Source organism: Bidens hawaiensis, unplaced genomic scaffold (assembly GCF_021521415.1).
Source record: "Bidens hawaiensis isolate Kalapana, Puna unplaced genomic scaffold, B.hawaiensis_p1.1 tig00028110_1, whole genome shotgun sequence".
NCBI classification, from domain to species: Eukaryota; Viridiplantae; Streptophyta; class Magnoliopsida; order Asterales; family Asteraceae; genus Bidens; species Bidens hawaiensis.
Window position 1 is genome coordinate 161,579 of NW_027494578.1, and position 72,089 is coordinate 233,667.

At 36.9% G+C, this 72,089-nt stretch overlaps 1 protein-coding gene and 2 non-coding genes across 3 annotated transcripts in view; 1 reads left to right on the forward strand and 2 right to left on the reverse strand.

Moving 5' to 3' along the window:
* Window positions 1–2,612, reverse strand: part of LOC143576410 (uncharacterized) — a 4,072-nt gene extending 1,460 nt beyond the window's left edge. Inside the window, exon 1 of the mRNA XM_077060505.1 lies at window positions 1–2,612. This exon is cut by the window's left edge and continues 285 nt beyond it. Within this exon, the coding sequence (XP_076916620.1) occupies window positions 1–2,281 (2,281 nt within the window). The 5' untranslated portion in view covers window positions 2,282–2,612.
* Window positions 2,613–34,828: 32,216 nt separating this feature from the next.
* Window positions 34,829–34,901, reverse strand: TRNAF-GAA (transfer RNA phenylalanine (anticodon GAA)). The gene has a single exon. It is a non-coding gene; the product is annotated as a tRNA-Phe (tRNA).
* An 8,823-nt stretch (window positions 34,902–43,724) lies between these two features.
* Window positions 43,725–43,828, forward strand: LOC143576415 (small nucleolar RNA R71). The gene has a single exon (XR_013142945.1). It is a non-coding gene; the product is annotated as a small nucleolar RNA R71 (small nucleolar RNA).
* Window positions 43,829–72,089: the final 28,261 nt, after the last annotated feature.

The following is a 72,089-nucleotide window of genomic DNA, read 5'->3' on the forward strand; positions in this document are numbered from 1 at the left end:
TTCGCATGTACTCGTAGACCAAAAGGTTGGAGTCCTTGTTGGAGCAAAATGCCAATAGTCTCACTATGTTCCTATGCCGAATGTTGCCTAGGGTTCGGATTTCGGCTCTGAACCCATGGTCGTGGCTTGTGGTTCCAAAGCCAACAAGCTTTTTTACTGCGATTTCCGTCCCGTTTGGCATTTTACCATGGTAGACTATACCGGCTCCACCTCGTCCTATCAAGTTACCATCTTTAATGCATTCCAGAACATCATTAACTGTAAAATCAAGCTTTTGGAAAGATGTCATCTTCCAAGCATCTGAACCCGACCTTCTAAATGACTTAGCTTTCATCATAGCCGCGGCCGCAAATATTAGAGAGCAAATAAGAAGCCCGAGGGCGAATATGAGCTTGAACCTTGTAGGCTTTTTGTTAACGGAATCAGCAATTCCACTAACATTGCAAGGGTTGTTTAGCAACTCACCACAAAGTTGAGGGTTCCCTGCGAATGAAGACGCGTTAAAAAACGAGAACTGACCAGTCTCGGGTAGTTTACCCGACAAATCATTGAACGAAAAGTCAACTATCGTGAGACTTTTCATGGTTCCAATAAACTTTGGAACGGAATCATTCAAGTGATTCCTCGAAACATTCAAGTAATTCAAGATTCGAATATTCGAAATATCAACGGGAATCGAGCCAGAAAGGTTATTCCGGCTCAAGTCAAGACTAGTCAAATGAACACAGTTCCCGATTTCCGGTGGGATTTCACCAGAAATTGAATTTCCACTTAAGTCGAGCTTCAAAACCTCGCGGAGTTGACCAATAGTCGCTGGAATTGACCCCGAGAATCTATTTCCGGCGACTAATAATATTTGGAGGGAAGAGAAATTCAAAATGGAAGCCGGTAACGAACCCGAAAGCTGATTATTGGATAAATCGAGCTGACTTAACTTAGCCAGTCTTGATACCGGATTCCGGTTATCGGAAACATTTCCCGACAAGTAATTATTCTGCAACTCCAACAAATTCAACTCCGGCAAGTAAACTAGTCCATCTGGAATGCTTCCATTCAAGTAATTCTCCCCTAATCTCACTCGAACAAGACTCGAACACGTCCCCAAATCCTCCGGAATCGACCCGAACAAGAAGTTCTTCTGTAGAATCAAGATTCTTAACTGATTAGATGCACAAAGATCCCGCGGTATTGTCCCGGTGAGCTTATTTGATGACAAATCGAGCTCACAAAGATTCCGATTCTTTCCAAGATTCCCCGGAATCACACCAGTGAAATTATTACCCCAAAGAGCTAGCTGGTCCAAGTCTGGAAACTCGGCAACATAATCCGGTATGGACCCGTGTAATCGGTTCATGAAAAGATTCAAAAGCTTGAGCTTGTTGAGGTTTCCGAGCTCACTCGGAATTTCACCCGAAAGAGAATTGGCTGAGAGGTCAAGAAACACCAAGTTTGTTAAGTTCCCGAGCTGCTTGGGGATTGGACCCGAAAGGCGGTTGATGTGAAGGAAAACGGTGTCTAGCAAATGCAAATTGCCCAGTTCCGGGGGAACTGGGCCGTCTAGTTCACATGAAGAAAGATCCATGTGAACTAGATTAACTAATTTACCGAATTCGGGTGGAATCCCGCCTTGAAACATGTTGTAATAGCCCATGTAAATCTCTTTTAAATTTGTAAGATTCCCCAGTTCCTGCGGAATCCTTCCGTGGAGGTCGTTTCCAGCGAGGGAAAGGTATTCGAGAGTGACCATTGCGCCGTAGGATTCGGGGATTTTACCGTAGAAGTAGTTCCCTCCCAAGTCTAGATATTTGAGTTTCTTAAGGAATGTGACTCCGGTGGGGAGTGGAAAGGAGAAGTTATTATCGTACGCGTCGAAAACTTCTAAATTCGGAAGGTTTGAGTAGTTCCAGTCCAAGCCGCCACTGAATTCGTTGTTGGAAATGTTTAGAAACCGGAGGGAGGCGAGATTGGAAAGGTTGATTGATCCGGAGAAGTTGTTTCCGTCCAGGGAGAGCTCGGTGAGGCGGTCGAGTGAGGAAAAAACCGGGGAAACGGAGCCGTGGATTCGCATGCTTGACAAGTTTATGGAAATGACGCGGTTTTTGTAGCATTTGATTCCGACCCATGAGCAAATGGAAGTGGGACTGGAGGAATTCCAAGTGTTTAAAGGAAAAGGAATGGAATCAAAGCCTTGTTTGAGAGTGATCAAGGCATCAAAGTCAGTGGAAACTGAGGAGGGAATTGAAAGCCAGAGTGTGGTGATTATGACAAAGAAAGATATCATTTTTGGTAGGTTTGTTTTTTTGTGTTGTTTCTAAGGGCAATTAGTTTGGAATGATTTGTAGAAGAAACAAAAGGATTTATGGAATGGAATTGAATTGTGTTTCTTGAAAAGGAATGGAAAAGTGAAGGGAATCTGAGAAACTTGAAGCCTTAAAGAATCAATCATCTTCAAAGAGAGTCTTGAAAATCAAGGAAGAAGCTGAACCCATCCTTTTGAGCTTTTTCCTCTCTCTCTCTCTAAAAGTGGTGAGAATGGAAATAAAGGAGGAATTGAATTGGTAATTCCAGGGTGTATCAACAGCTTCTTTACACAAAGGTGATGAAACAGTCGTTGGATAGAAATTTGAAGTGTTTTTTTTTACCATAGAGCAATTTTAAAAAACAAGGTATGTACTCATCAAGCATTAAAACTTGTGCTTTGGGCTTAAGAAGTTGTAAACTAGTTTTGGTTTTGGTACCTTTGGACCGGAAAAGAGATGGGATTTTGGGATTAGGAGGAGAAGTAAAGTTGATTCTCAATATCTTTATACTTTAAAGTGACAAAAATACCCTTTAGCTTTAATCAATGGGTACCCCATCTTTACTTTGAATGAGGGTAGACTAGGGAAGAGGTGATGAAACATGCACTTTGGATCATGAACAATGGATGAGTGTTCACTTTTTATGTCATGATTGATGATGATCATCATCATGTATGCATATCTGGTGACTCATAGATAATATTCATAATATAAAAGTGTACGTTTAATGTTTGATCATCATGATGATGGATTTATGGTTATTGGCACCTAAGAAATATATGTCATTTGGGCATGTTTGTTTCATTGTCTCATCTCATCATCAATAAATCAATTCTTAGGTTAAAATGGAACAACTATAGTCACAACAAATTAAACTTCACGATCTAAAATGTCCTTGTTAGCAAAATTTCGCATCAATGTAAAGTTTGGACCGAAAGGTGTGAGACGAAGGAAGAATTTATAGTTTATTTGGATAGTTTAGCCACGTAACATGAAATTTAGTCCTCAACTATATGAGTCATGTATCTTCGGATGTTTAGTTCTACACAAGTAATCTTTATAGGACAGTTTGGAACTTCATAGTGTTTCTAGTTTCAAGATTATGTAGATTATGAGGGACAAGTTCGGTTGGATGATCGTAAACAACGCACTACCTTTTTAGTTGTTTGTGATATTGCCATGTTATGCCAATCTTCGTTGTATCTTTTTGTTGCCCACAAAACCCATTTAATCATTAAAGACGATCTTTCTCTTTGTGTTTGTCAACGGTATCCTTTTCTAGTCCTCGTTTAATCATTTTAACGACCAAACTCAAAACCTCTTTTAAATATCTTTATCGAGCCCTGAAGCAACTATGAATGACGGTCTTATTTTCAAATTTTTGACATAACTTTATGTAGCCCATAACTAATTATGAACAACAATGACTTTCCATTTTATTTGAGTGTTTGTAACGTTGTCCCAGTTAATTATGATGTACTATCATATGTTGATTTTGTGGATAAACAAATGTTGCATGACCTATAAAAGCAAGGCACAACCTCAAAGCATGTTGTGACGTTTGTTTATGCATTGCACATGAAGCCCAACTACCTGACTATAGAGACAAAATTTTTGTGTATTTATATGTGGTACAACAACGCATAGAGAAGCCAGAATTAATGGGTGTTTCTTTTGAAATAGATTTGGGCAATCTTAGCTGAAATCCATAACTAAAAGCAGAGAAATCAGAAAAAAAAAGGTTTACTTTTATGATTTCAAAACAATCACATAACATATATTCATTACCTATCCAATAACATAGTATGTATCTACATTTACTCACGTATAATTGTTTATGTCCTATGATTACACATAATACGTTGCATGATTATCGATTGCACATTTGAATTCCTTCGAAAAGTTTGAATCATATACTAATCAGTTTCAAATTAAAGTAATTCGGTGGTACTATTAATTCTTTTAGCAAAATAGACAAGTAAGTTATTGTTCAATTTTACTTAAAAAATGGTCCCAGTATATGGTAATTGGTAACAATTCTTCCTTGTATCGCTGGATGATATGATAATTAGACGGTCTTCTTGGAGTATGATATTCGATCATTTCTTTGACTAGTTCCTTCAATAAATTGTTTGCAAACATAGGTGATCGATCACAAACACATATTTCCCTTTGTATAACTTTGGGTAGTTAAATATACAATCACCAAACTTAAAACGACTCATCAATCTTGATTATTATAAACAAATTACCAAAAGATGATAAACAATTATTATAAACAATTATCAAAACAAACATTTAGGTTTTATAATCTTGCTTGGTCCATCTGTCTTCGTGACAGTGTTTTATACAATTTAAATGATATAATGTTTGGTTAACGATATATATTACACATATAAAAGTGTGTTGGGAAATGGGTAGAGGTGGTCACGCTGTCATAGGGGAACTGTTTGTAAGAAGTGAAAAAGATGATTATAATTCATTGATCATTACAATGTTTTTCCAATCCTTTATTTCATCTTGCTGCAAAAGAACTGCATGGAATCAAGAAACCCTCCCTTTTCTCTCTCTCTCTCTCTCTCACTATATATATATATATGATGTATATAAACATAACACATATGCATATATCTTTTTGTGTGTGTGGAAAACGCATACATTGGCTTGTGTGTTGTGGACAGGAACGGGACCAAGATTATGTTGTTTATTTTGAAGATGATGGAATAGTCTAAAAGAGAGGACTGAAAAGCAAAAGAAAGATTTCATCGTCCACTTACAAAAAGAAAAAGGAAAAGAAGACTCCCATCCAATCTTTCTTTCACATGGAAAAGAGTGCTCTTGTATTTATGTTTATATTTAACTTTAAAGCATTCATTATGTTGTATAACCAAGTAAACAATCATAAAAACATATTCATCTAGTTAAAGTATACTTAAAACAACTAAGATCATCCGCTACGAAGACGTCTCACTGAAGGGTGTCTATCTCCTTAACTCAAGAAAACCAAAAGTAACATTTCCTTTCTCCTCTCACATTATTCTAAGGGGGTGTTTGGTACAGAGAATGGAAAAGGAGAGAAAATAGAAATGGAAATGGAATTGTAGAGAAAGAGAATTGGTATGGAGAATGAGAATCATTTCTCTTGTTTGGTACACGAGAAAATAAATAGAGAACTCTTCCATACCCAACCCCACCTCCACCCAACCTGACACCACTCACCACCGCAGCCCCACCATCACAGCCCCACCACCACAGCCCCACACCACCAGCACCACCACCACAGCCCTTTCTTCAACCACAGCCCACCACCACCGGCTGCCGCCACCAAATCCCCTTCTTCAACCACAGTACACAAGAAATTAAAAAGATTTAAATTTTTGGAACATAAGATATAGAAAAAGGAGGCTCAGATCTGTCATCACTGCTTCTTTGGAGATTTTGTGGTGGTGGTTGTGGTGGCGATGATGATGATGATAATCAGAAGCCACCTGCGACCACCGCCGATTTCCACCACCACTGTCACCCACCTGCGACCACAATCACCCGACCATCTGAAAACCCTAACCTACCACGAACCACCACTTGAAACCCTAATCTCCGTTCACCCGTACCACCTGCAACCTACAACCGGTTACCATCTCTGTGTTCACCACTGCGAACGGCGGAGACGGGGTGGTGGTTGCAGACTTGGAGACGAGGTGGCGGTTGCAGACTTGGAGACGAGGTGGCGGCCGAGACGAGGTGGTGGCCGGAGACGTGGTGGTGGTCGGAGACGAGGTGGTGGCCGGAGACGAGGTGGTGACATGCTATGAGGAGGCTGCTGAGAAATGGATTTCTCTTTGTTTTAAAGAGAAATGGAATTCTCTAGTTTTAGAGAAATAGAAAGAGAAATAGAAATGAAAAGTGAAAAACAAACAAAAGAAATATTTCTAATTCCATTTCTCCTCAATCAAATCTCTCTACCAAACACCCCCTAAGGTCCAACCGCCTATGACTATATTAAGACAGATTTTTCACTCCTGTTCTCCTTGCCACGCAATCCCCACCCATTACCTTCCCTTTCACATAAAGGGACTCATGAGCAGCAAAGCCAAAGATGATCTAACAAAAACCAAATTAAAGGAAAAAAAATACTTCATTCTTTAAATAATACACACATATATATAAAAGTCAAGTATAGGAACCTCTAAAATAATGAACACCAACAGAATAAACACACTTTCTATTAATTTATATTTTGTAGAATATTATTTTGCACCTAACATTTTAAAAATCTTTACCTTTAAGAAATACATGAGTGGAATATATATGCCTGTTTAACTATTTTGTTATATAAATGTACTTAAATATTATAAAAAGTAGAAAATAATAGCTTGATGAAAGGAAGAACTAATTTCAAACTAGAGGACACTGGTCAGCGATTGGTGTAGCATCCCCCCGTGTATGATTATTCTGTCTGTTATCTACTAAAATCGCATAAAATATCAATGTTCATACGACCAAAAAACAAGCAATCCAAACGGTGATCCCATACGTGTTGGAGTATATGACGGGCGAGAAACAAGGCTCTTTTCAACAGCATAAGGACCTCGATCAACCGAATCAAGGAGATCAAAACGTATACTTTTCTATGGGTAAAAATATAGGGGGAAAGTGGTAGGACTTGATTGGGAAAACTGATGTAATTTTTCTTTTTAAGATGTGTTGTAATCGTGTGAATTGTATGTGCCTCCGGCTAGCTAGGCTAGTTGCTTGATACAAATTGGCCATTCAAAAAAATAATGAAGAGGGCAGCCGTTCAAAAGAGAAAAAAAAAAGAAAATAAAAAGTGAAGAAAGAGAACCCGTAAAGCCCATGCATGGGAAAGAGTGCTATTGTATTAATACGAACCTCCAACATTTGTTTATTTCTTTCCTTTATGTGATCTGTCTTGTCTACTCTTTGAATGCGCTACATATTATTTTAAATAAATACTTTTTTTATTTGTTAAACAACAACAAGCTTTAATGTCTATTCGATTCAACTTTGTATATTTATTTCATACCACGATATAAATCGACAAGTATATCCGTTCCAAAAATGGTTAAAACTTTAATGCCTTGTCTACTCTTTGAATGCACTACATTTTATTTAAGTAAAATAGTTTATCATTTGTTAAACAACAACAAACTTTATTGCCTATTCGATTCGCCTTTGTATATTTATTTCATACCATGATATAAATTGACTGCATTCCAAAAATGGTTAAAACTTTAATGCCTTGTCTACTCTTTGAATGCTCTACATATTATTTTAAGTAAAATAGTTTATTATTTGTTAAACAACAACAAACTTTAATGTCTATTCGATTCGCCTTTGTATATTTATTTCATACCACGATATAAATCGACAAGTATGCGTTCTAAAAATGGTTAAAACTATTACTAGTTTAAACTTAGTTTGGCTTTTTGGGTTTAGTCATGATCTAACTTAAGATGCGCTTTTGTTGATGGATAATTTGTTGGTCATTCCCATTGAAGGACTAGGCTAACATTTGTCGACTTTGGAGTACCAAGCTATCCTGAAATATTAGCTAATGATCCCTCTGTTTCTGGCTAATGAGTCTTGCCCAGTTTGCCGCAATGTACGTTTGGATTCTTTCCGCAAGCACACGGTCCATTACAAGGAGATGTCGGGGTTTAAATGCATGCATGATTTAGTTAGGGATGCTTTATATGATGTTCTTAAATGGGCAGAAATTTCTGCTAAAAAGGAGACTCCCGTGAAGTTATTAATATATCCACTTGAAGGGAGGTATGCTCTATGGTCGGCTGATATCCTAAAGTTTATGTGGGCAAATGGAAACAAACTTGTGTGGACTTTACAGTTGTGACCTATTTTGTTGAGCTCAGAAACAATAGGTTTGTTGCAGCCTTGCAGACCAAGTGGTGTTAAAGGCGGAATTAGACAAAGTTTCTAAGTACGAGAAAGCCTGTTTATAGAAGCAACATGTTTTTATTCTTTTGAGTTTTGATAATTTGGTTTCCTAGCCTCGGAGGTTGTGGGTTGTTAACCAGGGTGGGTTCAACGAATTGTGCTTTCATCGGCCCTAAGACCCAAAACTTTATTCTTAATAGAATTAGATTTACTATCTAAAAGGATATCGTGACACAGCTTGAGCTTGTTGTTCTTTTATCTACTGCTTTATTGTAAGTTTGAAGTAATTATATTGAAGACTTAACTTCCTAAAAGAAAATAAATAAAATTTGTTGACTCTAGTGATGGAATAATTTCAGTTTTGTTGACTAGATTTCCTAAACCTACAAACCAAAAATTGATAGGTTAACGTTGTTCAATAACTAAAAACTTAAGTAATTCTAAATTGAGTGGTGGAGTGATTTTTGTGGAGATGCATATTACATTAGAGATGCCCCTATCGATGTCTCAGAGTGTGGGGTGGGGCCCTTTTTGAAGGGTCGCTATCGCTTGGCTTCGTCCCAATTTCATGTTTAGATACATTAATTAATAGATCGAAGTCAAAGCATCAAAGATAAGTATCACCAACAAATATTTTTTTAGTTCTTTTACCTGCATTGCTATGCATGTGTTTTTCGCGTATGCGTTTGAACGTTAATATATTTGCACTTTTGGTTCCTGTCAGTGTCGAATCTAAACATAAATTTTAGAGATAACGTTAAATTTTATTTTATCGTATTTCATATAATGTAACAAAACAATAATAGAAGCACGATAATAAATGTATTTAAACATATAGAGTGCAAATTTCTTCTCTTTGGTTTTTGAAAGTTTGAAATCGAGCCATTACACATTTTTCTTTTGCTTTATCAATGTTTCTCTTTCGGCCGCACAAATTAAAGCATTGTTTAAATACTCAGCACCCATTCGTTTGCGCAAACCCGTATTGATAAGCTTTATTTTAGAAAAATATATTGCAACAATTGCGGTTGCAATCGTAAAACCAACGCTTGCTTCAATATTTGATAAACCAAAGGAAAAGTTGTGTTCTTTCCGATTTCTACCATTACACGAGCAAGGTCACACATTCCACCCAATTTTGCAAATTTATCATCTTCCTTTAAAATGTGATAAAAGGTCGTACGATTACCCGAAATACACCATTTTTCTTCATTACTAAAATCATTCGGATACATCTCCGAAAATGCCACTATCTATGTCAACTTGGAAAATGAATATCATAGATTTGAACCAGACATATTTACTAACAAATTAGTTGAGACCTCACTGAATCTATTTCTAAATTCTTAAATTTGCATATCCAAAAACCGTATTAAAAACTTCAACATCAAAATGATATTTTTGGCAAGCCTGTTTCTGTCTAGTGTTTATCGTTCAAACAAAAGAAAAAAAAGGATAATGGTTTTTATTTGGTTCGGACTATAAACTTTGTTTGGACTTTATTTAATTTGAACTTTTAAATTGGTTGGCATTTAAACAAATAGAGGTAACATATATTTTTTCACGGGCAGCGAAATATGAAAACCAACCCAATAAGAAAATAATTTACACTACTGATGAAGTTGAGGGGTAGCGATGGCCACCCTTGGTTATAAACTACATCTACCCCTTGGTTATGAACTACATATGCCCATATCCCTTCTTCTTAAAGAGAGAACTAGAGAACTAATAAACAAATATTTTTAATTTAATTAAAAAATATTTTAATTTTTTTTTCTTTCATCTTTGTTATATGATGGTTGGGTATTTTGTATATATATTAATGTGTTAATTATGTAGTTTTATTGAGTATATTGTTAGAACTTTGGTACTTCATACGTGCTTTTGTGTTTCAGGTCATTAATCGTTAAAGATGCTAAAGTGGAGACTTGTACGAGCATGGAATGATATCTCGGGAAGACCGGAGCATAAATTGAAATCTTAGGAAGTGTTAGAAGGATTCGGAAAGAGTTTGGATGAGAAACCTAAAGCTGATGCTAAAACTGAACAAGATGGGTTGACAAAAAGCGACCAAGAAGTAAAACGAGCATACACTGGGCTAGAAAATGAGTTATGGGGACCCAAAATACATGAATTTTGGGTTTCTCGACGAGAGGAATCCAAAAATGAGGTTATCTTTGGTCGCGATATGTGTCACACCTGTAACATCCGTTACTGGTTCAATTCCGAAAAAACCGACTCGTTTCAAAATTTTGACATAATTCGATCGGCATTAATGAAGGTATTGAATTTCATGTCGTTTGTAACTCATGTTTAAGATTTTATTGTTATGATGTTTACGATGTTACGGAACCGACCGTAAACTCTTTTTCATGTATTTTATCCCCAAAATTTATTTGATCAAAGTCTATTTATTTAAACTTCTCAAAAATCATGCTTTCTTTCATTTGACTCTTTTTTAAGATACTTCATGAACCTAGACATGTCTCCATCACAATGTCTTCAGACCCGCCCCGGACATTGACCCAGACGCCTTACCGGGTTAAAGGTCGGACCAACCCGGGAGGGCGGACTGGTGTTTGACCTGGATGACGTCATAAATAATTTAAATATATATTTACATATATATATATATATATAATTCATATACATATAAAAAATAATAATAACCAAAATAATAATAATAACAAACTTTAATGTTTATTTATGTTTTATACATTGTTTTTTAAATATATTTGACTTATGTTTGATCAATAGAGACATCAATGAAGCTTGGTTGGTTGGCTTATTGGGTAATTATTAAAGCTTCTATCTCTGAAATGACCCAAGTTTGAATCCCGGCATGCACATTTCATTTTGGATTTAATAAAAAATGGGTTTTACCGGTCCACCCGCCGGGTCAACCGGTTCGACCGGTCTGGGCAGACAGCCACCGTAAAACCCGGCCGGTTTTTAGAAACATCCAAAATACACTGACCCGACCCGGTATAGGGAAAGGGTCCCGTCGGACCGGTCCGACCTGCCGGGCTGGGCCGGGTTTCAAAACACTGCTCCATCATCAATTCATCATTTGACTCATTCAATTGAGTCAATTCCATGATTTTCTCCATAAGACTAGCCTTATGACTAACCATCAATTTAATTCATTTTGACCTTATTTTTAACGATACTTGGCCTATATATACTAGTCTCTACTTCTACAAATCTTGCATCGCAACCCATTTCACTCCCAATTATGTTCTAGCTCTCTAATTTGTGCAAAGTCCAAGTTTGACCAAGGAAAGTCAAACCGCCCAAGCTCAAGTTTATTCTTTTTTTGTCTTGTGTTCACTCCTCGGGTTAGTATGTTGATTTTTCTGCGATTTTAGTTTGTTTAGGATATTATGCGATACTAAAAATATTTCTAACGGCATTCGTCCGACTAAAAACGAACTCAACTCGCTTATGTTTATTTTGGACAAAGTTTGGTTATTTTTCTACAAATAAAATTTGAAACATAAACTACTAAGTTCTAACTAATGAATAATATTTTTACCATGACGGAAACGAACCCGACATAAAAACGGATTCGGGTCCGACTGTAAACGAACCACTCACTTAAACCGTTTTCTTACTCTTTAGGCCTTTCTAACTTTCTTGAACGGCCGAACTCATAAAAATTGATTAACAAATATCGCAACCCAAATTCTTAATAAATTTTACCAACTTGGGTTTTTTAAGTCCAAAACATTACTAAATCAATTATAAAGGGAAAAATATATTTTTCGTTATAAACTCTAAAAATCCAAACTTTGAACAAAACCTATCACCGCCTTTGATATTTTATTTCATGTCCATAATTTTGAATCTAGAATTTATTTCGTAGGACCGTTTGCCGAAACGAACTTTTCCGGTTTAACTCGCTTAAATGCTTACTTCGCTTCACTCGCTTACATTAACAAGTGAGTTTTCATAACCCCCTTTTTCATCTTTTATTATGTTTTGGGGTGTAGCACGTCAAAACTTGGTTTTCTTGTGTCAAACTAAAATTCACATGTGTGTCTTGTATGTATTTGTTTTGTATTATATTGCTTGTGAACTATGTGATTTTGTGCTAGTTGTTTACTGATTTTGTTGGTAGAGACTCATACTCATAGTGGGAGGGTCCGACGGGACGTACCTACGCCGTCCATTTGTTAATGGCGGTATCATACACATACTCATAGTGGGAGGGTCCGACGGGACGTACCTGCGCCGTCCATTTTTAAACGGCGGTATCATTATCATTATTCTATACTCCAAGTAGCTCAGCGAACGGGGGTTCCTTAGTAGATTTGACTTATGTCAAGTGAACGAAAATATCATGTATTTACTTTTCTTTTGCTTTATGATTAAGACGATACATCTTGACTTGTGAATTTTACACTTTTCGTACTATATACTATGCAAAACTATATGAATTCTCACCAACATTATTGTTGACAAAATATATTATTTTAAACGTGTTGCAGGTTGAAGTTTAAGGATTGAAGACTAGATTAGTTGGACCATTAGGTTATTACAAACATATCATAATGAAATTCAAAGTTATTGTATTGTTATTTGATTTATGCCAAATTGTGTACTTATGATTTAACGAAATTAAGTAATTATATTTGTCACATTAATAGTGTCATGAGCGTGTGAGCAATCTGTACGTACCGCCCCGACATATTCCGCCCAAGGTCGGGGTGTTACAGATTGGTATCAGAGCCGAATGACTATAAGATAGGTGGTTAGACGTAACGACCTAGAATAGTTATAAGTATATTTTAGGGTCCTTGATATATATATATACACTCTATGTGTTATGTGCCCACTTTTATGAATTGTTCGCATGCTCGTTACATGTAGTTATATTATTTCGTTATATTGCGTGTACACATATTCACGCTCGAAACTCTAAGGCTTATGTCTAAAACGAATATTTTCAAATAATTTTCAATTGATTTTATTTCGGTTTTTCGATATATCCTCTTCATAAGAATATGGTTACACTCCTAAGGTTGTCACACAAGTCATGGTGGTTCATACGACGTGTGACTCCGACCCTCAATGTTTTTAAAATGTGTTTTAACTAAAAGTCTGACAAGTCGTGGTGATACACGAATAACAGCTTTTGGTTCGATTTGATTTCGCATATTTATTTATTTTTTTAACTAAAAGTCTGACAAGTCGTAGTGATACACGAATAACCAGCTTTTGGTTCGTTTTGATACATATTTTTTTTTATTATTTTTATTGGAACATACAAGTTATGATGATTCATACAACGTGTGATTTCGAAGACTCAATTGTTTATATCATGTTTTTGAAAAGTCATTGGGTTATGTGAATGGTCGAGTTTTAATTCGTTTTCTGTGATATATATTCATATAAATTTCTAAAATTCGTGTTATTACACAAATTGTTGAGTTTCAACCCGTTTTCTTTATTTATAAATTCAATTGATATTATAATTTAAAAATTTGAAAGGTCATGGTGATGCATGAATAGTCGATTTTCAATAAGTTTTCTTTATTTATAAATATCCATTATTTCTTATGTTTTGAATTGAAAAATACGAAAAGTCATGGTGATGCATAAATAGTCGTTTTTCAATTCGTTTTCTTTATTGGTATATATTCATTATTTCTTATGTTTTGAATTGAAAATACGAAAAGTCATGGTGATACATGAATAGTCGATGTTCAATTCATTTTCTTTATATAATTCTTTTATTATTATTGTTATTCAAAAAGTTATGGTGGTACATAAAGACTCGATTTTCAATTCGATTTCACTACTTATATTAAGTTTGCATTAAATTCATATTTCTATTTCAAAATTTGATATACTTTCCATATGTTTATTTAAGTATTTACAAGATTATTATTGAAATGCGAAAACTAATGAGCATTTCAATTTCAAATTTTGTTTCATGCGATATTATTTCTTTATTTATTTTATGAATTATGTAGATGGATTCCGATTGTAGGAATATTTCATAGAATGTTTCTTTTGGTTATCTGAATTTCATATTTACGTCTCATCCTTCACGCTTCGCGGCATGTCTTCTCGTTTTCAACCCATAAAACGACAGCCCAGATCATCAAGCAATTGACCATCGCAATCCCAACCATGGTGACGCAAATTCATCAAAACCCACATCAACCACAACAACAAGAGCAAACACCAAATTTATGCTCTAACCAATCCAGAACCCAACATATACCCAAGATACCCAAGCACACCCGCTATGCTAAGGAAGGCCTAACTTGTTTCCGCCATTCAATACCTTAAACCGCATTTCGTGACCACTTGAAGCTTAAACGTAGCCTTTCACCAATACGTAGTCCCATCATACCCGTCAAATATATCTATTAAAAAAAACAACAATGCATAATTTTCGTATTTATTATTATTATTTTAATTATTATTATTATTTTATGAACACCTTATCTTGTAATTTCAAATCCTCAATTATTTTGGAATAGTTAATTACTAAGTATATAATCAACTTGATTTTTCTTCGAAAGGACTTTAAGTCAAACCAAATGGTTTATTATTATTATTATTATTAAGTATACATATATATTTTCAAGGTTAAATACATCTTAAAAAAAAAAAATCTTTTGTTTCAAATAAGTCCTAAGCCTTAGTTGGTTATTATAATACCACTATTATATTTCTACATTCAAATAATCATTTTATCTGACGATCATCTATAAAGTTTTCTTAGGATGCCACCCAAATGAAAACCTTTTACATTAAAAGTTTTATAAATGTTCTCAAGCATTAGCGCTAATTAGGACTTTCATTCATTATAAAAAAATTGAGTTATAAAAGTATCAGGTTTTTGTAACTGATTTTCACAAACTAAAATGAATCTCAAAAATCATTTTTTTCCTCCCACGTTTATTTCAACACCAATGAGTTTCGGTTAAAAAATCTTGGCACTGCTCACCCTAGCCTTCATACCACAGACTCACCTACCTTCGAGATGAAAAGCATCGCAAACTCCATTTTGTTTTCCTTTCTTCTTCTTCTTCTTAATGTATTTTCATTTTATTTTATTTTTTTTATATACAATTCTATTTGGAATAATCGAAATAATTCTATTCATCTTATTTTTTCAAAGGTTATTATGAAATTTATATTTGAATTTTGGTTATTTATTGATTGTTGACCTATTTTCGTTCATATTATTCTCAAGTACGAAACATACAAAATGCTGCATCATCTATAATACATAATCGTATTGTTGAAATTGTTTGTTATCAAATAGAAACTGTATTTTTACATTGACTATCTTTGACCGGATACCACTAAATGGATTCGTTTTCTTAAAACCGGGGCTATGTTTTTTGTTATCTAACAGAAGTCACGTGCACATGTTGAGTTTATAATTATTGTTTTTACACGAATTTATTTGGTTCTCTTTTCGCTCAGTGGTTTATAAAAACGTCTTGTTATTCTAGATCATAGTGTATCGTCAATCAAAGTCCAATGCTTTACTTTGTTATACCCATCTCGAAGTTTCAACTATCTACTTTGTTATTTTGTCACCAAAGTATCGTTTGTTTACTTTGTTGATTTTAAACCCAACACTTTATCGACTTACTTGGTTATGTTTTGTTAGCTCGATGCTACATTTATTACCCTGTTATTCTCAACCTCATTATTTCATATATTGAGATGTTCATGACTTCAATTGTTTTCATTCGTTATTCTAACTATTTGGTGTTACTCAAGAGTTCCACTCATTCATTGTAAGTTCATATTAACATCATTATTTTTTTGTAAACCACAAAGGTTTCACTTATATATTTTGACCAAATATTTTCACTTATCCTTGATCCCAAGGATTTATTTATATATTTTGTTAATTTTGATACGTATAGTTCATCATTATTGATTTCCAAAGTTTTCACATAAAAACTTATTGTATTTATTGTATATGTTTTAAAACCCACACAATGGAACGGATTATGTGGACCATCTGACGATAAAGGTAATTATGAGTAGACACGTTATTATCCAAGTCCTCGCATGGAAGACATAATAAGTACGTTGTGTGCAATAACTCGAAACCTGGAATGATTTTGAAAGACGGGACAAATGCAATATGATAAGGTCATGGTGGATACGTCGTTGGCACATCCTAAATATAAGTGTCCTTGTCATATTTCCAATTTGTGGCCTCTTTTGGGCCATTCAAAGATCGGTGTTATTTTTTTTTATTTATTTAATTATGTATGTATAAGATCGATAAACTTTTTAACAACTCCTTGTATTGGTTGCTTTCTTTTAAAATTTTGTTTTTATTCTAATTTCGGGACGAAAAAAGTTGTGAATCCTGTAACATCCATTACTTTTCAATTCCGAAAAAACCGACCCGTTTCAAAATTTTGATATAATTCGATCGGCATTAATGAAGGTACTGAATTTCATGTCATTTGTAACTCATGTTTAAGATTTTATTGTTATGATGTTTACGATGTTACGGAACCGTCCGCAAACTCTTTTTCATGTATTTTATCCCCAAAATTTATTTGATCAAAGTCCATTTATTTAAACTTCTTAAAAATAAAACTTTCTTTCATTTGACTCTTTTTTAAGATACTTCATGAATCTAGACATGTCTCCATCATCAATTCATCATTTGACTCATTCAATTGAGTCAATTCCATGATTTTCTCCATAAGACTAGCCTTATGACTAGCCATCAATTTAATTTGTTCTGACCTTTTTTTAACGATACTTGGCCTATATATACTAGCCACTACTTCTACAAATATTGCATCACAACCCATTTCACTCCCAATTAAGTTCTAGCTCATTAATTTGTGCAAAGTCCAAGTTTGACCAAGGAAAGTCAAACCGCCCAAGTTCAAGTTTATTCTTTTTTTGTCTTGTGTTCACTCCTCGGGTTAGTATGTTGATTTTTCTGCGATTTTAGTTTGTTTAGGATATTATGCGATACTAAAAATATTTCTAACGACATTCGTCCGACTAAAAATGAACTCAACTCGTTTATGTTTATTTTGGACAAAGTTTGGTTATTTTTCTACAAATAAAATTTGAAACATAAACTACTAAAGTTCTAACAATGAATAATATTTTTACCATGATGGAAACGAAACGGATACGGGTCCGACTGTAAACGAACCACTCACTTAAACCGTTTTCTTACTCTTTAGGCCTTTCTAACTTTCTTGAACAGCCGAACTCAAAAAAATTGATTAACAAATATCGCAACCCAAATTCTTGATAAATTTTACCAACTTGGATATTTTTAAGTCAAAAACATTACTAAATCAATTATAAAGGGAAAAATATATTTTTCGTTATAAACTCTAAAAATCCAAACTTTGAACAAAACCTATCGTCGCCTTTGATATTTTATTTCATGTCCATTATTTTGAATCTAGAATTTATTTCGTAGGACCGTTTGCTGAACCGAACTTGTCTGGTTTAGCTCGCTTAAATGCTTACTTCGCTTCACTCGCTTACTTTAACAAGTGAGTTTTCATAACCCCTTTTTTCATCTTTTAACGTTTTGGGGTGTAGCACGTCAAACTTGGTTTTCTTGTGTCAAACTAAAATTCACATGCGTGTCTTGTATGTATTTGTTTTGTATTATATTGCTTGTAAACTATGTGATTATGTGCTAGTTGTTTACTGTTTTTGTTGGTGGAGACTCATACTCATAGTGGGAGGGTCGGACTGGACGTACCTGTGCCGTTCATTTTTAAATGGCAGTTTCATTATCATTATTCTATACTCCAAGTAGCTCGGTGAACGGGGGTTCCTTAGTAGATTTGACTTATGTCAAGCGAACGTGAATATCATGTATTTACTTTTCTTTTGCTTTATGATTAAAACGATACATCTTGACTTGTGAATTTTACACTTTTCGTACTATATACTATGAAAAACTTTATGAATTCTCACCAACGTTATTGTTGACAAAATATATTATTTTAGACGTGCTGCAGGTTGAAGTTTAAGAATTGAAGACTAGAATAGTTGGACCATTAGGTTATTACAAACATATCATTAATGGTGTCATGAGCGTGTGAGCAATCTATACGTATCGCCCCGACATATTCCGCCCAAGGTCGGAGTGTTACAACACCCCAACCTACGGCGGAATATGCTAACTCCCCGACCTTGGGAGGAATATGCCGGGGTGTGCCATAATTGTATCATAGCTCAAAAGACACTAAAAGTAAATACACGTGTCAATATCTAAATTATTCATTTCATATTATTCAAGTACGCAAAAGCACAAACATTGTCTCATGAAAATAAACATTAAAATTAAATTAAAAGAAATAAATAAGTCTTTAGTTCATCTTACACCCTAGGGTCAACTATTCCTTAGCTTGTTCTTCATCCCAAAAAGCTACCTGCGCCATGCGGGAAAATACATAGTTTGTCAACATAAAGTTGAGCAAGTAATCACGGTTTTTGAATACATATAATATAAAAATGACAATTCCTTGCGATTATATGAATTACTACAACTAGAATAACAATAACATAACAATAATATAAAAGTTGTCTTTTCACTCGAATCCCATGGATAGCGAGCTACTCCGACGGCGTATGATTATACTAATGAGGATGAGGATGAGGATGAGGATGAGATACCAACCACCAAAACATAAAATAAACACATAGTCACATTTACACGTACAACTTATTGAGCAATACCATATAACGCAAATAGTGGAATTGTAGTGAAAAATGTTAACGCATAACGCCCCAAAAAGATAAAACAGTAAAATGGGTGATGTGAATTACTTACCTTTAATGGGTGGATTAGTGAGGATGAGATAATATAAAAGAAAAAGAGGGTGAAAACGTTCAAGCCTTTGAGATACGTCAACAAAGATGCCCTAATTGATACGATAGTATTAATAAACCAAGAAAATTTATGAGACCAAAATATTTGAGATTTGATGTGTTATTATGGGTTTGATCATCATTATTGTAAGATAATGGGTCGAAAGATTTAAAGTCATTTAGAGTTTAGTTTCATTATTACAATCGTTATTTATTATTGAATATTATTATTTCTATTATTATTAATATCATTCCTATTATTATTATTATTAGTGTTAATATTATTATTTGGTAACTAATATAAGCGATATATTTATAATTTTTAAGTAAATGAATTTTACTAATAATTAAACAATATATATGTGTTTAATGAAACATTAATATTAAATATAAAAATATTCGGATGCACATAGATCATGGGAGAATTTATTCGGACCCTTGAACTAGATCGGTTTAGTACTATAAATAATGAATAAATAAATAAATATGATTAAATAAATAAATAAAATAATATTTGCTTTATAGTGTTATATGCATATATATGTATACTTATGACGCAAAGCCATGCCAAAATAACACATTCGAGGTTTGGTTTCGTTAAAACGATGTTTATTTATTATTGTATTATGATTATAATGAAAATAAAACCAAGGTTTAAGCAAAAATAAAATAGATATGAAAAACCGGGTCTAGGGGGGTTTGAACCCGCGCCTGGACCGGTTCTGGTGTCTTAACCCAGCATGCACCAGCCATCAGGCCGGTGCTTTAAGTTGTGAATAACACTGGTTTGTATTATATTTAAGCATATATCAGAACAGCTCATCCCCAAATACAATACAAACCCTAGATCTTCAAATTTGTTCAATCGTTCAAGATCGTTATAATTAATTTAGGGTTTCTATTAGAGGATAAAAAACGACTTAATTGCATGTATTAATTACCAGGAACACTGCTGAATTGCAGCTGAACGGCGGCTAGGTTTCTCGGCTCGAATTCGCACTGGTGTAGGGTCTGGATGACTTTGTATATTGAAATTAATTTAGGGTTTTGGTTCGGAATATTGGGAGGATTGTGTGTGTGAGTTTTATTGAGTTTTCATTGTGTTTATATAGTAGTTTAGAGCCTAGGTTAGCTGCGGGTTTGACATTATGCGATTAGCTGTGATTGTTATTCGTTTTCTAAAATTAACATGTCGGTGTGATGCGATTGTGATCAAGAAAGGATTTTGTGAGATCAATTTTGCAATTGCATTCGTAAATTACGGCTCAAAAAACGGAGGGGGGGGGGAGTATTGGCGACGAGGTGAGAGGGAAGAAGAAGGAATGATAGATTTGATTTATCAAAAAGGCCTTCATCTATTGACAAGGGTACAAAAGTGGGTTAAGTTAACTTGAAGGGCATTTCTTGCACATTATTGATAGTTTAATAAATATATAAAAAGGAATAATTAAATAAAAGAAATATTTTATTAATAATTTTACCCGATTACGAACCGGGTCGGGTACAAAACATGAAACGGAAAACTGAAATGTTATAGCATTCCCTACTTTGGAAATTTCGTTCCGAAATTAAAGATTAAGCCGTCACGAATAGGTGTGGGTACTTGGCTTCCATTTGGTCTTCCCGTTCCCAAGTGAACTCGGGGCAACTCTTGGATTCCCAACGACTTTGGTAAGCGAAATACGACTACGCTTAGTTTCTTTGTCCATATGATCCATGATCTCAACGGGTTTCTCGATTGTGCGCATAGATTCATCAACTTGTACTTCGTCGAGGGGGTATGTGGAGGTTCCCCTCAGTCAAGCACTTCTTGAGATTGGAAACGTGAAAAAGTTGGATGAACATTGGAGAGCTCTTCTGGGAGATCGAGACGATAAGCAACTCGCCAACCCTTTCAACGATTTCAAATGGCCCAACAAAACGAGGAGATAACTTGTTTCTTTTACTAAAACGAACTACTCCCTTACAAGGAGATACTTTGAGGAGAACTCGATCACCAACATTAAAACTCGAGGGGTTTACGGTGCTTGTCGGCGTAGCTCTTTTGACGGCTATGCGCGGCAATAAGATTTTGACGAATAAGAGCAATCCGGTCGGAAGTTTCTCGAGCAAGCTCGGGACCGGTGATTTGTGATTCACCAATCTCATTCCAAAAAATCGGGGAACGACATTTCCGACCATAGAGAGCTTCAAAGAGTGCCATGCCAATACTAGTGTGGAAACTATTATTGTAGGAAAACTCTACGAGTGGTAAGTGAGTATCCCAATTTCCACCAAAATCTAACATACAAGAGCGGAGCATGTTTTCGAGCGTTTGAATCGTTCGCTCGGATTGGCCATCGGTTTGCGGGTGATAAGCGGTGTTTAGATCAATACGGGTACCCAATGCGGTTTGCAACGAATTCCAAAAGTGAGAGGTAAATCGGCCATCACGATCGGAGATAATGGTTAACGGTGTTCCATGGCGACAAATGATATTCTTGACATAGAGTTGAGCTAGTTGAGTCACGGAAAACTTTTCTTGAATGGGTATGAAATGAGCCGACTTGGTCAACCGATCAATAATTACAGAAATACTATCATTGCGGCTTTGAGTAGTGTGGAGTTTGGTGATGAAATCCATAGCTATGTCCCCCCATTTACAAATAGGGATCAGTGGTTGCTTGAGCAGGCCAAATGGCTTTTGATGCTCGGCTTTGACCTTAGAACAAGGGAGGCATTTAGATACATATACCGTGATATCTTTCTTCATTCCCGGCCACCAAAACATGGGACGAAGATCGACATACATCTTATCCGCACAGGGATGAATTTAGTATCGTGACTTATGAGCTTCATCGAAGATGAACGTGCGAAGATTGCCATGATCGGGAACCCATAAGCAGTTCAAATAATAAAGTAAACCGTTACGTTTGGTTTCAAGTTGGAGTTCGGCGCCACACGACATCTCGTCGTATAAATTTCCTTCAGTGACGGAGAGGTGTTGTGTAACGCCCGTTAATTTTCGGTTCAAGGATTCGAAGCCTGTAAAGTATGTATAATTCTTGGGACTTAACCGACACTTCCCGGAAACCTTTTCGTCATCCCGGTACGTTAAAACATTTAACTTTCCTTTCAAGTTGACAAATCTTTCAAATTTGAGGGGCTTGGATGAAAATTTTTTTTATTATAACAATAAAAAAAAAAACTCTAACCGTAGCCACGTTGTCTACAAGTTAGGGACGAGCACTAGAAGCCGTTCGGGAAACTTCAACCATTGGAAATACCTGAGTGGAAATGAGAGTATCTTACGATGGATTTTGTGACTAAACTGCCTCGTACTCCTAGAGGTAATTATGACACCATTTGGGTAATCGTTGATAGACTGAACAAGAGCGCTCATTTCTTGCCGATTTGAGAGACTTTTAATTCTGAGCAGCTGGCCGATGTGTTTATTCGTGAGATCGTTTCTAGGCACGGGGTGCCGGTATCTATTGTTTCGGATAGGGATACACATTTTGCCTCCAGGTTTTGGAAGAAATTTCATGAGGAGATGGGTACCAAACTCCTCATCAGTACCGTTTATCACCCGTAGACGGATGGTCAGTCCGAGAGGACCATTCATACTCTTGAGGATATGTTGCAGGCTTGTGTTATCGATTTAGGTGGTAGTTGGGATCGTCACTTACCGTTGGTAGAGTTCTCGTATAATAACAGCTATCACGCCACGATTGGGATGTCACCGTTTGAGATGTTGTATGGTAGGAGGTGTAGGACTCTAGTTTGTTGGGGTTCCATTGGTCAGAAGCAGTTGGGTAGTTTGGAGGTGGTTGAAGCTATGAATGAGAAGCTCGATAAGATAAAGGCTTTTATGAAGGCCGCTCAGGATCGTCAAAAGTCCTATGCGGATAAAAGGCGAAGACCTATTGTGTTTGAGGCTGGGGATCGGGTTATGTTGAAAGTTTCTCCTTGGAAGGGTATTATTCGTTTTCGTAAGAGGGGGAAACTTAGCCCGAGGTTCATTGGTCCGTTCCGTATATTGTCCCGTGTTGGTGAGGTAGCGTATAGACTGGAGTTGCATGATGAGCTCGCGGGGATTCATCCTACTTTCCACGTGTCCCATTTGAGGAAATGTTTAGCTGACGAGGAGGCCCATGTGCCTCTTGATGATATTGAGATCGATAGCAAGTTGAACTACGTTGAAGAACCGGTCGCTATTCTTGATCGTCCGGAAAGGCGTTTGAGGAATAAAGTGGTTAAGCAGGTGAAGGTGCAGTGGAGGCACTGTAGGGGTTCCGAGGCTACTTGGGAGTCCGTAGATGAGATGATGAAACTCTATCCTCAGTTTTTCTTGTTGCATTGGGATTCGGGGACGAATCCCACTGTAAGGGGGGTGGACTTGTAACGCCCGCTAATTTTTGGTTCAAGGATTCGAAGCCTGTAAAGTATGTATAATTCTCGGGACTTAACCGACACTTCCCGGAAACATTTTCATCATCCCGGTACGTTAAAACATTTAACTTTCCTTTCAAGTTGCCAAATCTTTCAAATTTGAGGGGCTTGGATGAAACATTTTTTTTTTATATTATAACAATAAAAAAAAAACCCTAACCCTAGCCACATTGTCCGATCAACAGCTTCAGGCCCCCCCCCTGCGATTTTTCTTTTTCCGGCCAAGTCGTGAGCGTAAAACATCAATTAAAGGTTCGTCTAACGTCCATGCAAGTCTTTTTCACCATTAAACCCGTTATCTAACACGTTAGGGTTGAGTTTTGATGATAACAGTTTGCTGACAGATTCGTATACGTTTATTGTAGGGTCTGTAACGCGATGATAATTCATTTTTTGGATCGATTCTTGATTCCATGATGTTCTACTTTGAGTCTAGTTTCTAGAAGGGTATAATACGTAATTTTTGGATGAGATTTGAATGGTTTTTATGAATTTATAATATCGAGTGTCAAAGCTGATGCGGGATGACTGACTCTAGTCTGTCTTCCTGACATCATAACTCTTTTTTCAACAAGTCCAAATTAGTTGGTTTCACTTCTGGAACTTAATATTTTGAGTTAAGAATCAAATCCAATTGGAATCGTTTAATTTGGTTTGGTAATGAATTTTATAAAAATAAAACCATTTTGTTGCGCACTGAAATAGCTGCACGTATCTTGCTGTGTTTGAGGAATTTTTATAATATTTGTGTCCACTAGAAAAATATAATAAAAATATATTTAAAAACCAAAGACATTTATTAAAGTCTAGTAAAAATTTAATAATTTATTTCAAAGGTTATCCTATGTAATTAAATGCATCTTCGCATGCTAAAATCTGCACGTTCTACTTGTTATTGATCGGTAGGTTCGTTTTAGGCTTAACCGGTGGATGTTCAATTGTGTTCTTGTCGAGGCTGTTTGAAGTGAGTTTTTGCACCACAGTCTTCCTAGGTATGTACTGTATATCATACCTAAAAATCATGTTCATTGGTGTTCGTTAAATTGGTCAACTAGTTGTAGTTAGATTGTTAGTGTTCGGTTGACTAGCATTGTAGTTTGATGAGTTTAACGCGAGTGTTGAAGTGATTAACGACCAATTTTCAGCTCGGGGACACTTGGTTTGATGTACTGGCTGTTGCAAAATCATTTTTATAAGTTATGGGGCTGAATTGGTTGTCGGTTACTCTAACGGGTCGGTACAACGCGCAATTGCGTTTATTGAGTAGTTGGTGCGTTGTACTTGCGAATTACCGACCCATTTGACTCGTGTAGCGTCGTGTGGACTTGTTGGCTGCGATTTTATCATGTTATGACCAAACGGGGCTGAGTTGGATGTTAATGGCCTAAATGACTCTTAAACGCGCGTATTGGTATTACCTAGTGCTTCCGGGGGTAATTTGGGAATTCTTTATTCCCGGGAGTGTCTAAGGGTCGTTTTGGTGAATGTGAGGCCTCGGGGGATTGTTGTGGTTTAGTTTGACGAGGTCGAGGGTTTAGGTAACTTGAACCATGTTAGAACGTCTCATAGGATAAACGAGTCCTTTTGATGTCGATTGTAACGATTGTATGTAAACCGACAGGTGTTTGAGTTTTGGGATCACTTAGGGATTTCCTAGATCGGGGTGAATATGTGTCATGTGTCAGGTGAGTTCATGATGCCCGCCTTTTACTCTTTTAATATTTTGGGCTAGCATGCACACCTAAGTGATTTTACTTGATGAAACGTTTAAACTACTTTATATAGGCTTGCTAGTATATGGTAGGCCTTGGGATGTTATAGTATATATATATATATATATATATATATATATTATTGTATGACCTATATTTGGCGATGTTGTAGTCGTATCGACTACGGATGTTACGTATGCCTACTTTGTGTTTGCATACGTTGATGAGATGTTACGTGTTTGGGTTGTACGTTTGCTCGACCCTGATGTTACATGTTTGGGTTGTACGTTTGCTCGACCCTGATGTTATTACTTGGATGTTATATATATATATATATTTATATATATTGGGATGCACTTATAAAGATGTTTATATGTAGGTTTGTATATGTATATATACATAAGGATGATTATTTATCGAAGATGATGGCCTAGCTGATGTATCCCTTTGATAGTTTAAAACCTTTGGGAATGACTATTATGATTATTATTATTGATGTTATTTATTAAAACTTGAACTCACTCAGCTCAAGCTGACTTTGTGTGCATGTTAGTGTGAGTTTCAGGTTAGGAGGTGGATGCATTACCGCTTGGACGTGCACGAAGCTACTTGGACGGTGGAGAGCATGCTTAGTCGGATGTTACAATATTAATAAACATTTTCTTTTTAACATTTATTTAAATACATTTAAATTGGTTTTGTGCATAATTCCCGGGTTTTGGGAACTTATTTTATTATTTATGTTTTCCGCTGAATTATACTCTGAATTGGTTGTTTTAATGGAATGAACTATTTTCAAGTTTAAATATTTTTACAAGTGTTTTGTATGAATACCAACTGTAGGGTTCCCGGGGTTTCAGGGCCTTTCATGTTGAGCGTCGAAGATGCGGTATTGAAGGTCGGATTGCATGGTGACATAATTGAGCAAGACGGATTTAATGTGACTCTTACGACTAAGAGCATCGGCCACGACATTTGCTTTCCCGGGGTGGTAGCGAATCTCACAATTGTAATCGCTTAACAATTCGGCCCATCGTCTTTATCTCATGTTGAGATCCTTTTGGTCGAATATGTGTTGCAAACTCTTATGATTGGTGAAGACCACACATTTCGTTCCATAAAGATAGTGTCTCCAAATTTTCAAGGCAAACACGACCCCACCAAGTTCGAGATCATGTGTCGTGTAATTTTTCTCGTCAACCTTGAGTTGACGTGAATCGTATGCAATGATCTTGTCTCGTTGCATAAGAACACAACCGAGACCTTGGATAGAAGCGTCTCAAAACACAACAAAGTCATCGTTGCCCTCGGGAAGAGCAAGGATAGGAGCATTGCAAAGCATGTCCTTTAGGGTTTGAAACGCCTTTTCTTGTTCAGGACCCCATCCATAAACCTTCCCATTGTGGGTTAGTGCGGTAAGGGGTGAAGCAATCTTCGAAAAGTTGCGGATGAAACGACGGTAATATCCCGCTAAACCAAGAAATGAACGAACATCTGTTGGAGAGGACGGGGTTTTCCAATTTTTATCGGCTTTGAGTTTAGCGGGATCAACATGAATACCTTTGTCTTTGACGATGTGGCCTAAGAATTGAACTTGCTTTAGCCAAAATTCGCATTTGGAGAATTTAGCATAAAGTTGTTCTTTTCGCAACAAGTCAAGAATGGTTTGCAAATGATCTTTGTGTTCGTTCTTGGATTTAGAATATATCAAGATGTCATCAACGAAAACAATCACGAACTTGTCGAGGTATGATTTACAAACGCGATTCATAAGGTCCATGAAAATGGCGGGAGCATTAGTCAACCCAAACGACATAAGTCGGAATTCAAAGTACCCATAACGAGTACGGAAGGAGGTCTTGGGTATGTCATCCTCGTGGACACAAAGTTGGTGATAACCCGAACGGAGATCAATCTTGGAGAAACAAGTGGATCCTTGGAGTTGATTGAATAGATCATTGATACGCGGAAGGGGATAACGGTTCTTGATAGTAAGCTTATTGAGCTCATGGTAATCGATACACATACGAAGAGTACCATCCTTCTTCTTGACAAAGAAAACGGGTGCACCCCATGGAGACGAACTCGGGCGCATGAAACACTTGTCCGTGAGTTCTTGGATTTGATTGGAGGGTTCTTGCATATCGGTGGGTGCAAGACGGTACGGTGCTTTGGCTACGGGGTTTGCTCCGGGTACAAGATCAATACGGAACTCTACTTGACGTATGGGAGGGAGTCCAAAAACGTCTTCGGGAAAGACTTCGGGGAAATCGCGAACAATTGGAATATCGGAAAGTTGCTTTTCTTTGTTGGCCTTTGTGGTGACATGGGCTAAGAAAGCGACATACTTTTTGCGCAAATAACCTTGGGCTTCAAGGCACGACATAAGGTTTATCCTCGAGAATGGTCTTTCTCCGGCGATGTTTAGAATTATGCCACCTTCGATAGGGATACCAATAATCTTCTCGAAACATAGAATTTCGCACGGTGTAGAGAGAGCCAATCCATACCAACGATGATGTCGAAGCTACCCATTTGCATTGGAATAAGGTCAATCGAGAACTTTTGCCCATTAAGGGTGAGCGTGCAATTACGGACAATGGAGTCAATAACGATCGAACTACCGTTAGCTATCTCTACCGTGAATGGCTTAGACAATTTATCCTTTAGACTTATTTTGTATCTTGTGTGTTGTGAAATGAAAGAGAGTGGAGATGTTTTATTATAAATGCACCAACCTTTGGTCCAATAAGAATCCTCGCATGTTGCCACTATCTCTAAATAATAATAAAAAAATAAAAGGAAAGAGGAAGAGGGGGGGGGGGGGCTTCCTTTCTTTGTTTATATTATTTCAATCTTTTAAATATAACATATATATGTTTATATTTTGTGTTATAAAAAAGTTACATTGTGTTATAAAGATAACACAACATGGGCAACATGTTAGGTAACATTATTCACATATTGTTACTTAAACATTTTATATAACAATATGGAATGCTCTTTCTCAAATCATAAATCATCCACATGATTTATTTATTTCACAAGTACATATTATTTAGAAACCCCTTTCCAAATAACTCAAGTGTTAATATTTATTTGTTATGATCATATCATATATAAACAAACATTATCGATATTTGTCTAGCTTGTTATTGGGTATGACTTGACTTGGATCATGACGTACTAGCCACATCAATAAAATTATGTATCTTGGGCATAACGAGTCCAGCAATCTCCCACTTGCACAAGATACATAGAAGATTGATGCAAGTAGCAAATACCGCCTAACTACGGTTTACTACCCCTAATACTCATGACGAAGTACCATTCAATAACATCATCCCCTTCAAGTCCTTTACTTGAAATGATTTAAGTACGTCTATCATTTATCCTTTTGCTACAGATGTCATGTCAAATCCAGAGACACAGAGTGATCATTCTCTGTTGATTTAACTTTTCAGGCCTTAGACATCTCACTCTTAACGAATAAGAGGGACAAATCCCCTCTTGACTACATACATCTCTCACAATCACCTTGTACCAGACTTGATCTTAGCCTTATGTACTGTCATGTTTCAGAGCAGCGAAGAATTAAGTTAAAGTATAATACTCGGTGAATATCAAGACCCAATATGTATCTCAGGTCGGAGGATACTATGATATTTGCCTTTACTCAAATTTACTTATGATCAATCACAAGGTCCATGTAGTAACATTTGAGAGCGGGTCAGTCCAATATTTATAACCCATAAATATCTATGAACCTTGGCAGCAACCCTTGCTCTATATTCATATCCCATGAATATCCACCAATCCAAGTTCATAATAGTCTTACCTTCATATTTGTTCCCACAAATATGAGCGACTACGGACATTTAGAATAAGTAACTTATTCACGGATTTAAACATGCTAAAATGGAACATAACTCAAAATGTCATAATCATAAACCATAATCATATGAATGAGTCAAAATAACAATTTTTCCGATATCCAAATACAAAATTCGATCATATCCAATCATTAGAATATCGAAGTCCTAAGGCACAAGTATGACCCTCATGCTTTGGCCTTTCAAGGAGCTTCGTGAGTGGATCCGCAATGTTTTGATCAGTGTGAACTTTGCGAATACATATCTTTCTCTTTTCAACTTCATCCCTTATGTAGTTGAACCTCAGCTCAATGTGCCTCATCTTTTGATGTGCACGAGGTTCCTTGATTTGAGCAATCGCACCTTCGTTGTCACAAAAGATCTCTAGAGGGTCCTGAATGGTACGGACTACCCCTAGGTCGGCAATGAATTTTCTAATCCATGCAGCTTCTTGAGCTGCCAATGAGGCGGCGATGTATTCCGATTCTGTGGTGGATAATGCTACCACGTCTTTCTTTGAGCTCTTCCAAGAGATTTCCCCATCGTTTATAACGAAAACATATCCCGATTGTGATCTAGAATCATCTCGATCGGTTTGGAAACTCGCATCCGTGTAACCCTTTACAACGAGTTCCTCTTCACCCGAACCGTATATTAGAAACATATCCTTAGTCCTTCTAAGGTATTTCAATATACTCTTAACCGCTATGCAATGGCTACTTCCCGGATTATGTTGGAATCTACTTGTAATGCTTAAAGTGCATGATACATCCGGTCTAGTGCATACCATTGCATACATGATGGATCCAATAGCCGATACGTATGGGATCCCATTCATTCTATCTTGCTCTTCCTTCGAGCTTGGACATTGAGACACACTCAATATCGTTCCTTTTTGAATAGGTACCAAACCTTTCTTAGAGTTCTCCATCTTGAACCTTCAAGATTTTGTCAATGTATGCACTTTGGTTTAAACCTATCAACCGCCTTGATCTATCCCTATAGATCTTTATTCCCAAAATATAGGCGGCTTCACCAAGATCCTTGATAGAAACACAACTTCTAATCCATGCTTTTACCCCTTCCATGGTTGGAATGTCATTCCCAAATAGTAGTATGTTGACGTATGCGAATATATATATAAAATTTGAATAAAAGTTTCACACAAATCGGGTTTTAAAAATGGTTTTCACCAACAACCAAACCACACACGAAAGGCACGTGTACCTATCGTTTGTAGCAAAGTATCGGTAAGAACCGAGTGTCAATCCATGGACACGACTAACTTTTGATACTAAATCTTCGTAATTAATTTAACCAAACAAACAATCCACGTAAATTTTCAAGTAACTAAGCCAGCATACAACAATGATAAAGCAAATAAAATACAACTAATAATCAATCCAAACAAAGCTACTTAGACTATGCATCCATTTAAACTTAGTGACAAAATGACAATGATAATGGCAAACAAGAAGCTCAGCAAACTCTTGAAATAGCGGAAGATGCTTTGAGAAAAGCTGAAGGAAAGAGACAAAAAATTGAGGCAAATCTAGCTCTACGACGGGCTAGGACGCGAGTAAAGGCTATCAACGCCATTTCATAACCAGTCGGTGTGTCCGAATAATCATCAATTTATACACCCTATATTTGGTTATTTTGTTTGACTTGATTCTGTCGATTAAATACAATCAAGCGAAATCATATTTTTATGATCACATTTTTATGCAACGAAAAAGAAATAGAATAGAAAAGATACAAAAAAAATATTACTAAAATCAAATGGGTATAAAAACTTATTAGATACCATTGACCGCGGTATCTAATAAGTTCTACCTACTATTGGATTTGAACCAATGACTCCCGCCGTATGAAAGCAATACTCTAACCGCTGAGTTAAGTAGGTCATTTATCTTCACAAAGAAAACCAAAAGGGACTCCTCCCGTCGATGGATTATAAATATCATATTACTTAGAAGCAATACCGATCAATATGATATTGGATCATGGAATAGTCATCTTGATAAGAAATTATCTACATAATAAAATATGTATTACAAGCACTAAGGGCTGTAGCTCAGTTGGTAGAGCACCTCGTTTACACTCGCGCCGATGTTTTTCAGGGGAGTGCATCATGCAATCAAAAAAATTGATCTTATTGATAAATCGATGTCTTACTCGATAACTTTGAGGGAAGAAGAGAACAATAGCCTGACAAGGGTTCGGTCCGATTTAGGTGCCCAGTTAGGTGCCAAACAGACCCCACCGTTGATTTGATATATTGATAAGGTGAATACCTAGTCTATTCAATGCTAGGCTGAGTATCAGGGCCTCAAAAAAACCTCTTTTCGTCCTATGAACTTTAAGGTGTATGAAGTTTTCATATTTGATTTTTAAGTAGAGCGATAGAGACTTCATTTCACTTAAGTGAATCTAGACCAGAGGCAAACCTACGTCAAGATAACCCCCCTTGAAAAACTTTGGTAGTGTTCCTGAATCTGAATCAACATAATGACTCAGAGCACATAGAGCCATCTTCTTATTTTTCTGTCAAAAATAAAAATGGCGGACTAGCTGATATTTCTATCAGTTAATGAAAGAGCCCAATGCACAAAAAATGCATGTTGGGTCTTTGAAACAGTTCATATCATTTTGATAATAATAAGTTTGATCTGTTTTACTGAGAAGGTCTACGGTTCGAGTCCGTATAGCCCTAGAGCCCTATACAATTCAAACAATTCAAAAAAAAAAAGCGAATAAATATTCGAATACAAAAAATTGTCTCTTTTTTATTTGATTTTCCTCGTTATTGTTTTAACTGACTGATTGCTTCATCAAAAGACAATCATTCCTATAAGCCCATTCATTGGGAAAGCAAAAACACATTTCATTTCAATGGACCCAATTGATCTTTTTCTAGTTGTGGATAAAAAAAACCAACTTTTCCTCATTACTGTTCGTAGTCAAATTCATATGGAATTTTCCTCTTTTCTTGTCCGAAATCAACGAGTTAATTATACTACCCTTCTTTGGTATATCCAATTCTAGTGAATTTTGTATCATAACACGAGTCTGGTTAAAAACTCCAACCTAACCCAACCCCAATTTTGTGCAAAAGATAAAGTTTGAAAAAACTAATATCTTTGCTAATGCTAAGTTTCATTGTAAACATTGTCAACAACGTAAAATAGGCTTAGTATACCTTACTTAGACCTAGTCTTCTCTTTCGATAGAAATCCTCCAATGGGATTGGATTCTAATACTAATAAAAGTAATATACCAAGACCTTCTATTCTAAAGAAAATTCCTCTACATTCTCTTACATCTGACTACTTGTGACTAGTTGTTCTATTCTAAACCACTAATAAAAAAGAGACAAAAGGACATATTCATAAAAAAGGGAAATTCAATCTATTCAATAAAGATAATCAAATAGAAAGGATAATAAAAATCGATTTCAATTTCGACCAATTTATAATAACTTTATAATAACTAATAATTTTATAATAACTAATAAATAGAATTCAAAATTAAAAAAAAAATGAGAATTCTATTTAGAATCCCTTTTCTTTAGAGAGAATTCTCGGTAAGATTGAGATGAAAACAAGAGAATTTGGATAAGAGCAATAGTTAGCTAAAAAAAGCAAAAGTTATGTACTAAAAATAGGATTCTAATCGATGAATCTTGAAAGGAACCACGCCCCGCAAAAGGAAACTAGATGGTTGGACCAAAATGAAAGCAATTCTTACTTTAACTAAACAGCTATGAACGATTTAAAAATTTCAAGTTGAATTGACTAATCCGGTATATTTTCCACGTTTATAGGAGTGCATCTATGTTTCTGTTTTACGAATATGATATTTTTTGGGCATTTCTGATAATATCAAGTCTTATTCCTATTTTGGTATTTTTCATTTCGGGATTTTTAGCTCCGAATAGCAAAGGACCGGAGAAACTTTCTAGTTATGAATCAGGTATAGAACCAATAGGCGACGCTTGGTTACAATTTAGGATCCGCTATTATATGTTTGCTCTAGTTTTTGTTGTTTTTGATGTTGAAACGGTTTTTCTTTATCCATGGGCAATGAGTTTCGATGTATTAGGTGTATCTATATTTGTAGAAGCTTTAATTTTTTTGCTTAACTTAATTGTTGGTTTAGTTTATGCATGGCGAAAGGGAGCATTGGAATGGTCTTAGCTCCCGAATATTCAGACAATAAAAAGAAAAACGGAAAAATTGAGATAGTTATTAATTCCATCGAGTTTCCCTTATTTCATCGAACAACCCAAAATTCAGTTATTTCAACTACATTAAATGATCTTTCAAATTGGTCAAGACTCTCTAGTTTATGGCCGCTTCTCTATGGTACCAGTTGTTGCTTCATTGAATTTGCTTCATTAATAGGCTCACGATTCGACTTTGATCGTTATGGACTAGTACCAAGATCGAGCCCTAGACAAGCGGACCTTATTTTAACAGCCGGAACAATAACAATAAAAATGGCCCCTTCCTTAGTGAGATTGTACGAGCAAATGCCTGAACCAAAATATGTTATTGCTATAGGAGCATGTACAATTACAGGGGGGATGTTCAGTACTGATTCGTATAGTACTGTTCGTGGAGTCGATAAGCTAATTCCTGTAGATGTCTATTTTCTGGGCTGTCCACCTAAACCAGAAGCAATTATAGATGCTATAACAAAACTTCGTAAGAAAATATCTCGAGAAATCTATCCAGATAGAATTATGTCTCAGCGAGAGAATCGGTGTTTTACTACCAATCACAAGTTTCAGGTTGGGCATAGTATTCATACTGGAAATTATGATAAAGGATTCCTTTATCAACCGCCATCTACCTCAGAGATTCCTCCTGAAACATTTTTCAAATACAAAAGTTCAGTATCTTCCCAAGAATTAGTAAATTAGACAGGATTCCTTTGCACAGAATAAAAGTTGTGGCTCAATCTTCAGAAATTTTATCGGAAATCTGAAATACTTATACCTACAAAAAAATGCGGGAGAGATAAAAAAGATGCAGGGTAATTTGTCTGCTTGGCTAGTTAAGCATGCGCTAATTCATAGATCTTTGGGCTTTGATTACCAAGGAATAGAGACTTTACAAATAAAACCCGGGGATTGGCATTCCATTGTTGTCATTTTATATGTATATGGTTACAATTATCTCCATTCCCAATGCGCCTATGATGTAGCACCGGGCGGACTATTAGCTAGTGTGTATCATCTTACTAGAATAGAGTATGGCGTGGATCAACCAGAAGAGGTATGCATAAAAGTATTTGCCCCGAGGAGGGATCCTAGAATTCCGTCTGTTTTCTGGGTTTGGAAAAGTGTGGATTTTCAAGAACAGGAATCTTATGATATGTTGGGAATCTCTTATGATAATCATCCACGTTTGAAACGTATCTTAATGCCTGAAAGTTGGATAGGATGGCCTTTACGTAAGGATTATATTGCTCCCAATTTTTATGAAATACAAGACGCTCATTGAATGATAAAAAACAAATCTTCACTTCTACAATTCTATAGATTCAAGGTTCTATTCTAGATTAAACAAAGTAATTGAAGTCTCGTTTGTTTTATGGTTTGTATTTTTATTATGTATAGAATAAAAAAAATACAATAAAATGAGGGATTCATTGGGATTCTCAAAATTGGAAAAGACTTAATGAATATGTATTCATATCAATGAATTGGTAGAGTAGAGACTCATACAAATTAATCATGTGTCAGGAACCAGATTTGAACTGGTGACACGAGGATTTTCAGTTCTTTGCTCTACCAACTGAGCTATCCCGACTATTCCTGATGTATCATCCTCATTTTGATTTTACTAGAGAACGTGGGTCTATGTCAATTGAACGGGTATTACAAAGCCTCGTCCAGGTCCTATAATTTGTCAAAAGAACAACTTTGTAGGTTTCAATATGAATAAAAAGATCGATCGTGAATCATTCAAATGGGGATTCCTTGATCAAAGATGTTCATTTGTACATGTATCATATATGCCACATGTGACATGTGATACATTTCCGCTCGGATCCATTTGTATAAAGAGTCTTGAATGAGAAAGATAAGTACTTTTGAACCTCTAACGCAAAAAGTTGAAAAAGGATACAATAAAGAATTAGGGAGTCAAATTGGGGATAGAGGGACTTGAACCCTCATGATTTTTTAAATCGACGGATTTTCCTCTTACTATAAATTTCATTGTTGCCGGTATTGACATGTAGAACGGGACTCTATCTTTATTCTCGTCCGATTAATCAGTTCTTCAAAAGATCTATCAGATTATGCGTGAATGCTTTGATCAATGAATATTTGATTCTTTCTTCAATATGGAATCGATTCACATCAATTCTTCTATGTATACAGGTTTATCCTTCATCTTTTCTGAAGTTTCGATAGAAGGATTCCTCTACCAATGTAAGACAATCAACTCCATTCGTTAGAACAGCTTCCATCGAGTCTCTGCACCTATCCTTTTTTGATTTTCGCTTTATGAACCTTTTTTTTCGGAAAACGTGATTTGGCTCAGGATTGCCCATTTTTTAATTCCAGGGTTTCTCTGAATTTGAAAGTGATCACTTAGTAAGTTTCCATACCAAGGCTCAATCCAATTAAGTCCGTAGCGTCTACCAATTTCGCCATATCCCCCTTTTTGAGATGAAAATCTCATTGCGATCTCGTTCCCTTTTTTCTTTCTCAGAACCGTTTAATTCATTTGATTTAATTCATTAGATAGATGCTGATTCCTGTCTCAAAAAAGCTTTGTCTTTGATCTCTTGTCTATCTTCTTTCATCTTCTATAGGAGGCTCATATTCGATCCAATCAAAACGATTTTATCATTTCTGTATCCGCAATTCAATATAGGTGGATACATTAAGCACCAATATCAAATTCCAAACAAGGTAACCTATACTAACAACACGGCATCATGATGGGTGTTTTTCAAGATAATAACCATAGATTAGTAAGTTTGTCAAAACTACCTAATCTCATAATTAAAGGAAAGCTAGCATGAAAACAACAAACTAACCACCTAAAATCATGTAAAATAGACAAGCTCAAGAACACTAGTTAAACACATGAATCTTTTAAATTAGCAAAATATAAACTAAGGATTATGGCCTTAATCTCTAGCAAACATCAACCAACTCAAAGAATCATGTACCATACAATTTTCCAATATCAAGTGATAGGTTTCATGCTTGTTAAAATTCATAACCAAATTAATTTCCACTAGTCATTCCTAACTTAGTGATATGAACAAAGTATGCATATACAAGCTAAGTTCATAAACAAATACTTAACACATTGTTTTCCAACATATTATGGTCAAGCATCTATCAAACTAACAAGACTAGGAATTAAAACAAGCATTCAACCATTAAACTCAATTCAAGAACATATCATAAACTTGAAGGACACCAACTTGCCAAAATCATGCATAAATAAATATCACATAAGTAAAAGCTTCAAAATAATCTAAGTAACAAAAGTATTAGCCCATAAGGCTTGATACAACAAACAAAATCAAAGTAGTCTTACAAAGCATTGTTAAGAACAAGAAATTGCAAACGAAGATGAATGATGATTGCTACTTGAAAGGATGATCACACAAAGATGGAAGCCTTGAATTCTCTCTAGCAAACACACAATAAATTTCCAGCAAATTCAGAGAATTCCCCTAAGGCTCTCCACTTGAAATGCGAGTAGTGGAGGTGTATTTAAGCATTCTGGACGGCTGGCACGGGCCCATGCACGGGCATGCACGGTCGTGCATATAAGTGGAAAGTCAACACCCTGCTTTAGTCTGACCAAAATGTCAGATTTCTCTGTCATCGGCACGGGCCCGCACGGCCGTGTAGGTCATGCACGGGCATCCGCACGACCATGCACGGTCGTGCACTTTTGAATTCTTGCGGCACTGGCTTACATTGGAAAGATCTCCGGGAAGCACGGTCGTGCAAGGTCTTGCACGGTTGTGCGGGGTCGGCATATTGCTGAATTTGTCCACGAAACACCATCTTTTCTTGTTTTCTTTGTCGGGCGGGCGCCTAGACCTGCAAATTCACAAATAACTCAAATAAGTACCAAAAACAATGAATTTGCATGGAGTTTGGCTAAAATATGAGGAAAATTTGGTGTAATAAGATGTACACCTTGTGTTACATCAAACATCCCCGCACTTAAACTTTGCTTGTCCTCAAGCAAATAAAACAAACTCTACAATAGCAATAATAACCCGAAAGCAATAATCATTCAAATCTTTAATAGATCAAGCAAGCATTGTATATATGTCCAAACAAGCCTAATAAGAATTAAGACATAGTCTAGAGAACATCACAATTTGTCATCACATTCCCACCTTGCAAACCTCACAATGTTCACTCATACACTCGGCTATATTTAGTGATCATGCGTGTAATAGTGCATGTTGAGAACACTCGATGCCAAGACAATGACTAAGCACGGTATAGGCTTGTTCAAGGGTCAAATCAAACTGACACATACGTGGCATAAAACACGAGTACTTGAGGGTTGTAACTTGGCTTAGGGTTTGGGTGAGGAAATTTTTGGGAAAAGTGGCTAAACGGCTAGAAAATCCGGAACTAAGTTAGCTATAAAACAAAATCTAACTAACTAAACCAAATGGTTTTAACGGGCCGAGAGCTAACAAACCAAAAATTGCTCTTTGAAATCAAGTTTCACATAAAATATGATGAACTAACTTCATAAATTTCTCTTCTTTTCTACAAGTTTTTTTTTTACCAAACTAAAAACTTTACATACAAACTTGGAAGATAGCGTTGTGCTTTCCCAAGTGAACAAAATACAATATGAAAGAAATACAACAATAAACTAACTAATTTAGCCGAACCGGATTTCTAACCAAAAATGGGTGAAAATATAAAAGGCTATATAGCTAAGTGGCGATAAAAATAGGGTGAAATAGAAAAAACACGGGAAAAGGCCAAACATGGGCTACTAAGCGGATAATGTGTGTAATAAATATAAGTGGAAAAATGGCTATACAAAGGGTTTATCCTAAATTCCTCAATGGTTTATGCCATGTATATGTATATAGTTTTAAAATGCAATCCCAAAAACAAGTTCTACCTTACAATAATCACCCGGCTCACTCAATTGCCCGCAAAAACATGAGAAAAAAATCTGATGAGGCCAACTCACGGAAACGGGCGGAATGGGTAACTTTTGCAAGGTAAGAATGTGAATTTGTTTGTCATGCTTAAAGGTATGTCTTTTTAAAGATTTTCGGCTTGAATGTCTAAAAGATTTATGCTTTGACAAAACAATTAAAGTTGAATTAAAATTGCTTAGTGGTTATTATTTGCTACAAAAATTTTCTTAGGAGTTTTGCAAAAAATTTTACATTTGGACAAACAAAATTCATAAAATTCCCAAAATTCCCTCCCCACACTTGAATTGTGCAACGCCCTCGTTGCACAACAAAAAACTATAAAAGTAAATGCAAAAGAGAGAACAGAAAACTCCCCTGAAAAATCGCAAGGCTACCATACGAGAGACCCAGAAGGGTCAAGGAAGACCCGGCAACGCCAGCTGCTCAAATAAACATCCACAACATCCACCTGCAAGGATAAGGCGATACAAAACAAACCACACCAAACAACATAGTACACAAACACAATCCATACCATCAATCCCAATGACATCCATCATAAAACAAAGTCATCAAACAAGTCTACACAAATCAAACACACAAAAATCTACAAAGTCCTAAACATGCTAAATTTTTACGGAGTCGATAGCTAGACTCACATTCCCCACACTAGATCATGGGGTGGAGGTCAACAACCCTCCAAAACTGTCTCGACCGGCTCACCCAAATAGTGTTTCAAATGGTGACCGTTCACCTTGAAGATGCGTCCATCCTCATGGCCAATCTCAACGGTACCGTAGTCAAACACCTGTCTCACACTAAAGGGGCCGGACCATCGGGATTTCAACTTACCGGGGAATAAACGAAGGCGAGAATTATAAAGCAAAACACGATCGTCCACTTGGAATTGTTTTTGGTCCTTCAACCTGGCGTCATGAAGCTTTTTGATCCTCTCCTTGTAAATCCATGAATTCTCATAAGCTTGGCCTCTCAACTCCTCAAGCTCATGCAACTGACCCATCCTGTTTTTACCCGCGCATGCAAGATCAAGATTTGCACTTTTCAATGCCCAATATGCCTTATGCTCGAGTTCAACAGGGATATGACACACTTTCCCGTACACCAATTTAAACGGTGTTGTACCAATCGGTGTTTTGTAGGCGGTACGGAAAGCCCACAGTGCGTCATCCAATTTCTCGGACCAATCCTTACGGTTCTGACTAACCGTTTTCTCCAAGACCCTCTTGATGCCCCGATTCGTGACCTCAACCTGCCCACTCGTCTGCGGGTGACATGGTGTAGAGAAAAGATGATGGACACCATATCGGGACAATGCCTTTTCCAACTGAGCATTACGAAAATGTGTCCCTCGGTCACTAATCTATGCTTCGGGGGCACCAAAGCGGGAGAATAACTTCTTCAAGAATTTCACCACCGACCTAGCATCATTTGTAGGCAAGGCTTGCGCCTCAGCCCATTTCGAAACATAACAACGGCCACTAGGATGTAACGGTAGCTGAAAGAAGTCAGGAAAGGTCCCATGAAGTCGATGCCCCAGACATCAAAAACCTCGCAGACCTAAATCGGTCGCTGGGGCATCTCATCTCGTGTTGAGATGTTGCTCGCCCTCTGGTAAGCATCACAAGACTGCACCATATCATGAGCATCACGGAAGATGGTTGGCCAGAAGTAACCGGCATCAAAGACCTTCTTCGCCGTGGATGTGGCTCCATGGTGTCCTCCGGTCGGGCCTTCGTAGCAGTGTTTCAGGATCTTTCGAGCCTCATCACCATACACACACCTACACACGAGCTGATCGGCAGCAACACGAAACAAGTAAGGATTCTCCCAAAAATAATGCTTCACATCAGAACATAATTTCTTCTTTTTTTTGGTGAGTCAGACCCTTAACCACGATCCCACTAGCAAGAAAATTCGCAATGTTAGCAAACCAAGTGTGATCCTCATCCCGTGTCTCGATATGCATGAGGAACTCGTGGGGGAAATTGTCATTTATATGAACCCCCACTTGTTCTGACGAAGCTGAGCACTCAAGACGGGAGAGGTGGTCGGCCGCGACATTTTCAGCACCCTTTTTGTCACGAATCTCAATTTCAAACTCTTGCAGCAATATAATCCAACGAATAAGTCTTGGTTTCGCATCTTGTTTACTGAACAGATAACAAAGGGCTGCATGATCCGTGAACACAATGGTCTTAGAAAGGACAAGATAAGACCGAAATTTATCGAATGCGAAGACAACAGCAAGGAGCTCCTTTTTAGTGGTCGTGTAATGCTCATGCGCATCGTTCAGTGTCCTACTCGCATAATAAATCGGGTGAAAGTGCTTATCTCGCCTTTGACCTAAGACTGCCCTGACTGCAAAGTCACTAGCATCACACATCAACTCGAAAGGTAAGGACCAGTCGGGGGAAACCATGATAGGGGCATTCACCAATTTCTCCTTCAGAAGCTCGAATGCCCGAAGACATTCGGAGGAGAAAACAAACGGGGCATCTTTCTCAAGGAGTTTTGTCATCGGGCGGGCGATTTGGGAAAAGTCCTTTATGAATCGCCGATAAAATCCCGCGTGACCGAGAAAATTCCTAATAGATTTCACCGAATTGGGTGGCGGAAGCTTCGAAATGGTATCAATTTTGGCTCGATCAACCTTAAGCCCCGCCTGTGAAATCTTATGCCCTAGCACAATGCCCTCCTTCACCATGAAGTGGCGTTTCTCCTAATTAAGAACAAGGTTGGCCTCCTCACATCGGGCCAGCATTCTCTCCAAATTTCTCAAACAATGATCAAAAGAACTCCTGAAAACAGAAAAATCATCTATGAAAACCTCCAAGGAGTGCTCGATCATATTATGAAAAATCGCCACCATACATCTCTGAAAGGTGGCTGGGGCATTACACAGTCCAAAGGGCATCCGCTGATAGGCGAATGTCCCATAGGGACATGTGAATGTCGTCTTCTCTTGATCCTCAAGAGAGATGGGGATCTGAAAGTTTCCTGAGAAACCGTCAAGAAAGAAATAGTACATCTTTCCTGACAGTCGCTCCAACATCTGGTTAATGAAGGGGAGTGGAAAATGGTCTTTCCTCGTGGCATCATTGAGTTTGTGGTAGTCAGTGCAAACTCTCCATCCCGTGATTGTACGCGTAGGAATCAACTCATTCTTCTCATTCACAACAACCGTCATTTCGCCCTTTTTCGGGACGACCTACACCGGGCTCACCCATGGGGAATCAGAGATCGGATAAATCAATCCAGCATCGAGAAGCTTAATGACCTCTTTCTTCACAACGTCTTGGATATTAGGGTTGAGACGCCGTTGGTGCTGCACCACGGGTTTGTACTCCTCCTCCATAAAGTTCTTATGGGTACAAAAGGATGGACTAATCCCTTTTATATCCATGATCTTCCAGGCGATCGTGTGCTTATGCTTTTCAAAACTGCGAGCAACTTTACCTTCTCCTCGCTCGACAAACTAGCAGAAATGATAACAGGCAAGCGGGACCCATCCTCCAATAAGGCATACCCCAAATGGGACGAGAGTTCCTTTACCTTGATAGATGGTGGGTCCACGACAGAAGGTTTTGCCTTAGGCTTGGCAACGCGATCAACATCCTCAATCCTCTCTAAACACTCAGGAGGCTCGTGATCCACACCACAGACCAACTCCTCAAATAGAGGTCCACTAACCAAGTCAGAAATCCCTCCAACACACAACTGAGCATCCAAAGAGTCCTTCTCACATGTGTCCTGTATGTGCTCACAGACACAAGAATCGATGGTATCAATGTAGAGCACGTCATCATGATCGTGTGGGTGGCGCATGGATCTCCCAATATCAAAGGTCACCTCCTCGTCTCCAACTCTAAGAGTGAGTCTGCCGGTGCAGACATCAATGAGAGCTCTAGCAGTGGCTAGGAAAGGTCGACCTAGGATGAGTGGTACATTTTTATCCTCATCCATGCCCAAGATCACAAAGTCAACAGGAAACACAAATTTGTCGATTTTCACAAGCATATTCTCAACTATACCTCTCGGGTATTTCACCGAGCGGTCGCCGAGCGGAATGCTCATGCGAGTTGGCTTAGGCTCACCTAGGTCTAGCTTTGAAAAAACAGAATAAGGCATCAAGTTAATGCTAGCACCTAGGTCGGCTAAAGCGTTACTAATCGACAAACTACCGATCAAACATGGAATGGTAAAACTTCCCGGATCGGTCATTTTTTTGGGCAGTTTATTCTGAAGGACCGCTGAACACTCCTCATTCAAAGTCACACAAGAAAGCTCCTCTAATTTCTTCTTATTCAAGAGGACCTCTTTCAGAAACTTAGCATACTTAGGAATTTCTTTCAACGCATCGAGAAACCTAAGATTAATGTGAAGCTGCTTAAAAAGTTGTAGGAATTTCCCATACTGCTCTTCCATCTTCTGCTTCTTCAAACGGCCTGGGTATGGAATGGGAGGAACATAAGTCCTGACTAGCTCACTGGTTTGTGCGGTACTTTCTGGGGTTAACCTCGGGTGCACCTCACCAGGAGTCTCAGTCTCGATCTCATCGGCAATCGGTTTTGGTGTGGAAACCGATGCATCAACAGGAATGGTGGATCTACCACTCCTCAGGGTAATCGCCTTAGCCTCGGCATTCGGATTAATCTCAGTGTTACTCGGAAGGCTACCCTGTGGTCTAGCAGAGAGGAGCTGAGCAATCTGTCCAACCTGATTCTCGATGGTTTGAATGGACGCTTTCTGATCCTCAACTCGAGATCGTGTCTCTGGAGAGTCTCATCAATCTTCAGGTTCCTCTGTTCAGCCTGTTTGTTTGAGGTCTCAGTTTTAGCCAAAAGCTGAGTCAAAAGATTTTCAACACTAGACCCACCACTAGACTGACCACTACTGCTGGAACCCTGAAACTGAGGCTTTTGCTGGTAAGATTGGTTCTGTGGTTGATTCTGGTAATTTGGATTTCGGTCAAACCCCAGTGGCTTTTGATTTTGACTCTGATTTTGAGAGCCACAATTATCTTTCCAGCTGAAATTTGGGTGGTTTCTCCATCCTGGGTTATAGGAGTTGCTGTAGGCATTGTTTTGGCAACCTACAAAGTCAACATCCTCCACCACCATGGCCTGCTGGCACTGACTGGTCTGGTGTTCCCGTCACACACCCCACAACGAGAGCTAGATTTGGACAGATCGGATTGCATCTGGTCAAATCTTTTGGTCAAGGCTTCTAACTGAGCGGAAACAAGGGTATTAGAATCGACATGAAGAACGCCCTTAGTGGAAGGAATACTATGAGGTGGATTATATGCAAAACTCTTCTTAGCAGCTCGCTCCAAGACATCCAACGCCTCGTTGGGAGTACACCTACCGAAATCTCCTCCCGCAACCTGATCAACGGCCTGCTTCTGTGCTCTGGATAAATCATCAAAGAACGTACGACACTGAAGACCGCGACTCAAACCGTGATGAGGGCATTTTCTCAACAAGCCTTGAACCTCTCCCATGCAGCATGAAGTGACTCATCATCATCAACACGAAAACCAGCGATTTTTGCCTGGTATCTTGCAGTTTTATTGGGTGGGAAGTACTGAAAAAGAAACTGCTCAACCAATTGGTTCCAAGTGGTGATGGAACCGGAAGGGAGTGCCTCTAACCACTCCAAGGCAGCCCCGCGAAGTGAGAACGGAAAAAGTCGGAGTCTCACGGCATCGTCCGTACACCCTTGAATTTTGAATGTCATACATAATCGTAGGAAATGCACAACATGAGAATGAGGGTCCTCGTTCGAGAGGCCATGGAAAGAAACGGAATTTTCGACCATATGAATAATACTCGACTTGATCTCGAAACTCACGGTAATCTCGGGCTCCGTAACACCGCTGACATAGCCATCGAGGGACGGCGTGGCGAAGTTATCCATGCGACCTTGATTGTTCGGGTCCGCCATTTCTTCAATCTCGGGATTCGCGTCGTCCTCCACAACTTCGTTTTCAATGACCTCGGAAATCTCGCGTGCTCTCCTCCTCAAACCTTCTCGGAGATGTCGCTCGGGTTCGGAAAGGGGGGAAACAAGATCAGGACTGGGTGTGGTGGACATGCATCACCCGAAAGAAACGCAGAATGGAAACAAACAAGACAAGGAAAACTACCTTAAAATATAACTAATAAAATACAATAAAAACAAGATGAATAAAAATGAAATAGACTTAAATAACATAGAGCAAACATATCAACAAGGCAAATCAATTACTCGTATCATTTTCAAAAGTAAAACACCGTGTCCTCGGCAACGGCTCCAAAAACTTGACGTATGCGAATATATATATAAAATTTGAATAAAAGTTTCACACAAATCGGGTTTTAAAAATGGTTTTCACCAACAACCAAACCACACACGAAAGGCAAGTGTACCTATCGTTTGTAGAAAAGTATTGGTAAGAACCGAGTGTCAATCCATGGACACGACTAACTTTTGATACTAAATCTTCGTATTTAATTTAACCAAACAAACAATCCACCTAAATTTTCAAGTAACTAAGCTAGCATACAACAATGATAAAGCAAATAAAATACAACTAATAATCAATCCAAACAAAGCTACTTAGACTATGAATACACTTAAACTTAGTGACAAAATGACAATGATAATGGCAAACATCATGTATTAAGCATCAATATCAAATTCCAATCAAGGCAACCTAATACTAACAACACAACATCATGATGGGTGTTTTTCAAGATAATAACCATAGATTAGTAAGTTTGTCAAAACTGCCTAATCTCATAATTAAAGGAAAGCTAGCATGAAAACAACAAACTAACCTCCTAAAATCATGTAAAATAGACAAGCTCAAGAACACTAGTTAAACACATGAATCTTTTAAATTAGCAAAATATAAACTAAGGATTATGGCCTTAATCTCTAGCAAACATCAACCAACTCAAAGAATCATGTACCATACAATTTTCCAATATCAAGTGATAGGTTTCATGCTTGTTAAAATTCATAACCAAATTAATTTCCACTAGTCATTCCTAACTTAGTGATATGAACAAAGTATGCATATACAAGCTAAGTTCATAAACAAATACTTAACACATTGTTTTCCAACATATTATGGTCAAGAATCTATCAAACTAACAAGACTAGGAATTAAAACAAGCATTCAAATTAAAACAATCGGGATGCTCCCACTAGCTTTCTTATACACACAAGCTTCATCACCATTTTTGATGAATCCAAATTTCTTAACTTCTTCATCAAATCGGTGATTCCAACTTCTAGATGTTTGTTTCAATCCATAGATTGATTTCTTTAACTTGTATACTTTGTTAGGATGTTGTGGAACGACAAAACCTTCGGGTTGGACCATATAGACATCTTCCTCAAGATGCCTATTTAGGAAAGCGGTTTTGACATCCATTTGCGATATCTCATAGTCATAATGTGCGGCAATGGCAAACAATATCCTAATAGACTTTAGCATTGCTACGGAAGAAAAAGTTTCATCATAGTCAACCCCTTGAGTTTGAGTGAAACCTTTTGCTACAAGTCTAGCTTTATAAGTATCCAAGTTTCCATGCATATCGGTTTTCTTCTTGAAAACCCACTTACTTCCAACCGGTTTGGAATTAAGAGGTGGTACAACCAAATCCCATACTTGATTGTCATGCATGGATTGCATCTCAACGTTCATGGCTTCTAGCCATTTGTCACAATCGGTTTGTGACATTGCATCACGGTATGTGGTGGGTTCATCCGAATCTACCACATAGCATCCATCCATGAAAAATCCATATCTTTCGGGTGGATGACTAATCCTACCGGATTTGCGAATGTTTTGTGTGTCTTGATCAACCATTTGATCATTTTCAATAACCTCTTGTTTATTTCTAGTATCAACCAAACGTGTATCGGCTTGTGGTTCTCGATCCTCCTCGAGTTCCATCATTCTACTAGTACCTTCCATAAGGAACTTAGTTTCCATGAACTCGACCTTTCGAGCAACAAATACTTTTTTCTCGGTTGGGTTGTAGAAAAAATGTCCCATGGAGTCCTTGGAATATCCTATAAAGATACACTTAGTGGATCTATTTTCAAGTTTGTTTTGGGTGTTGTTCTTGACATAAGCCTCACAACCCCATACCTTTAAATATGATAATGATGGAACCCTTCCATTCCATATTTCATAAGGTGTTTTGTCCACTTTCTTGGTTGGGGCCATATTTAGAATACGGGCCGCGGAGAGTAATGCGAAACCCCAAAATGATAGAGGCCATGTGCTTCTAGCCATCATAGATCGAACCATATCCAATAGAGTTTGATTCCTCCTTTCGGACACACCATTATGTTGTGGTGTTCCGGGCGGAGTAAGTTGTGAGATGATCCCAAAACTCCTAAGATGATCTTGGAAAGCATCACTTAGGTATTCACCTCCTCTATCCGAACGAAGTACTTTGATGGTTTTATCGAGTTGATTTTGTACTTCATTTTGGAAGACTTTGAACATTTCAAAGGTTTTATCTTTGTGTCTTAACAAGTACATATACCCATAACGACTATTATCCTCGATAAAAGTAATGAAGTATCTTTCACCATTCCTTGTCATTGCCTTAAAGGGACCACATACATCCAAATGTATGATACCCAATAAGTCTTTTTCCCCTTCGTTTGTTCCACTTAAGGGGTCCTCGGTCATCTTTCCAAGTAAACAAGACTCACACTTATCAAATGAATCATCTTCACTTGATTCCAAAAGACCATTCTTTTGAAGTGTATGTATGCGGTCTTTGTTTATGTGACCAAGGCGACAATGCTAAAGATAAGTCTTACTCAAATCCATTTTGAGTTTCTTGATGCTGGATTGGTACATCATGTTATCAAAGGATGTGTTATCATGAACTAATTCATAAATGCCATTAGACGGCATTGCTTTAAAATAAAAGACATTATTCATGAAAACACAAATACCAGTGTCCACAAACATTAAATCAAAACCACATTGTCTTAATAAAGAAACGGAGATAATATTCCTAGTCAAACTAGGAGCATATAAAATGTCTTTCAAAATAACTTCCAAACCATTTGGAAGCTTCAATGTGTAGTCTCCTCGGGCTTCGACAACAACCTTTGCTCCTTTGCCCATGAAGAGACTAATATCTCTTTTCTTGAATTTCCCTTGAACCCCTGCAATGAATTGCAAATATGAGTTCCACATCCGGTATCCAATACCCATGTGTTAGAGAAAATAAGATTAAGATCAATATGAATCATGAATGTTGTACCCGAGGTTTCCCCCGCATCCCTCTTAGCTTTCAACTCTTTTAGATAGGTTGGACAATTCCTCATCCAATGCCCTATCTCTCTACATCCAAAGCACGGATCCTTCGAGCTAACCTTTAGCTTCTTCGGTTTGGGTGGTTCCACTTTAGCCTTTCCCTTGAACTTGCCCTTGACTTGTCCCTTACCTTTGGCAACCTTTGCCTTGGGTTCCGGGTGATGCCTTTTCTTATTGCCTCCCTCATTGATCGTGAGAACGGGTAAAACCTTTTTACCCATTCCCGTCTCGGCCGTTTTGAGCATTGCATGAAGCTCACCAATGCTCTTGTCCCACCCATTCATGTTATAATTCATAACAAATGTCTCAAACCTTTTAGTTAGGCCATTTAGGATCAAATCCGCGGCTAACTCGTTTGAGACGCGACAATTAAGGCGCTCGAGACGATCAATGTGGCTTTTCGTCTTAAGTACATAAGACGAGACCGATTGGGTTTCTTCCATACGACATGCTGAAGCGCTCGAACCGTTTCGAAGCATTCTACCCTAGCTTATATAAGGAACATTTCCTTAAGTTGGGTGATCATGTCGTATGCCCCATAAAGTTCAAAATCCTTTTGAATCTCGTGAATCATAGTTCCCAACATGAGGCAAGAAACTTGCATCGAATCCTCATTATGCTTAACCCAATTGTTATGGTCTTTGGCATCGTCAATGCTAGGTTCATCGGGAATTGGATCTTCTAATACGTAGTATTTCTTTTCTTGCTTGAGAACGATTCTCAAGTTTCGATACCAATCCATAAAGTTGGTATAGTTTTGACGTTCCTTATCGAGAATAGATCTTAGTGATAGGTTATTAACGGGTGGAATAATGACGTTAGGTGGATTGTTGATTACAGCCATCTACAAATATAACAAAGCTCAATTTTAGTATTTTCGATATCAATTAATTTTAATCGTTAATACCCTTTATGTCTCCAAGACAATTAATGATTAAAATCTAGAACCCAATGTTACATTCAAATAGTAATTAGGTGACCTTTATCCCACTATTTAAATTAACAAGGTAGTCAACTTTTGACGATTGCAACCCTTTGCAACTTCTAGTTTTATGGGATCGGTTAAGCATCTCATGCTTAGTTGGCATGTTTAATCCCATCAACACCATTGTACGCCATGCTTCGGTGACGCTGTTCACATGGTTTCCAATTTAAGTCGTCCTACTTACACACACGTGTGAGTTTAAACATACAAGTGGTTAGGTGACCATTATCCCACAAATATGGCAAACCCACCTCAACTCACAAGTTTCCTCTAATGCGGTTAGGTGACCTTTATCCACACCGAATTCCCAAGTGATTCGAGTGTCGTATAAAAGGATGGTGTTCAACTTATTTTTTAAAAGGGATTTTTAGTTTTCTAAATTCTAGATTGGAAAACTTTTTATGTACCTTTCATTTGCATGCATTCAAATGTATGGTACTTATTTGAAAAACCCATTTTCAAAGTTCCTATTAATAAAGCCCATTTTATTATGAAATCATTAGCCTTTAATAAAACCATTTTTTATTACCTAACGATTTCTAAGGAACCAATTTTATGCTTAGTTGTTGATTTTAAGTAGTTAACAATCCAAATTGTAACAACATACAAACAAAAGTAAATCAACCATGCAAGAATAAAATACACACAACCACAAGTTCATAACCATAGCCTCCTAATGTTAACCACACTTGTTGACCGAAGACAAGTGTGTCAAAAGGTCTCTCCTAAGGGACTCAAAAGGAGATGTGCTTGTGTCAGTGAACTCCCACTTGATCTCGCATCCAAATGCTCCAAGTGTTCACCCCCGTGTTGTGGTCTCCTTCATTTTATTTGGGCCTCCTTCCTTGCATCTTCTTTTACAAAATATATCCTAATACGTTTTTCTAGTAAAAGAAATGCATCTAATCTACTTATTATTACAAACCAATTGAAATGAATAAATAGATTACAAACCCAAATAAATATTACAACCATATCGAATGAACAAACAACATTGAATGAACAAACAATCAACACAAACATTCAACCAAACACAAGGCCATATGTTGGTTATGAACATCTATTTCATATCCAAATATGCAATAATACAAGACCCAAAATGGTTCCCCTTTGACCCTTGAAACTTTCGGCCAAAACAAACAAAAACCGAAAGTTCCGAGTTTTGTCCAAACAACACAATCAATCATCCAAATGACTTAGTTTTTCAAGATTACCACATGCATGTAAAGTATAACCTTGAAAAACCATGGGGTAACCAAAACCCCCAAAATTTTCGGCCATATGGTAAAAAACCCCACCATAAAGCCGAAAATTTTTGGGTCTAATGAAGCATGCATCCGTATAAGCGCCTCTTGATGCCATTGTTGGGTTTTAACAAGATTATCAAAGTGATAAAATCCCAATTTTACCAAAAACGCAGCGGATATAAGTTTTACATCTTGATAATTTGAGATGTATAAAACCAATTTTACACATGCAAAACCCAAGCCCGGATCCAAATACGAAATACATACTATCAAACACATGCATGTCACTATAAGTCCATGCATGTTAAAGCTACCTTTCAAATCCAAGAAAGAGGAAGGAGATGATGATGAAGATAGCAAGAATTTGAATATGAAGCTCCTCAAGCTAGCATACCCCAAGCTTTCCAACAAACACTACTTCTAGCTATGATTTGGTAACACTTGTGGACTCCTTCTTGTCTTTGTTCTTGGCCGTCCAAGAGAAAAGAGAGGGAGAAAATGTGCAGAGGATTTATCCTCTAGACTTATTTTGTATCTTGTGTGTTGTGAAATGAAAGAGAGTGGAGATGTTTTATTCTAAATGCACCAACCTTTGGTCCAATAAGAATCCTTGCTTGTTGCCACTATCTCTAAATAATAATAAAAAAATAAAAGGAAAGAGGAAGAGGCGGGGGGGGGGGGGGGGGCTTCCTTTCTTTGTTTATATTATTTTCAATCTTTTAAATATAACATATATATGTTTATATTTTGTGTTATAAAAAAAGTTACATTGTGTTATAAAGATAACACAACATGGGCAACATGTTAGGTAACATTATTCACATATTGTTACTTAAACATTTTATATAACAATATGGAATGCTCTTTCTCAAATCATAAATCATCCACATGATTTATTTATTTCACAAGTACATATTATTTAGAAACCCCTTTCCAAATAACTCAAGTGTTAATATTTATTTGTTATGATCATATCATATATAAACAAATATTATCGATGTTTGTCCAGCTTGTTATTGGGTATGACCCGACTTGGATCATGACGTACTAGTCACATCAATAAAATTATGTGTCTTGGGCATAACGGGTCCAACATATATATATATATATAGAATTAGGTTCATTTCAGAAGTGTTTCTTAGTGCGAAAAGTGTGAGAAGTCATTACAACCAATCATAATTTTTCTTTTATATTTGATTTATTTTAATAGAAGAGGTATTTTAGTACTTAACTTTTTCCATAGATGGTAAGTAACAAATATCTTGGATAAGTTATATATATTTTTTTGTTTTTATTTAAGTATTTTTATAATATAATTAGTTTCAATTACTATAAAATATTCATGTTTATCAACACATATAACAAAGCAACAAACTACATTTTGTTTTTTAATTAATTTTTTAATCTATAATTAATTTCTTCATCATAATTTTTCCATACTTAAGAAAATCTTGGAAGATTTTTAACTTTATGCCAAATTCATAAAACCACCTACACAATATATTAATAATCTTATACACATTAAAATTTACGCATACAATTTTAAATAACACCTACACAGTACATATGTAAACCTATACACGCTAAAATTTACACATACACAATTCAAAATATCACCTACATAGGTGCATATATGAGCCTATACATGATTAAATTTACACCTGCACAACTCGAAATACCACATAAACAGTACATAAATGATCCTATATACGATAAAATCTATACACATACGCAATTCGAAATAACTCATACACAATACATATGAACCTACACAGCACATAAATGATCTTACATACGATAAACTTTTACACATACACAATTCAAAATACCATCTATACAGAACATATGTGAACCTACACATTATAAAATTTACACATACACAATTTGAAATACCACATACACAGTATATATATGAACATACATAGTACAAACTAAACTCTTTTACTTTTTATATTAAACTATATGTAATAAATAACTAATCATTTTAATAACCTACACTTGTAAAATTTATGTAAAATTTATTTATTGCATTCCTTCACAAGAGAATTGGGTACCAAAAAAGTAGTATATACACAAATGACACATATCATATAAAAAGAAATGGCACCAACAATACACTCACTCATATAGGTATACTTACACATATGACATAACTTCTACACATAATTTTACCTACAGAAAACAACATCATAATAAAAAAAATAACACAAATATAAATATTATATACTACGTAGACTAGGTGTTTTGAGTTTTTGATAATTATATAAAATTTATGTAAAAACTAGTTGATTTGAAAGACATTAAATACGGAAACTAAAAGGTTGCAAAATAATCTTATGGAATTAAAATGCATTAAATGAGGACCCCAATAAGTTACAATAATGTCATTTTGATTATAGACCATTGATCAACAAATTAATGGACAAGATTGACTTCTATATATAACTTGACTTCTCGCATGATCCATCCCCTATATATATATATATATATAACCATCTTTCAAATCTAAACTGAATGAAGCAAATGGTCCAATGGTTAACACGTTAGGATAACAAACAACAGACCCGGGTTCGAAACCCGGGTCACGCATGCATTTTTTGGGTAACCTGTTTTGTTAATACTATTATTAATAAAATCCATTTGAAACAGTTTATATTTTAATATTGAGAACCAAACATAAAACGAATATGCAGTCTAGCTCAACTGGCTAACACATGATCTAACATCACCAAGACCCGAGTTCGAAACCCGGGTCTGACATATTTTTTGTTATTAATTTTTAACTCAGTTTATTAATAATAAATTAACCTTTTTAATCAATTAAAAATCAAAATAAATTTATAAAAACCTTTTTAAGTTAAATAAAAATTATGTAAATTAATTATCAAAAATATATCTCACCATTTCACACTTAAAAACCAAGTTTCTCGTTTTCGTAGACCATAACTAAAAATCGTTAATAATCTTAAACGTAAACTATAATTTTCTAAAAACTGTTTCGTTAATGCAATAATTATGTTTTCGACATATAAACAAAAGTTCAAGTAATTTGTACGTTCGAACTTCATATTCTCGCTGTTGAACTACTTATATCTTATTAATAAACAAGTTACCGCTAAACATAAATAATAACATAATAATCATATAATTAATCAACCATAAAATCCCGTTAGAATATTCGTTAAAAGTCATGTTTATTCTTATTTATAGTTAGTACGGATTGACCGCTTCGGTTTCCTTTGACGCCTTCGAGTTATTATTATTCCTTTTTACTTCAATTACTTAGGTGAGTTTTCACAACCCCCTTTTAATGTTTTCATACTTTGGGGTAGCATATGCAGTATTATCAAACTTCAAGAACTTCAATTTCCTTACAAACTACAATTCAATCATGGACTTGTGTGCTTATTTTTTTAATTGTTATATACTTGGAATTCAAGAGGTTGCCTCATTAAGTATGATCATACGCTTCCCTTTGCACTCAGGTTCATTTGTACCGAGTGGATAAGGGACCTCATTATCCGAGTACATTGGTAGCCCCAACTGGAAAGGACCTTCGTTTGTTCTTTACACTCAGGTCTATTGCATCGAGTGTAAAGAACCCTTATGTGTTCATTTCCTAAGTTTTTATGGAATTGTATGGATTTTACGTAGTATTTAAACTGTGGAATCTCACCAGCTATATTTATAGCTGACCGTATTTTATACATATGTTACAGGTACCGTGATTAGAGGATGAAGGACTAGAAGACATTTAGTTTTTAGCTTATTTAAATAAATAAGTTATTATTATTGTCCAACTTTGATTTGAATGTACTTGTTATGTATTTCAAACTTGTGTTACATTATGCATTAATGAATTAATGTTATTATTGCCACTAAATAGTGTCACGTGTGTTTGAACAATCTGTACGTCACACTCGGGCATTTTCGCTTAAGCCGGGGTGTTACAGATTGGTATTAGAGCCGTGGCTATAAGATAGGACATTAGATGTAGTGTTCTAGGTAGCTATTGCTTAATTGTTTAATTGTTTAGGTTGCATGATTAGAAAAATTATGTGGGCGTTTACTTGATTGTTCGGATGCACTTATTGCTATGGTACTACTTATTTCATTTACACCTCATGCACACAAAGCACATACAAGTCCAAGGCTTATGCCTAAAAGCCAAAGATTTTCAAAACTTTCAAATCAATTTTTACTATGGTGTCCGATAATTCCTCTACATAAAGATGATTCATCGTGGCGGGTATGTAGTAACTGGAAGGGGGACGTGCTTGTTTTCCGAACTCTTGACACCAAGGTTCATGAAACCTAAGGATAAGCAATGCGCATATATCCAATCAGACGCTGTACCCGGTTGCTTACCTGGAGAGTTCGGGAAGGTCATGAAACTTACTAGGCCAAAATGTACCACCCAAACGCCATACGACTCACCACTTTATGTTTTCAACCGTGATCATGTCCTCTTTGTGATAAGGATATGGTTGCATCCCTTAGGATGTCACATAAGTCATGGTTGTTCAGGCAACGTGTGACTCTGACCCTCTATGTTTTACAATGTGTTTTAACCGAAAGTCAGTCAAGTCGTGGTGATACACGAATACCTAGCTTTTGGTTCGATTTATTTTCGAAATTTTGATTTTTGTGTTGGAAGATAAGATTCCATGGTGGTTCATGAAAACTCTAAGTTCCTCACAACACTTATTATATTTACGGTATTCTTATTTTAACAAACTTTAACAAAGATTTCTTTTCTTTATATATATCATGTACTATTCCGAGTCTCACAATTTTCGTTACCCTTGTTCGCAGAATGGCTTCCCATAACCTTAAGGCGTCGATCATTTGGAACTTCTAGCCGCAAGATAACTTCCCAGATCACTAAGCACCTGACAGCGGTACCCCTCCCGATATCATGACCCAGATGCACCAGAATATCATGGCTAACATTAAACCCCCTCCTCCCCCGCCTTCCGCTCCCGTTGTGACCTTTAAAAACTTTACTGATGCCAAACCCACCACTTTTGACGGAACTCAAGGTGCCACTGCCCTACTTCAGTGGTACGAAAAGGTGGAGAGCGTGTTTTTCCAAATTGAGTGTCCTGATGACAAGTGAACCCGATTCACTACAGGTGTTCTCGAGAAAGGCGCTCTTACATGGTGGGTCAAGGAAAACTCGACCCGCAGTGCTGAAGCTGCCATAGCCTTGCCATGGAACGAATTGAAGGATCTCATGACCCGACAGTTTGTTCCTCCAAATGAGCTTATGAATTTGGAGGCTGAATTTTGGAACCTTAAGCACGAGGGTGGTGAGCACTCTGCTTACACCTCACGTTTCAACGAGCTAAGTATGTTGGTGCTGCATCTTGTCACCCCTGATTCGCGTGCCATCGAAAGTACATTAGGGGACTACCGAGACAAATCCAAGACAGTGTCTTCAGTAGTTCGCCCAAAGCACTCGGCGATGCTATTAATTTGGCTGCTACATTAACCGATAACCATGTCAAAGCCGGGACTTTAACATTAAAATCATCCAAGAAACCGATAGATAAACCTGCTACTAAAAAAACCAAGCCCAGACCACCCAAACCCGCCTACTCTTCCACCCATCACCGCGAAAGAAAGCGCAAGAAGTACGCGCTAACTCAACAAGCCGCACCTCAAACCCAAACAATCCCTGCACCACCTTTCAAGTAACCCTATAATGGACCCCATCCTTTTTGCAACACTTGCCTTCAACACCACTCCGCTAATACCGCTTGCCGTCAATGTAACCGTTGTAACCGTTTCGAGCATTTTAGTACCACTTGTCGTGAAACCACCATAGCGGCTCCCCGCGGGCTGCTGAACCGAATCCCCGACCCGTACCATATGTCCAACCCGTTAGCCAAATGAGAGCTTGCTATAATTGTGGTGACACTGGCCACTTCCGCAACGCGTTTCCACGACTCGTAAACGTGAACTCGCTTCAGCTGGCCCCTGTCCCGAAATTTCAACTCCAAGCTTACCAAGCCTATCAAGCGATTCAGCCACAAGCTCCACCTTTGTTGGCTAATCAAGCTCAAGTTTAACCGTTCCCAGCAATTCAAGCACCCGCACCCCAAGAGGGTCAAGCCGCTCAAGCCATTCAAGCTCCCCAAGATACTAATGGGCGTGCCTTCATGATGAATGCCCACCAAGCTCAACAAAACGGCGATGTGGTGAACGGTACGTTTCTTGTAGACAACCACTTTGCAACCATTTTATTTGATACCGGTGCCGATATGAGTTTCGTATCCTTAGAATTTGAATTGTTACTTGCTAAACCTCGGTCTAAACTTAAGAACTCGTACACTATTGAAGTAGAGAATGGTAAATCCGTGACAATCGATTCTGTTATTCAAAGTTGCAAGATGAATCTAAATGGCCACACGTTCTCAATCGAACTCATCCCGATGCAGTTGGGAAGTTTTGACATCATAGTAGGCACGAATTGGCTGTCCTCTCACCGTGCCAGAATCGTTTGCTTCGAGAAGATTATTCGTATTCTGATTGCCGATGGTCAAACTCTTCGTGCTATTGGTGAAAAGCCTTCTCCTTCGAGTCTTAACCTCATAACTTGCTTTCAAGCCCAAACATATTTGTGCAAGAAGTATGTAGAATTCGTGGCTCATGTTGTTGAAAAGAAGGAGCAAAAGATCGAAGACATTCAGGTTGTTCACGAGTATCCTAAAGTGTTTCCCGATGACGTTTCTGGTCTTCCTCCCGTTTGAGAAGTTGAGTTCCGCATTGATCTTGTGCCTGGTGCAACTCCGATTGCGAAGGCTCCTTACCCTCTTGCACCCTCCGAGATGCAAGAATTGTCTACCCAACTCCAAGAACTTTCGGACAAAGGGTTCATTCGCCATTGGTCATCTCCTTGGGGTGCACCTGTGCTATTTGTCAAGAAGAAAGACGGCTTCTTTCGTATGTGTATCAACTACTGAGAGCTCAACAAGCTTACGGTCCCTTTGCCTCACATTGACGATCTCTTTGATCAACTTCAAGGAGCTTCTTACTTCTCCAAGATTGATCTTCGTTCGGGTTATCATCAACTACGCGTGCATGAAGATGATATACCCAAGACTGCCTTCCAAACTCGATATGGACATTACGAGTTTAGGGTTATGTTCTTTGGGTTAACCAATGCACCTGCGGTATTCATGGACCTCATGAACCGCGTGTGCAAGCCATAGTTAGATAAATTCGTGATTGTCTTTATTGATGATAATCTCATATATTCGAAGTCCAAAACCGAGCATACAAAGTACCTTCATTACATCCTTGATCTATTAAGGAAGGAACAACTTTACGCGAAGTTCTCGAAGTGTGAATTCTGGTTGAACGAAATTCCATTCTTTAGGGCACATAGTAAACGAAAAGGGTATTTACGTTGACCCCGTCAAAATTGAAGCCATTAAGAATTGGAAGACTCCAACCTGTCCTACCAAAGTTCGTTCGTTTCTTGGTCTCGCGGGTTATTATCGTCGCTTCATCCTCAATTTTTCCAAGATCGCTTTGCCTCTATCCGCTTTGACTCACAAGGATAAGCCTTACGTGTGTAGACCAAAGCAAGAAAAAGCATTCCAAACTCTCAAATGTATGCTTTGCGATGCGCTGATCCTTGCTCTCCCCGAGGGCAACGAGGACTTTTTTTTCTGTTGCAATGCTTCTAACCAAGGCCTCGGTTGTGTCTTTATGCAACGAGGTAAAGTCATTGCCTACGCTTCACGAAAACTTAAAGTTCATGAAAGGAATTACACGATGCATGATCTCGAGCTCGGTGCTGTTGTTTTTGAGTTGAAAATTTAGAGACATTACCTTTATGGCACAAAATATGTGGTATTCACCGACCATAAGAGTCTTCAACACATTTTTGACCAAAAGGATTTGAACATGCGGCAACGACGATGGGCCGAATTACTTAGCAATTACGACTGCGAAATCCGCTACCACCCTGGTAAAGCGAATGTTGTAGCCGATGCCCTTAGTCGAAAGACCCATGTGAAATCTATCTTGCTTCATTTTGTGATCGTCCGAACCGATCTCCAACTCCAAATCTTTGAAGCTCAACATGTCTCGGTCACCGAGGGTAATATGCAAGACGAAATGTCCTGTGGCGCTGAGCTTCAACTCGAAACTAAGCGTGATGGGTTGTTGTATTACCTTAATCGTTTGTGGGTTCCCAATCGTGACGATCTTCATACTTTCATCATGGACGAAAGCTCATAAGTCGCGATATTCCATTCATCCAGGTGCAGATAAAATGTATATCAACTTATGGTCCATATTTTGGTGGCCCGGTATGAAGAAAGACATTGCATTATACGTCGCATAGTGCCTTACTTGCGCTAAAGTTAAGGCCGAGCATCAGCGACCATCTGCTTTACTCGTGCAACCGCACATTCCGATTTGGAAATGGGAAGATGTGACCATGGATTTTGTGTTTAAACTTCCAACCACTCGAAACCGCCACGACGGAATTTGGGTTATCGTTGACCATTTGACTAAGTCCGCGCATTTCATTCCGATCAATGAAAAGATCTCAGTTGATCAACTCTCTCAGATCTATATTCAGTGTATCGTGTGTCGTCATGGTGTACCCTTGCGTATTTATTTCCGACCGTGATAGTCGTTTTACTTCTCACTTTTTGGTTATATTTGTAAACCGCGTTGGGAACTCGTTTGGACCTTAGCACCGCCTATTACCCTCAAAACCGATGGGCAATCCGAGCGAACCATTCAAACGCTTGAGGATATGCTGAGGTATTGTGTTTTGGATTTTGGTGGAAACTGGGATTCTCATCTTCATTTGATTGAGTTCTCCTACAATAACATTTTTTCATACGAGCATCCGTATGGCTCCTTTCGAAGCATTCTATGGTCGTAAGTGTCGTTCTCCTATTTGTGAGAATGAGATTGGTGAAACCCAAATCACCAGTCCCGAACTTGTCCAAGAGACCACTGATCGAATTGCGCAAATTCGACAAAATCTCTTAGCTGCTCGTAGTCGCCAAAAAGGCTACGAAGATAACCGTCGACGACCTCTCAAGTTTAATATTAGTGATCGGGTTCTTCTCAAGGTATCTCCTTGGAAGGGTGTTATTCATTTCGGTAAGAAAGGTAAATTATCCCCTCGATATGTTGGACCTTTAAAAATTCTCGATCATGTTGGTAGCGTGGCCTATACTCTTGAACTTCCGCAAGAACTCACGAATGTTCATCCGACGTTTCATGTATCCAATCTTAAGAAATGCTTAACCGAGGAAAATCTCCACATACCACTTGACGAAGTGCGCATCAATGAATCTATGCCATTTGTTGAGAAGCTGGTGGAAATTATGGACCGTAAGGACAAAGAGACCAAAAGTAGCCGTATACCTTTGGTAAAGGTTCGTTGGGAATCTAAACGAGGTGCAGAATTTACTTGGGAACGGTAAGATCAAATGCGAACCAAGTGTCCCCATTTGTTTGATACAGATTCTTTAACATAATTTCGGGGCGAAAATTTTTAAAAGTAGGGAATGCTGTGACATTCATCAATTTTCGATTCGTATTCGTATTTGTAAACCCGACCCTTTGGGTCGTTTGGATATTTTGTCATTATTATTTATCATTAATAAAGTATTCCCGACATTTAATGTTCGACTTTCGTTCATTTATTACTATGTTCAATTATTTATGAAATCTCCAAGTTTATCGATAACCCGATTGAACACGTAAATAGCCAAAACCATAGTTTGATAACGTAACTAATAACAACTTCTAAGTTAGAGGTTTAAAGTGAAAATATATTAATTAAAATTGATTTAAAGAAAACTTGAAACTTGAGGGGTCAAAGTGTAACATTTATTTTAATTATATTAATTAGTATAAACCCAACCCTAACTCCCCCCGTCCCCGTAGCCGTTTTTCCAGCAGGCCTCCGGTCGCTGGAATCCGTTGCCGGAGGTGGCCGCCACTACCATTAAACGCTTTTTTTAACCCAAATGAAATATATAAAATCGTTTAATCTTCGATATACTATCCTAACAACTTGTTAATTACGTTATAACAAACTAAAACGTGTTAATCCAATCCGTGACATACGCCGAATTTACGGGAAATCAAATTAAAGCAATTAGTGTTTATACGCTTAAATTCCTAGTATAAATAGGAGGCTTAGATCAATCTAAACTCGCTCATTCCTCTTAGTCCCCTCTAATACACTGATTTTTCAGTAATTGGGAGCTTTTCTTCTTAGTTTTCCGACAACCGGGTCTTGGCCAAAACAACACCATTTAATGTAATTGTTATATGCATATTAACGTCGTTGAATCAGCAAACAAAACCCCTAATCTAATTTCACCAAACAACGAACAGAATCATCAATTGGAAAGTAGGGTTTTTATAATGAAGAAGATCATTATGAATATATATATATATATATATATATATATATATATATATATATATATAGGATAACAAACAAAAGACCCGGGTTCGAAACCTGGGTCACGCATGCATTTTTTGGGTAACCTGTTATGTTAATATTATTATTATTAATAAAATCCATTTGAAACAGTTATTGTATTTAAATCATTAGAACCAAACATAAAACGAATATGCAGTCTTGGTGATCTAACATCACCAAGACCCGGGTTCGAAACCCGGATCAGACATATTTTTTTATTATTTTTAATTAAGTTTATTAATAATTAATTAACCTTTTTAATCAATTAAAAATCAAAATAAATTTATAAAAACCTTTTTAAGTTAAATAAAAATTATGTATATTAACTATAAAATATATCTCACCATTTCACATTTAAAAACCAAGTTTCTCATTTTCGTAGACCGTAACTAAAAATCGTTAATAATCTTAAACGTAAACTATAATTTTCTAAAAACTGTTTTGTTAATGCAATAATTATGTTTTCGACATATAAACAAAAGTTCAAGTATTTTGAACATTCGAACTTCATATTCTCGCTGTTAAACTACTTATATCTTATTAATAAACCAGTTATCGTTTAATAATATAATAATCAAAGAGCCATAAAATTTGTAATAAATTATAATAAAATAACCTTAAAATTATTCAACCTTAAAATTCCGTTAAAATAGTCGTTAAAAGTCATGTTTATTCTTATTTATAGTTCATACGGATTGACCGCTTCGGTTACCTTTGACCCCTTCGAGTTATTCTAATTCCTTTTTACTTCAATTACTAAGGTGAGTTTTCACAACCCCCTTTTAATGTTTTCATACTTTAGGATAGCATATGTACTATTATCAAACTTCAAGAACTTCAATTTGCTTGCAAACTATACTTCAATCATGGACTCGTGTTGTAACACCCCAACCCGGAACGGGATGACGTGTCACCTTTACAGATATCAAAACGTAACTCATAAAAGCCTATGTCAAATTAAATTTCATCAAATAACCAAAAATGAATAGTCTTTTAAAATCTTGAACTTCATTAGTCTCTCTCATCACTAATTCCCCCGAATCCCGGATTACCTGTGAACAAATAAGAAAAACACAACAAAGAAAATACGGCTGAGCCAAAAATTGCCCAGTAACGGAAAGAACAATAGAATAGGTAAGGACTGACGAAGTTAAAGTAAGTCTAAGAACTTTGATTCAAACTCGAAACCAACTTTTTACTTACAAAAATACTAAACATAAACTGACGCATAATCCGACGCTTGGTCGTAACAAAATCAAACGCATACAGAAACATATCAGAATATATACACATATCAAACCACGTGACTACACATATCAAAAACTCAACGTCACGTGAAACAGAAGCACCAACGAGCCTAAACAGAATAGACCAGTACACAGCTAGCTAGTCCATGCACCTATGAGACGGTGAGCGTGGCGTACATCCATTATTCCATCTCCACACAACAAACGCAAACTCAGAGCTAAGATCGATCTATACGCCTCTAGGGGCCAAACTAGAGACACCGTGAACTTTTATTACGCATTGTCATGATAAGTGCATGCCGTTGACGCCCATACGACATTTCAGACATGCTCGGGTGACAGAGGACAAAAGCTAATTTCATATAAATATGCAACAAAATGCTACTAACGGAACATGCAATAACGAGTACAAAATATATAATCTATTGCATGCTACAAAAATAAATATAAAACATACCAAATAAGTAAACCGAACTCAAACTAAAAAATCCACACTACAAAGTGATGAACACCGAATTTAAAATGGAATATAATTTATACTACGAGTAAACGAAAATAGAAACCGTACTACAAAGTAACGAAATATTAATAATACTAAGAGGAAACAAAGACGGAAACCGTACCTTTGATAAATATGCAAAGAAAACCGTAAACAAAGTCCTGTAGGTTGTCTTAGCACCTCAGTAGCCGAATAAACAAAACAGTTGTCGCGACGGTAGTGTGGACCTGGAAACGAGTGGCGTAGTGCACAGCGATGGCAGTAAGCCGAGACGAAGCGGTGACAGTCTTAGCAACCGATGGTGTAAGGCCCCGAACCCCGGGAACCCCACAGTTGGTAACCATTCAAGACACTCGTAAAAATAATTAATCTTAAAAACAATTCTTTTCATTAAAATAAACATCACAGAGTATAATTCGGTAGAAAACGTAAATAAGTAAATGAGTTCCCAAAACCCAGGAATTTAACTCCCAAAACCAAAATTAAGTATAACTTTTATAAGTCTTTTGAAATAAAATGTTCATAAACAATTCTTCATTCCAGTATGCCCTTCACCATCCAAGTAGCTCCGTGCACGTCCAAGCGATAAGGCATCCTCTTCCTAACCTGAAACTCACACTAACATGCACACAAAGTCAGCTTAAGCTGAGTGAGTTCAAGTTTTAAATAAGTAGCAAAAGTTTTACTAATCATTCCAGCGGTTTTAAAACAGCAAACGGAAGTACATCGGTTAGGTCCCCACATTCAATAAATAGTCATCCTTACGTATGAGCATCTCTATACGTGCATACCTATATATATCAATATATATAACATTCAATAATAACATTCAGGGCCGAGAAAACGTACAACCCAAACACGTAACATTCGGCGCATGCAAACACAAAGTAGGCATACGCAACATTCAGTAGTCGAGACGACTACAACATTCGCCAAATATTGGCCATTCTAAATATATATAAATATATATACATACACACATTCTATAACATTCCAAGGCCTACCAATACTAGCAAGCCTATGTAAAACCATTTAAAACATTTCATCAGTGAGAAAACACTTAGGTGTGCATGCTAGCCCAAAACTTAAAAAGAGTTAAACGGGGCATCAAGAACTCACCTGAATCGATCGAACACCTGCAACGAGCTAGGAAATCCCTAAGGGCACAATCACAAGCAAGGGCCTGTAAATTATACATAACGCGTTACTAAACTAGACCGTAAGAACACTCTTGCCTAATGGGCCGTTCAAGCCCAACACTTTGGCCCAAGGCCCAACACTTATCAAATCGAGTCGAATACGCGCGTAATAAACCTTAAAACCATTTGTTAAACGAATCAGCCCCAAGTGGACCAAATTCCTATTTTAAACCTTTCATTTATCATAATTATGTCACCCGAGTTGATCGGGTTGACGGTTCCTTTTTACAACTCTCAATTTAACATTTAAACGAAAATTCACGTACCGCCGACTCGATTGACCAAGCACCAACCAAAACAGCCCCGAGCAACAAAAAAATAATTTTCCCACAGCCCTTAGACTCCCCTAGGGCCATACAAACTGATTCGGTTGGTCATCCAACTGATTAACGCATCAAACTCAACAATTTGCAATTCTACACCCGATAAACCCTAGTTTTCGAACTAAAATCGATTGACCGACCTAAACACCTCCAATGACCACGAAATTTTAATATGATGTAAATGCCATACCTGGGGGTCTTTCTACACCAGAAACTCTAATTTTTATCTACGGGAAGTGGGTCAATTACACCTTGGCCGAAAATCTGTCCAACGAAAAGTTTCGGCAAATTGAGCATCAAAACGATTAGGGGTGAGCAAAAAGAGTGTTGGGGATTGTAGTACATACCTTGAACTACTTCTAGGAGCTTGGAATCGATCAAAAAGTCGAAGCAAAGAAGGGAGGGGGGTTGTTCCCTGGTCCGATCGCTGCTGCTGCATCTAGGGTTTAGGGTTTTTTGTTTAATGTTATATTATAAAACTTTTTCACTCTAGCCCCCGGAAAAATAATAATAATGCACTTGGAAGAAATGTTAAGTGATTAGACGTACTGGGATGACGTAAACGCTTCAGAGGAATGTCGGATAAATCCCGAGAATTATACATACTTTACAATCTTTAATTCTTGAAATCGGAATTAACGGGTGTTACAGGTGGTGGCTAGCTCCGAAAAAAAACAACCGATAGCGGCGGCGGTGTGTGTTCGATAGTTAAACAGAACTGAACCAGAGGTGATATAGCAACAGTTGTGATTAATTACAGTGGCGACAACAAGCGGTGAGGAAGGTGGCGGAGGTCCCTGATTTTCGGCGACGAGTTGCAGGGCGGCGGTGATGGTGAATATCTTATGGATGCACATTTGTGACAAAGATTATATAATTAAACGAATCTTGCACCTCAAGTTTCGTTACAAGCGTTTGGGATTAGAATTAGATCTTGAATTTCAAATCAAAGTTTATTTATTTATTTATTTCTTTCTTTCCCACGAAAATCGAGTAGAAGATGAAGATACAGGCTTTTCAAATTAAGTTTCATCATATGGAAATATTGACCCCTAAACTTTTAAATAAATTTCAGATTTTGCACTTTAAACCTCCATGTTTAATATTTAATTTAGCATCCCTTCACTAATAATAACTATTATTATTATTATTATTATTATTATTATTATTATTATTATTATTATTATTATTATTATTATTATCATCATGGTGTTCAGGCTAGTAGGCTTGTAATCATATCTAAAACGCTCGATGTCTTCCTCATTAATGTTCTATCGGTTTAACGAGATAACACTTCTACTAACCGACTCAATAATTCGACGTTTATTACTTTTATTATTTTAGTGTTTCAAAATTTTCGTATGTTACACGTGTGCTTTTTTTTTTAATTGTTATATATGTGAAATTCAAGTGGTTGCCTCATTAAGTATGATCATACGCCCCCCTTTGCACTCAGGTCCATTTGCATCGAGTGGAAAAGGGACCTCCTTATCCGAGTACGTTGGTAGCCCCAACTGGAAAGGACCTTCGTATGTTCTTTACACTCAGGTCCATTGCATCGAGTGTAAAGAACCCTTATGTGCTCATTTCACAAGTTTTCATGGAATTGTGTGGGTTTTACGTAGTATTTAAATTGTGGAATCTCACCAGCTATATTTACAGATGACCATATTTTATACATATGTTATAGGTACTGTGATTAGAGGATGAAGGACTAGAAGACATTTAGTTTTATAGGTTATTTATATAAATAAGTTATTACTATTGTCCAACTTTGATTTGAATGTACTTGTTATGTATTTCAAACTTGAGTTACATGATGCTTTAATGTTATTATTGCCACTAAATAGTGTCACATGTGTTTGAACAATCAGTACGTCACACTTGGGCGTTTCCGCTTAAGCCGGGGTGTTACAGACCATATGCAGGATTAGGAGGCTCAATTCATGAAACCGATCGTTGTAGGTGGTATTATCACCTCCCTCTTGCTTCAAATTCCAGAACTCATCTTCCGACTTCAGGAGTTCATATTTCGGGCAGAACTTGTTTAGCATGAGTTTCTTGAGGTCATCCCATGACAAGGCCATGGAAACCTCAGCCCCAAGGTCTTTCTTTTTGCTATTCCACCAAGTAAGGGGACCTCAATTTGAAAACGCTTGAGGCATAAATGGTCTTTTTGTCTTCCTGACATGCATAGTGGAGGAACACACTCTTCATGTGCTCAAACCATTGAAAAAGGGTTGTAGCACCCTTAGTCCCAAAGTAATCGGTCGGGTTAGCATTGGTGAATTGCTTGAAAGAGCAAACATTAGGGTTCACGGGAGCATTAGCGGAATTCTTGGTTTGGAGTGGAGAGATGAGTATTGGGAGGGCTTCCACGATTCCCTTCGTAATGCAAGACGACATGCTACGGCCAGAGCTGTCGACGTGGCTGGTACGGTTGATGAGACGGGAAGACATATTGAAAGGATAAAACATGTAAAATTTATGAGACTTGGGTAAATGTTGTAAATGTATGAGTTTGTGTAAATTGATACTTGTGAATTCTATTTAACAATTTGAGGTTGGGTTTGTGGTTGAGGTTAAGAATGATGTCATTTATGAGACTTGATTTTATAAGTGTTAACGTTATGAGGAATAAATAAGTAAATAAATAATTAAAACATAACTTAAAATCGAAATACAGGGTTTCATTTGTTGGCAAGGATTTCATGAACCACCATGGTTCCTTCCAACGAAATGAAAATATCGAAAACCAAATAAAAGTTGTTGAAATATTCATGTATTAACTTCACAAAATCGATGAACATTGAGTTGTGAGTGGTGTTGAACTAGATGGTTGAAGTAATTTGGGAACCACTCTGTATTTGTATACTTCACCCATATATTCAACTAAAACACAATACAGAAAACCGAGTTTAGCCACGTATCACCGTGAATTTGGTTATAAATTAAGGGATGTGATCATCACATGACCACGATTGATACAATAAGGGTGGTAGATTTGTTAACATTTGGTGTGATACGTTTTGGCCTAATAGGTTTCACACCCACACCTCCACCTCCAGGAAGGTAACCAGGTCTCACGGTTGATTGAGATTTGTGCGTATTACGCTTCCTTAGGCTCGCAAGCCTTGGCGTCAAGGGTTCAGTGTACAGGTGTGTCCCCCTTCCAGCTGCTACATATCCGCACAAATCATCCTCAAGGAGAAGGGAAATAAAAGGCGGGATTTCTTCAGGAAATTCCCGATTAAAAATCATCCTAAAGTTTTGAAAAATGATTTTGAGGCATAGCCTCAGAATAAGTGTGTGCTTTCGTGTATAATTGTATATGATAAACAATTTAAATAAATTAAGCTATGTAAAAAATTTAAACAAGTAGGGTGCACGTATAGGAACACATATATGGACCCTAAGCATGCTATTAAGCTGTTACGTCTAATCACCTATCTTATAGCGCTCTGATACAAATTTGTCTCACCCCAACCTATGGCGGAATATGCAGGGGTGCGACATAATTGTATCATAGTACAAAAGACACTAAAGTAAATACACGTGTCAATATCTAAATTATTTATTTCATATAATTCAAGTACAAAAAAACACAAACATTGTCTCATGAAAATAAACATTACAATTTAATAATAAAGATAAATAAGTCTTCAATTCATCAAGCAACCTAAGTTCCAACTATTCCTTAGCTTGTTTCTTCATCCTAAAAAGCTACCCGCGCCATGTGTGAAAATATATAGTTTGTCAACATAAAGTTAAGGAAGTAATCACGATTTTTGAATATATATAATATTAAAAAGTCAATTTCTTGCGATAAATATAAATTACTACAACTAGCATAACAATAATATAAAATTTGTCTTTTCACTCGAATCCCATGGATGACGAGCTACTTTGACGGCGTATGATCATACTAATGAGGATGAGATACCAACCACCAAAACATAAAATAAACACATAGTCACATTTGCACGTATAACTAATTGAGCATATCATATAACGCAAATAATGGAATTGTAGTGTAAAATAAAATGATTAAATTGTGAACGCATAACGCCCTCAAAATGTAAAACGGTAAAAGGGGAGATGTGAATTACTTACCTTATAGGTGGAATAAATTTTGATATAACAATAAAATTAAGATTACAACGATTGCGCTCCTTGAGATACGTCAACAGAAATTGCCTAATTGTTAACGATACATTAATTAATAAACGAAAAGAAGATAACGAGTGTTATAACGGATTTGTGATTTGATGGTGCTTTGTGACTATCGAACTATTAGTTTAATAAATTTAAAGATTATTATATATATGATTGATTATTTATGACTTATATTTTATATTATATATTATTTTTATTATCATTATTGTTATTTCTTTTATGGTTATTATTATTATTATTATTATTATTATTATTATTATTATTATTATTATCGTTTACTATTATTTTTGTTATTATAAGTGCTATTATTATTATTTGGTAAATGAGACAAGCGATATATTTTATCCATATTTATATTTTCAAGTAAATTAATTTTATTAATAACTAACCGATATTATGTATTAATAAACATTATATATATGTTTAATGAAACATTAATATTAATTATATACATATACATATACATATACATATACATATACATATACATATACATATATACTATGGGAAAATTATTCGGACCTTTAAGCTAGATCGGTTTGGATGAAGATATTTGCTTCATATTATTTATATATCTAAGTGTATGTGTGTGTAAATATATGAATATACATACATACATACATATATATATATACTTATAGATAGGAAAATATGACATGAGACCATGTTCAAATAATACTTTCGGGATTTCATTTCGGTAAAAAAATGTTTATTGACGTGAGGTCGAAGACTCGCGCAAAAATAAACCAAATACAACAAACTAGATAGCGGTAAGTGGGTATCGAACACGATGAGTTTGTGGAATATGTGTTAATAGAGTAGCTCAATGATTAACCAATATAAATGTAAATGACAAAAAAGTAATTCTCAAGTTGGTTTTGATTTGATTTTATAAACTAAATAAACTAACAACAAAGTTGTAAACAATTGATCAAGCAAGTATTTCTCTTGGAATTCGGGTTATTACGCAACACTCTTGTTAAAGTTCACTAGATAAATCATAATATCTTGATTTTGTGTAAATGTAATTGTTTGTGGTTAATCAAGAACTAAGTACTCGGATTACTAGAACGCGAGGTTGTTACTTGTTAATCAATCAATATGTTTTTAACCCTAATTCCTTCTACTAAATCTCAATTGTCAACGACACCAAGAAAGTATAGAACGAAACTAGGTTTAAACAATATGGACAAGTTACAAACAATCATACAAACATCATGATTACACTAACATAAACGATTAGATAATCAATCCAAGTGCAAGAACGATAAACATAAAGTGTTTTGTAATAACCGTACAACCAAGAGAAATACCAAGGGGTTTAGCCACACATGATTGAAATCATCATACCAAGTTTAATCCAAAGCAATCAAAGATTATGATTTTAATATTCAATTAGAAGCCTTCAAAAACTTGTTCTCAAGCACCAAAATCACCCAAACAATTGTCTCAAAACGGAATGCCAAAGAATGAAACCCAAAAGTCCTTTAAAACCACTTTTTCGAGTTGTAACCGCCATCAGCCTACAGGGTCCACCGTAATCTACGGTGGCCACCGTAGCTTACTGTGGCTTTGAAAACCTTTACTCTAGAAATGTTCTGTCTACGATAGCCATCCTACGCCAGCCTCTACCGTAGCTTACGGTGGCTTCCGTAAGTTACGGTAGCCTCAACTCCAAAATTGTCTTCCTTGTTTGACTTGTTGATTGCTATCACCAACTCTCGAGTCCTTTGCTCCTCTCCATTATAGTTCACTTAAAATAGCCTTTTCTCAGCACCTGTACCTACAAACCCACAACGTAGTGTAGTAATCCAAATTTTTGAAATTAAACATAAACTCACACGTTTTAACTAGAATTACTACACTTAAGGGTGGTTCTACAATCCACCCGTAATTTATTTGAACTTATATGGTTATTAAAGTAATTAAAAGCCAAGAAATAAAAAAAATAGGCAAAACCGGGCCTGGAGGGGTTCAAACCCGCGCCTCCAGGCCGGTTCTAAGCATTATAGATTATGCACCTGCCACTGGGCAGGTGTCTAACTTAGTTAAACATCTCAAACTAATTGTTGATACATGTTTTGTACGTCTCGGTCTTTATCAGGGCATTAATGTAATAAGTCTAAAGTATAGGGGTCTTAATGTAAATATGGCTAAATAGGCCATTCGCTCTAATGTAAGTTACATTCGTTACCCCGTAACGAATGTAACACTCGTCTAATTGTAAGCTCATTCGTTAACCTTGATTAACGAATTAGATAACGAATGAGGGCCATTTGCTATCTTTTAAAGTATAACGAATAAGTATGTTTATTCGTTAAAGTATCTGTAACGAATGACACATTCGTTAAGTGTTAAGTAAACGAATGTGGTCATCCCCTACAAATACCCTGTAACTTATCATTAATGTAACAGTTCTAATATTTTGCCATTTTCTCTCTCGTTACTCTGCCAAATTGTTCACTCAACATACACACTACACACACATAACGTATGCAAGCCTAATCGTATAAGAATCAACATGTGTATCATTGCGATCAATTTCGAAATTTTATTTTGATGAAAAATGAAACGGTGGAAGAGATGATTAACCGTTTTAGTCATCTGATTGTTGAGATGTCTAGTGTCGATCTTGAGCCAACAGAACAAGATAAGATCGATACACTGAAGAATGCTCTACCTTCTTCTTATTCGACTTTCTTGTTTGTGTTAAAGAGAACGGTTTCTTTCAGAACTCTGAACTTACAGCTGTGCAATTCATAAACAAGATTGAAGAAAGGGAATTTGATATCAAATGTCAAAATAAGTTGAAGGAGAATCAAAACCATCAGTCTTCAACCCAAAACCCTTTACTTTATGGAAGTGCATTGCTAGCAAATAATGCTTCAAGTTCAGTGCCAATCAATGCGTTCTTTGCTTAATCCTAAGAGGATTCTACTGTAAACAGTCCACCTAATGTATGTTTTATGGCTAGTGGTGCGACTACAAACTCAAATGCTCATGCATCAAGCTTGCCTAAGGTAAATCTGCAAGAAGCTGAACAACAGTTTGCTTTTGTGTGTACGTTCATGACTTCTTATGAATAGCTGATTGGAAGCAAGATCGCTACGAGCGATCTCACAGATGAAGATTATGATTAAATCGACCCGGACGATCTTGAGCTAATGGATTTAAAATGGAACATGGCTATGATCGTTCATAAAGTTAAAAGGTTTATGCAACGAACGGGAAAAGATCTTCCTACGTTGAACAAAAGGGTTGGGTTTGATAAGCTGAAGGTAAAGTGTTATAATTGCGGTGAATTTGGCCATTTTGCCAAAGAATGTGACAAGCCGAGGAAAGACTATTCCGGCTCAAGCAATTCTGAATGTTTTTCAGGAAAGAATTCATCTGGTGGGGATAAGAGTAAATCTGCTGTATCTGGTGATCAAGACAAATCTTCTGCTACTCAAGCTTCAGTGGTCAATGAAGTAGTTTATTGGTCTCAACGTTTGTTGGGAAATCAAGCAAACGTGGCTATTGTTGAAACAGTGGAGAAATTTGAAGATGCCAGCAGTGATAATGTATCGGAGGGAAGTGATTCGTCTGACTCTGAGACTGACACTGATCAAAGTCTGTCGTCTCAAACTGAATCAATCTCTGTGAAAGCTGAATCTTATGCTTGTATGGCTAAGATTGATTAGGTATGTCACAAATCTCAATCTAATGTATCTGAACCTTCATCAAAAGTGAATGATTGTGCTGAATGTGCTGTATTAAAAGCCAAACTTGAAACAGCATTAACTCAGAACAATACACTCACAAAAGATCACTTTATGATCAATGAATGCTACAAACAAAAGACAAAATTGCTAGAGCAATCAACTCTGAAAATTCAAAAACTGTCTGAAAGCAATCATGATTTTAAAACTAAAGTTCATTGTAAACGAAGGAGATCAACATTTGAAGGAGATTCTTCGACTCCGAACCTGTATTTCCAATCTTGAAAACGAAATAATGGAATTGAATAATAAGCTTGGAAAATTTAGAGATTCTTCATTTCTTTTGAATGAAATAATTGAGGTTAATCATTCCCATAAGAAAAATAGAAAAGCAGGTTTGGGTTACGTCGAAATTCCACCTCCTTTTAAACATGATTACAGTAGCATTCCCGATATGGAAAAATTTTCAAATATGACTACTGATAAATCTGAAAGTGTTGATACAACTGGTCCTACTCGTGAACCAATTCATATCGAAAGTAAAAAGGTTTTCACCAAAAACGAATTGGATGGTTCAATCGAGGTGTTGTCTGAACTAGATGTGATTGTCAAAAACAAAGATATTCCAATTGA